General features: G+C 34.0%; 2 protein-coding genes across 2 annotated transcripts; one reads left to right on the plus strand and one right to left on the minus strand.

The window, feature by feature from the left end:
- Positions 1-23226: 23226 nt before the first annotated feature.
- Positions 23227-35647, minus strand: LOC115987972. The gene is made up of 9 exons (XM_031111587.1): positions 35341-35647; positions 34994-35255; positions 26138-26239; positions 25981-26063; positions 25757-25873; positions 25392-25494; positions 24642-25311; positions 24338-24513; positions 23227-23664 (listed from the first exon to the last, which is right to left on the minus strand). The coding sequence occupies exons 1-9, from the start codon at positions 35457-35459 to the stop codon at positions 23542-23544; spliced, it is 1755 nt and encodes a 584-aa protein (XP_030967447.1). The 5' UTR covers positions 35460-35647; the 3' UTR covers positions 23227-23541.
- A 6418-nt stretch (positions 35648-42065) lies between these two features.
- LOC115985477 (uncharacterized mitochondrial protein AtMg00310-like) lies at positions 42066-42965 on the plus strand. Its single transcript, XM_031108419.1, has 2 exons — positions 42066-42504; positions 42589-42965. Exons 1-2 carry the CDS (start codon positions 42066-42068, stop codon positions 42963-42965), a joined length of 816 nt encoding a protein of 271 aa, XP_030964279.1.
- Positions 42966-72089: the final 29124 nt, after the last annotated feature.

A 72089-nucleotide genomic window follows, 5' to 3' on the forward strand; every position in this document is an offset into this window, starting at 1 on the left:
AAAAATAAAGAATCAAGAGTTTTTAAAAATTATTATTACCTTTCAAATATGATACAAAATTATAATATAAAAAAATTTCATCATTATTATTCTTATGTAAATTTTTGTATAAGTAATAAAATATGAGAATGATTACATGATAAATTCCAAAATTTAAATTGTTTTAAAGTGAAATTCAAAACTTCAAGTATATCTATATTTACAATATAATTTTAAAAATATTACAATTTGATTGTTTTGCGAATCTATATTAATAAATATATTAGAATTCTCCCATCAATATATATATATATATATATATTAGAATTTACATAAGTTGGGAAAAAGTTTGCTACAAACTTGATTGTATCCTAAAGCTACAACTCCCACTAAAAAAATTAATATTGTTAAGTATTTTGAAAATCTAATAATTGGATTATATATTGTTTGTGTTCTTAATGCACATGTCAAATTTCCTACTTATCGGATTTTATTTAATATTCAATCTATAAATTTATTTATTTTTATGCATAATTTTATAATGCAAAAACTTGAAATTTAAAATTTTAATTGATGACTTGCTAGCAATCTTTGATCTTCTGAAAATTTTCAAGCATGAAGAATATAAGAATAAGATATAATTTAATAGTAGATTTGTCAAAATTTACATCCAACAAAAAAATATTAAAGGAAGTTGTAACCTAAGTTTGTTGCTAAACTTTATCATCCCATAAGTTGCACCTGATTTTTTTTTTTTTTTTTCTTGAGAGAGAAATCGATTGTAGACTTTAAATATTAACAACCTTTTCCATATAAATATTAAGTGGGATCTTAACTTCAAAAAAATCACAAAATGAATTATGCTTGTGTAAAAAACTTCTAATATATATTGCCCCATATATATAAATATATATATATATATATATATTTGCAGTAAAATATTGAATATTATTTACATAAATTTTTATTTTTATTTTTATTTAGATTAGTATTCATGTGCGTGTGTCTATCGCTTATAAATTTTGCGATTATGCCGGAGTAGAATGTTTGTTATCGTAGAGACAAGTTGAGTTAGAAAAAAAATCAGATAGGAGGACTTAGAAAGAAAAGAATTCACCATTCCCCAAAAAAAGTTATGTTAGAAAACAGGTACAACTCAGGAGGAAAACTAAGGAAGAAGGATAGGATCGAAAACTAGTTCATATATTGCATGTTTCATCTTCAAAAGATTGAGACTGCTAGCTGACTAGACAAAGCAAATGAGAATTATATATATAGGAATAAAAACAACAAAAAAATATTAAATGCTAATCATGCATGAGTTCAATAAAATTAAAGATTTATTAATGACTAAGAGTATTAATCAACATTAATTTGTTCTCGCAAACATAGGAAAAAATTGGCTTTTGCCCCTTTCAAAAAAAAAATCCAACGTTTTGCCCTCTTTTTCAAATTAATTAGAGAAATGCCCTTCTTTTAAAACTTGATTTTCTCAAAATCGAGTTAACCCCTATAGTAACGTTTTTAAGGATCTTATAGTGACGTTTTAAGGACCTATAATGGCGTTTTGTAATCCGATTTCCATGAAGTCAAGTTATAGGTATAAAAAAAGAAAAAAAAAATTGCATGTAACTCGACTTCATGGAAATTGGATTTCAAAACGCCACTATAGATCTTTAAAACGTCACTATAGGCTCCTTAAAATGCCACTATAAGGCTCCAGAATTTTTTTTTTCTATAACTCGATTTTGAGAAAATCGAGTTTCAAAACATGGGCGTTTTTCTAATTAGTTTGGAAAATGGGCAAAATGCTAGATTTTTTTTTTTTTTTTTTGAAAGGGACATTTGCCCATTTTCTCCCGCAAACATAAGATTGTGGAAGAGGTTGATGTTGTCTCACACCTATAATAGTTTTATGGGGCATTCAATTGAAACAGTTTAGATCCATTGCACCAAAGGAGGGCTCTTGAAAGTAGGATTTGACAGAAAAATGACAAAAACAAGTTACACTCGAGTATTAGACTATCCTAAGAATAATTAAGAGAAAATTAAAATCATGAAGAACTCAAAAAATCAAATTCGTTTCTTAAACATCTGTTTAATTAGGTTGTACTTTTCCTTTTCCTTGTTTGTATCTATTGTCTTCTCCCAAAATCACGGAAAATTTTTGAACTAATATGATTTTAATAATACTTTTTTAAGTTAACATCATTTTGATGTTATTTGGGGATCTACACTTTATAAATTTTTTTTTTTAATTTTAAAAAGTCATGTTTCTAAAACTATCACTTAACACAATTTCAGCTAATTTGACTGAATTGAAATTTTAAAAAAGACTAGATTCTCAAATAGTTTTAAAACAGGGCCAATTTAAATAATAATTATTAAAATAATGTTATTTTGCAATATTTTTGTCCAAACTCAACATAAATAATAACTTTACTGAAGATCACATATGGGAAAATATTTTAGTGAAAAACCCACAAGAATGCTATATTGCTATCACCAAATCTTTAACTAGCATCATACTCATACAATACACAACTTAATAAAGAATCATATGAAAATTAAACAAAATATTTTAACTATTTAAATATAAATTAAAAAATAAATAGAAAATTTTATTTTAAATATAGAATCATATCTAAAAGAAAAAACTTATTTTATGTTAATAATAAATGCACATTGCGTAAATCTAACTTTTTATCAAAACTCACACATAGTTACAAAATAATTAATTTAAAACAAATAATAAACTTCTTTTAAATATTTTGAATCTTTTTGTGAGAAAGATACTTCAACACTTCAACTCATTAAATAGCACCAAGTGAAACTTTTTCTTTGCAATAAGTTGATTATCTATCTATTTATATCAGCTTTGTAGATGTTGTTGCATAAAATCTAATCATGCACTTATGATTCACAATCTTGTAGGCATCTTTGTTTCTACAACCTCGAAATACTTAATTCTATATATTTTTCCTTCTCATATAATATATTATATATCTAAAATGATCAATAAAAATTTTTCAAATATTTGCACCAATAAGATCCTTAAAAGTTAGTAGAAATTTGGAACCAAACTAAAATAATAATAATAATAATAATAATAAGGACATAACTTAATTAGGAAAAAAAATTCAGTTGCATTTGAAGATCTAAAATAAATTTATTATTTGAATCCATAACTTACCTTCTTATCTACACTAATCACTTCATTATTTTGCATGATATTAAGTACATTCCAAATCTTGTAACTCTTATTTTGATATTTCAATTATCTTTGTCAGTGTTCACTTCATTCAAAATGTTATATATCCTATTGTCCATTCTTTTCTTGTTCTTTATTGTTTTTTTTTTGGATAATTAGGTAGTTGAAGGAAGAGAGTTTAAACTTTGGAAGTCTATATTGTAAACACCATAAGAAGCCAATTGAGATATAAGGAAACAAAACATCTAACATCCAATACCCTAGAAAATATTCTAATAAAATCATATAAATGAAACAAAACATCACATTAATATCAACATCTAATTATCTAAGTTGTCTATGCTAATATATATGCATCAAATTAGTATCAACATCCAACTCTCTCTCTCTCTCTCTCTCTCTCTCTCTCTCTCTCTCTCTCTCTCTCTCTCTCTCTCTCTCTCTATATATATATATATTGATAGGTCACAAACTGAATGACCTCTTGTGATAAAAATTAATTAATTAATTAATTAATTAGCCAAGTTATTAATTAATCAATTTATCATACAAATGCGTGGTAGTACAAACAAATTACCAATAAATTAATTATGCAGCGGAAAATAAATGACATGATGATTTGTTTACAAATTGGGAAAACTTAACCACAAAAACCCCACCGGGTGATTTTCAGGTTACCAGTCCCGAAACTCCACTATTGTCACAACAAGCGGTTACAAGTAAAGGAATCTCAAGTACCTTACTAACCTACAATTGAACCCTTACCCCAATACCCAATTGGACTTGTTCTGTAGTGACAGTTCCCCCTTCTGATGCACGACTCCTAAGTACATGACTAACCAATTACGCGGATCCTAGTACGCGACTTCAATCAGCAATTAAGAAGGTTGTTGGTTGCAAAGTTCTCCAGTTCATCAGCACGATGAAGATCAAGAAGATGCTTGGTCACAAAACCTTACGGTGCACATACACAGCAACTTCTTCAAGAAAAAGAGATGAACTATGGCAAGAACTTCGTCTCTAGTCACAATTTGCTTGAACAGAGTTTGCTCAATATTTGTGCAACTTGTAAACTGTTTGACAAACCTTAAAAAAATCATTTTATATGTCTAGGGTTAGGAGAAAAGAAAGCCCAAAAACATATTCATGAATCCCAAGAAAATCATATTTAAATTCTGAAAATCTTAAACCTCGATAGATAGAAGCTGTCGAGAAGCTGTCGAATAAGTGTCGAGAAGCTGTCGAGCACACCGAGCTTTGAACAGTTTTCTTAAGCTTAATAGGTACAGTTGTCGAGCCAGCTGTCGAGTTTTAATGAATTTGCACTATCAACTTATTTTCTTGGACAAACTTGAAGGCTTCAACACTTGATCTTGAAACATGATTTTTTGAAATATTTAAACACATCCTAAATCTACCCAAATACAAGTAAAGTGCGTTTTGTCAAAAGATAAGCCAATTACGTAAAATCATGACATATATTCTTAACATGTAAAACACATATGTCCTAACATATATATATAGCCAAAACTTAGAAAAAATCCAATTAAATCTTAAATTATAATCTAATTTTATGTCATGTATCTTATCCAATTTTCTAAATTTTGGTGCAACTATTTATTACACTACAAAAGTCAAAAAAGACAATTTTACGTCTCTTAATTTTTTGTGTTAAATTAGTTATTAAGTGAGAAAACCATAGAATCAAAATTAATAAATCTTAAATAAATAACCATCATTGATTCATTTTTTCTTGTTATTGTTATTGTTATTGTTATTATACAAATAGTGGTTGGACAAACTAAAATTGAGAATTTCATGGATAACAATTTAACTTTTTTCATATGTCTCAAATAAACTTATATTTATTTAATTAATAGCTATTTTATATTTACATTAATAATTTTTTTTTCTTTACAATATTTTCTAGGGATCCAAAAATCCTTTCTTGGAATCCAAACATTTTCTATATGATCCAATTTTTCTTTTTGTTCTTGTAAAAAAGAGATTATTTCATTTCTTTTTTACAATTATTCGGGGAATAAGTAGAGTTTAAAGATTCCAAAACCAAAACAATATCTATAATATGAGCTCTAAAATCACACAATGAATTAACAAATACTCAAAGATCGAAATTTTATAGAAGAAAATTAAAAAGGCGTAAATGCACTTTTAATCCATATATTTTGGCTTTTTTCCATTTTAGTCCCTACATTTTATTTTTTCCACTTTTAGTCCCTGAACCAATTAACGCATATTATTTTCGTCCTTTCCGTCAGTCAACCGACGAAAATAGCTGAGGTGGCAGCTGGAGGAATAAAATATTATAAAAAAATGCCACATCACCCATGACACATCAGCATATAAATTTTAAAAATTAATTTATTAATTTTAACAAAATTTAAAAACATAAAAACAAAATTTAAAACAATAAAATCAAATGCCTATTGTAGGGACACGATTCTTTTGGGGCCCAATAATGATGTTGGGCTCGTACGTGAAAGATCCCTCACAATATGATTTGTAGAGAGTGGGCTTGAAAAGCTTGCCGTTGGTCACGGGGTGATGTTCCGGTCTTGATTTTAGAGGAATTCCTGTAGAAAAAGGAGTCGGGTTTGAATATTTAAGCCATATAGCATCGCATCTTATGGGGTTGGGCTCCTCGGACTTGATCCGAAGACCATTAGGGTCTTACCCCGGTTACCCAACGGTGGTTTTTTTTTATGATGGCGCATGTGTTGTTAAGGTGTTTTCACCCATGGAGTTTCTTTTTGGAGATCGGATCAGAGCCCCCTTCTAGGTTCACTTACTTTTCCTTTTATACTAGCTTATGTTCGCTGTCCTTCGTCCATGTGTAGGGTCAACCTTTACAAGACTGATATTTGTCCCATCAGTCTAATCCCGGAATTGTTGGGGATGGTTGATAAAGCTGGAGAATACGGCTCTGTTAGGTGCAGAGTCTTATCTGGGAAGGGTAGTAAGGATAACTCTCCCAAGATATTTTAGATCTCCTTCCACATTTATTCCTTTATCTCTTTTTTACCCCTACCCTCAATGGAGCTTTGGGTCTGCTGAGGACGAAGCCGTCCTCGGCTGCATCTCCGGGCCATTACCTTTTTCGGCTTGGGCCTTTGGACTCCCCACGAGCAAGTGGGCCTGGCCTATAAATTATTGGGCCCCCACAATAGCCCCTCAAAACCCTGCTGTCCAACATCCTGGTTGGAATGGGGGGTTTTGGTAATACCAGGCCTTTATTGTGACTCACTTAATTCAGCCTTTGACTGACGCTGGCGACTCTTCACCTGCCCAAGAAGTGTACCAGTTTACAAGATGCTCCTCTTAATTTCTTCATGATGCGCTTATGCCGTTTGGTTATCCGAAGCGCGTCTTTAATATCTTCCCTTCACGAGACCTCCCAGATTTGACGGTTATTGATGGTGTGGGGGAACGAAACGGGTGTATTCTTGTCTGCAGATTTCCTCGGGGATCTGAACACATTAAGTATTCTCCTCTTCGTCCCCTATATAAAGAGAAGAAACAAGAATCGTTTCTCCCACAGATGAATCCCTTTAATCCCTCCAAGATTTGAAAACCCTTAGATTCCTTCCGGAGTTTACTTTTACTCTCCGGTTATTCCTTAACCTGAAATACACTCGCCATAGCAGTAAGCAATGAAAAAACCATTCCCTTCCCAGAAACACCCTGTCTTAACGAAGCTCGAAATGGCTCGGTCAGGGTAAGGATGGCGGAGACTTAAGATTTGTCCCCCCTTCCTTTCAGCCAAAATCCGAAACAATGGCTCATCACGTCAAACTTTCGGCGTGACTGAGTCGAGAATTCCCATCATCGTAACCAACCGCTCTCTTACGAGCATACCTAATATGGCCCCAGTGTGTTAGGAGTCAGGAACGAGGCAGGGACTAAGTGTCTCTGCTTCTTCCTCTCTTCGTTCACTGGTGGCCCCCTCCGCCTCCCTTTCTTAGTCTTCCCAGCACCATCTCTCTCCTAGTGCTTTCACTTCTCCCTCTTTTGCTCCTTTTTCTTTCTTTTTATCTCTTCTCTCTTCTTCTCCTCCTTCTTTACTCATGTCCTCCATCTTCCTCATTCATCTCCTCCATCCTCTTCTTCCTTCTCCTTCAAATTCTTCTTCCTTCTCCTTCAAATTCTTCTTCCTTCTCCTTCATCTTTTTCCAAAGAAGGTTCTTCTTTCGATATGAGCAATACTGAGGCAGAGATTGAAGAGACTTTGAAAACGAGTTTAAAAGACACCTGACTGTTTACTTATCTGTACTGCGGATGTTAGTGTTACTTCGGCAGCTCACCTTTTGTATAGGCTTGTTTGAGCCCCACTTTGTACGTTGTAATAATTTTTATATTAATAAAAGTTGTTGTTATTTTACTTCGCATGTTCTGTCTATGTTTTTACAAATTTGCAAGCGCTGCTAGACACAATAATATATCATTTGAATCAATGATAACTAACGCCATAATACTTGCTGATAAAAAGATGTAACCATAACTTTAATAGAATTGTTTAACATAGCAATGCGTACCTGTAAATAGCGATATTTGCCCGAAACAGAGCCGAGATTAGAACTGGATGTTCTATGTGGTGCAGGAAGTAATTATTCGAAGACATATCACCCGCAAAAATGAACAGCCCCCTTAGGCTACCGAATAGCAGAGCGTCCCGCCATCATCCTAACACTCTTATTGGCCTTAACATTTTACAGTATTTGAGCCGAGGACTTTCCCTATCCGAGCAGTTGGTTTCCCCATAGGCTTGAGTCCGAGGACCATGCAAGGTCTTGGTACTGTCCAACACTCGTAATTTTTATTTTTTGTACTCGGTTTCCCCATAAGCTTGAGTCCGAGGACCATGCAAGGTCTTGGTTCTATCCAACACTCTTAATTTTTATTTTTTGTACTTGGTTTCCCCATAGGCTTGAGTCCGAGGACCATGCAAGGCCTTGGTTCTGTCCAACACTCGTAATTTTTATTTTTTGTACTTGGTTTCCCCATAGGCTTGAGTCCGAGGACCATACAAGACCTTGGTTCTGTCCAAAACTTGTGATTTTTTCTTTTTGTACTTCGTTTCCCCATAGGCTTGAGTCTGAGAACCATGCAAGGCCTTGGTTCTGTCCAAAACTTGTAATTTTTATTTTTTGTACTTGGTTTCCCCATAGGCTTGAGTCCGAGGACCATGCAAGATCTTGGTTCTGTCCAAAACTTGTGATTTTTTCTTTCTGTACTTGGTTTCCCCATAGGCTTGAGTCCGAGGACCATGCAAGGCCTTGGTTCTGTCCAACACTTGTAATTTTTATTTTTTGTACTTGGTTTCCTCATAGGCTTGAGTCCGAGGACCATGCAAGGTCTTGGTTCTATCCAAAACTTGTGATTTTTTCTTTTTGCACTTGGTTTCCCCATAGGCTTGAGTCCGAGGACCATGCAAGGCCTTGGTTCTGTCCAAAACTTGTGATTTTTTCTTTTTGTACTTGGTTTCCCCATAGGCTTGAGTCCGAGGACCATGCAAGGCCTTGGTTCTGTCCAAAACTTGTGATTATTTCTTTTTGTACTTGGTTTCCCCATAGGCTTGAGTCCGAGGACCATGCAAGGCCTTGGTTCTGTCCAAAACTTGTGATTTTTTCTTTTTGTACTTGGTTTCCCCATAGGCTTGAGTCCGAGGACCATGCAAGGTCTTGGTTCTGTCCAAAACTTGTGATTTTTTCTTTTTGTACTTGGTTTCCCCATAGGCTTGAGTCCGAGGACCATGCAAGGCCTTGGTTCTGTCCAAAACGTAAGATTTTTTTTTTTTTTTTTTTTTTTTTTTTACTTTCGTTTATGCTTCGAATGTAAGCCCCTAGACCAGGGCGGGGAGAGCTGGTTTGTGGCCAAAAGCCCCTAGAGCTGCCCGCGCCGTTGGCACCGCAAGGCATAGCCCCTAGCAGAAGTTTATGTCGGAGCAACCGCTATGTGTTGCCGGAGACGTAGGAAACCTCACGAACCTCTGCTTGCTAGAGAGTCGACTCCACCGCCACCCACGCCAACGCGCAAGCCTTTCCCACAGACGACGCCAATTGTAGGGACACGATTCTTTTGGGGCCCAATAATGATGTTGGGCTCGTACGTGAAAGATCCCTCACAATATGATTTGTAGAGAGTGGGCTTGAAAAGCTTGCCGTTGGTCACGGGGCGATGTTCCGGTCTTGATTTTAGAGGAATTCCTGTAGAAAAAGGAGTCGGGTTTGAATATTTAAGCCATATAGCATCGCATCTTATGGGGTTGGGCTCCTCGGACTTGATCCGAGGGCCATTAGGGTCTCACCCCGGTTACCCAATGGTGGTTTTTTTTTATGATGGCGCATGTGTTGTTAAGGTGTTTTCACCCATGGAGTTTCTTTTTGGAGATCGGATCAGAGCCCCCTTCTAGGTTCACTTACTTTTCCTTTTATACTAGCTTACGTCCGCTATCCTTCGTCCACGTGTAGGGTCAACCTTTACAAGACTGATATTTGTCCCATCAGTCCAATCTCGGAATTGTTGGGGATGGTTGATAAAGCTGGAGAATACGGCTCTGTTAGGTGCAGAGTCTTATCTGGGAAGGGTAGTAAGGATAACTCTCCCAAGATATTTTAGATCTCCTTCCACATTTATTCCTTTATCTCTTTTTTACCCCTACCCTTAATGGAGCTTTGGGTCTGCCAAGGACGGCTTTGGGTCTGCCGAGGACGAAGCCGTCCTCGGCTACATCTCCGGGCCATTACCTTTTTCGGCTTGGGCCTTTGGACTCCCCACGAGCAAGTGGGCCTGGCCCATAAATTATTGGGCCCCACACCTATGAACACAAAAATAAACCTAGAAAATCAAACCCAAGAACACGAATTCAAAATTAAACCCATTGAATCAACTTCCTTTCCCACTTAAAATCAAATCAATAATTCAATAAAATTTGAGAAGAGAACAAAGACCAATGCTGAAAGACCCATGCTGAAAACCCATCAGTTTTTCTCGTTCTTCCCCAAAAATTCATAGCCAAAATCATAAAATCAAAGAAAACCCAGAAATCTCAAACACTCAAAAACCCAGAAACCCAAAAACTCAAACAAAACCCAGTTTATTTCAAACAATCAACAACAAAATCAACCAACCTAGCCAACTCAGCTCATTGAATCAAACAAACACACAAACCCAGAAAAACCCAGCCAATTCGACTCATAACAACAGCAAGCCCAACCAATCCATAACAGATCTAAACTCAAATCAGCTATCATAGATCCCATAACTCCAACAGATTCAACACTGTGAGACAAAGAGAGAGAGAGGTGCTGTTATTTTTAATGCTTGGCTTGTCTGAATCCGGAACAACCGACGATGAAGAAGAAGATGAACAACAAGCCCCAGTAATCCGGGTTTTATTTTATTTTTTGTTTTTTTGGTTTCATTTTTTGGGTTTGGGTATTTGATTTTTTGGTTTGATTTTCTAGATTTGGGTATTTGTTCTAGGTTTGATTTTTCCAATAAGCAGATCTGGGTTTGATTTTTTCGGTATTTTTCTTGGGTTTGATTTTCAGGTTTCATTTTCTGGGTTTGGGTATTTGTTCTGGCCGTCACTCCTCTCGATCTCGTCAAGTGCAATATGTAGGTCCGATTCTTCTAGATCTCTCGTTCTCTTCCGTTTTCAGCTTTTGTGCTAAAGCTTTTCTCCATGGGTCTTCGGCCATGGATCAACCATGAGAGGAGAGAGAGCTCAAGTATGAGCCATGAGAGAAGAGAGAGTTTGAGATGAGAGAATAGTGTGTGGCTGTGTAGTTTGAGTTTGAGATGAGAGAATAGAGTTTGAGTTTGAGATGAAAGTGTGTGGCTGGTTTGAGTTTGGTGTGCTCAGGTTTGGATCTTATGTTAATTTTTTGGGTTTTAAAATTTTTGGGTTGGTGTTCCTTGTTCAAGAAACTTTTAGATCTTAATTCATGTATTTTTATGTTTTAAATTTTGTTTTTATGTTTTTAAATTTTCTTAAAATTAATAAATTAATTTTTTAAATTTATATGCTGATGTGTCATGGGTGATATGGCATTTTTGATAATATTTTATTCCTCTGGCTACCACCTCAACTATTCTGTCAGTTGACTGACAGAAAGGACAAAAATAACACCCGTTAATTGGCTTAGGAACTAAAAGTGAAAAAAATAAAATGTAGGGACTAAAATGGAAAAAAGCTAAAATGTAGGGACTAAAAGTACATTTACGCCAATTAAAAATCAAAGATAAAAAGAGATAGATCTTATACATTTCATCACGTGCAGTGGTTTAACCCCCCAAACAACCCCATATGGTTGGTTCGATGGACTTATATGCAATGCATGACACTTCACCTCAGTTTCTACATCAATCGTTTCCCAGCCCACCCCCAACCCCCAAACTTGTTTTTTAAAATAATAGAATATATATATATATATATATATATATATGCTAATTTTGGTTCAATAAAATTATACTTAACCCCTCCTTAACAATATCATTGATCATTTTAAAGAGTTTAAAAAAATTTATAAATCTAAAATCCAGAACAAAATTAGCTCAAAAACAAAAAATTTTAATAGCAAATCTAAAAATAATTAAGCTCAATCAACTAAATTTACCCAAAACAAACTACCTAATCCTTTAAAAAAAATTAACAAAATAATTTTGCCCTTTTACCCAACAGCAAACGCGTGCGTGCACAAAATGGTTGCAAACAGCACATCAAGTTCCATTTTCATCAATAATTGCATTATAATACATTAAAAAACAAAAATTATTATTATTAATAATAATAATAATAATAACAATAATTGTTGTTGTTGTTGTCATCCCAAATCTTACCAACAGAAGTCATTTTCTCATCCATTGACTTCCCCGTCACCAACCTAGCTAGCTCGCCCTCCCCACTTTTTCTAATGACAACACCGGGCACAGGTTCTTCATCTTCCTCTCAATATGGTTTCATGGAAAATCTCATCCATCTAAGCTGTTTAATTAGGGTTCCTAACATGGGGTTCTACCACCATGCAGTATATTCCCAAGGGATTCATGTGTTAGTTCTCTCATTGACCCAGTTACCAACCAATGGAATTCAACTCTTATTGGTCAGAATTTCATTCCTGGTGAAATAGATGTGATAAAGCCTATTCCTTTGAGTGACAGAAGACCAAGGGATGTTATGTGCTAGGTGGGCTACTTCTGCAAATGGCGAATTCTCTATTAAAAAAAAAAAAAAAAAACAAACAAACAAACAAGAAACAAAAATAATAATAATTTATAAAAATAAAAATAAAAATAAAAATAAACTAATGTATAGGGCCTTAAAATTAGTCTTGATGAATATCTAATACAAATGAATGAAATATCTAAGTTATATTGGTTTAACAGATTAAGTTAGACCCTACTTCTAAAAGAAAATAATTTGTTGATTTGTGATTAAGAACCTTTCTTTATCGGTAGTCCTTTTTCTTTTATTGACAAAGGAACAATTTTCTTTCTTTCTTTTTTTGTACTAACTGATTAAACACTTCACCAAATAAGTAAAATTTTTTTCTACCATATATGTAATCCCTTGACTTTTTACTCCTAATCTTGTAATTTCCTACCATTTACTTCAAATGTCATATGACATAATTGTCAAACTTTTTTTTGATAATGTAAATCTTTATTGACAGCATATGTCGTGTTAATATTATATATTGAGTATTATATAGAGGCTGTTTGGATTGCGAGTTTTGCGCGTTTCAGTTTCAACATTTTTTTTTTTCAGCACATGAACAGTAAAATCACATGAAGTTACTGTGCAGAAACAAAAATTTTTTTTTTTCAGTGCATGAACAATAAAATCATATGAAGTTACTGTGCAGAAACAAAAATTACTGTTCACATACTGTATCAGTACTGTTCACGCACTGTAGCAACACTGTTCACACCTTAAAAAATATTAAAAATTGGTCCCAAAGCACTATTCACACATTTAAAAATTATTTTGCTACAATGTTTTCAGTTTTCAGTTTTCAATTTCAGCAACAATAAGTTCAATCCAAACGGACCCATAATTACACTCTTAGTACTTGTACGGTCAGTGCCATTGATGCGGTAGACTATGGCGCAAGTAAAAATAAGCTCTCAAATTTTAACTAGTAGAGTTATTTTTATCAATGTAATAATAATAATTAAGCCTAAATATTAGTCAAAAAATAATATAATATTTTTTTATCAAATAAAATACAAATAAAAAAGAAAAAAAAATGTTACGTTCACAACATTTTTTAAAACATTTTTACAACAAATCTTAAATAGCAAGTTATTATTGATGGCAAAAAAATAATTTTAGTATTGGCCCTGTTGGGTTCAAATTAGACCCAGTAACAACTTAACACCTAAAATTTGTTGTGAAAAATATTGTGAATGTAACACTTCTAAAAAAAATAATACACAAAAAAATTTACAATATTTTTCACAATAATTGAGTTGGCAAATTTTTATAGTTTTTATCTAGATTCACTATTGACACTACTCTTTTACTTATCGCTATCAATATGCAACATCAACATGTGTGAAAATTTTTGTCAAATTTTTTGTCTATAAACTTTCAAAAAACAAAATACGTGATTTATGATAATTAGTAATAATTTTGCATCTAAAACAAGATAATTAGTTTTTATTTTAGCCCCGAGATGCAACAAGCCGCCCCTCTGCACAGTGTAAATAATTGCAACCTCGCTAGTAGTGTTAAGGATATGTATTGCAACGTGATCTAATATAAATACACAGCTTATAGCTCTTAACCGAACCTTCCCAAATTTAGACCCATATACAGCCTAGTGCAAAAGCCGAAAGGTATAAATATATTATGGCGGTAAAAAGTAGGAGCCAGAACTGATGCAATGAATCATAAAGAATTCAACCATCTAAGTCACCTCTTATATAGGCAGCAGGATGAGTTCATTGCTTTGGCAACTACTCTGGTTGAAAATATTCAGATTCAACTCTGTTTTCGTTCCCTAGACATGAAACAAAGAATTGAAAACTTTAAGGTTGTGTAAACCTAGGAATCTATCATACCTACTGCCCTAAACTAACGAAAATTCGATTACTCATTCAAAACTTTTTACTTTCAAGCCAAGCAGTCTCAGCAAACATTTTATATTTTAACTCCTACTAGACTATGTTTGTTGTTTGATTGGCAAATAATATGCCAGCTATAGCTATACGATACCTTCATGCATTTCTACGTAGCAAAAGTGCAATCTCCGTCTCCACTTTTCTCCATTCGTTTTGTTTTCATGTTTCTAGTCAACTGGAACGGAATCAAGAGCTTGACTACCGTCATAGACTTGTGAAGCATTGAGACCACGAGGAAAAGACTTTCTCCGTTTTGCGTAACCGACATGACAAGTTTATAATGTATAATAAAAAAGTTTCAATCAGAACACCAACATAATACAACAAATATTGGGAATGAGGATTTCATGAAAAGCATGGCATAATTGAGATGATGAATGTGTAGAAAACTCACGTTGCCATGAAACTACTCAAAAACAAAGTAAAATTTGTTTTGTCTTTCCCTTCCTTTGGTAATGCTTTGAAAATAATTTCATTCAAATTTATTTGCCTTAACTTTTTTGGGATAATCAACGAAAAATTCAAACAAATTTTTATTTCATTAAAAGATTCCAGTGTTGACTATTTTTACTGCCGTGAATAAAAAATTTAAAATAGAATTTTAATTTGAAGAAGTATGAAACTATGTAACTATTTTACATATGAATATCTATTCAATTCTATCTATTTATTAAAGACAATATACACTCACTAAAAACTTCTAACAATAATGACACATGCTTGAATTGAAGGCCTTCATAAAAAAAAAAACCTACAGTTATCCACAATGAAGACTTTGTTAATTATACTTCATTTTTTATCATAATGGGTCCGTTTGGATACAACTTATTTTTGTTAAAACTGAAAACATTGTAACAAAATAATTTTTAAATGTGTGAATAGTACCGTGGGACTCATTTTTAATATTTTTAAATGCATAAACAGTATTGCTACAGTGTATGAACAGTACTACTACAATGCGTGAACAGTGATAATTGTCTCTGCACAGTAAATCCATGTGATTTTACTATTCATGCGCTGAAAAAAAAATAAATAAGGAAGGTAACGTGAAATAGAAAACGTAGACGGACAATAAGTCCTATCCAAACACGTACAATATATTTTATGAGTCTAGCTACGATTTTTAGTTTATTTAATTTTAAATTAACACCATTTTAAGTAAGAAAAGAAATAAAAAAGAACAAAGTAACAAAAGACGTGTCATTGAAGTTTCCATTAGAAAAAAAATTATAAGTCTAGAAAATTTAAAACCAGTAAATCAATGTTTTTTATGTAAAAAATAGAACACCCTAAGAATGACTACTACATAAAACTCAAAATACACAGAAAATTTTGTTATATTAAAATTTAGTCCATGTATTTTAGGCATTATACAATGGAATATTCTAAAAATCATAAGACTTTGTTATGGTTTAACTAAAAAAGCAACAATAGAGAGTATTTGCTCGGTTTTAAAGTTTAGATAAAACTACCCAAAACATAAAGGGGTCCAATTTTTTTTTTTTTTTTGGGGTATAAAACTATGTGTTTTTTTGCTTATAACCTTGCTTTTAAAAAAAAAAACAAAACAAAACAAAACAAAACAAAAAACAAAAAACCAACTTAAGAAAACTGCGCATGAAACAATGAATTTTGGCTCTTCAAATTTGACTAAGCCAAAAAAGAAGTCTAAGTACACAATAAAATGTCACATTTTCACAATACCTTTATTTTCAATTGTGGTAGATCTTGTTTATATTTTTATTGTTTTATTTTATTTTATTTTGACCTATAAGAAACTTACACCTCAATAGTTGTGAAAATATTGTAATGACTACAAAATTTCACAACATTTTCATTTTTCACAATAAAATACATTTATTTTAAGTTGTGGCGGATCCTGATCTAATATTTATTTTATCTTATATATTTTGATATACAAGGAACTGAGAACTATGTCAAAACATTTTCCCAATATCTTTATGTTCAATTGTGATTAGTCTCGACCTCATATTTTATTATTTTTATTTGGACATATAAAAAACTAACACCTTAACAATTGTGAAAATATTGTGACAACTAGTATTATTCTCATGTGTTGCACGGTTTTGACTATAAACTTAAAGAATAATTTATTTAGAGATAATAAATCAAACACTTGAGTCAAGATCATATAATTGCATATAAAGTATTGTTATTAGTTGCATCAAGCAATCAAACAACATATTGAGAGGTTTTTTCTTTTTTCTTTTTTCATGATGTAGATTTTATATTACTTAGTTATAGCGATCTAGTGAAGGAAAATGTTGTCAATTCATAATATGCTATCTTTTAGTTTTTTTTTTTCATGAATATTATTCAAATGTCTTGTAAGTGCTACTATATAGGTTGTATAAATATTGATATTTGTACAAACCAATACAAAAATTAATTACAGTAAAAGTTCAATAAATAGAGCCAAATTCTTATCAATAAAAAAGAAGCATCTGCTTTTAAAAAAATTACCTGCTCATAGTGTTGGTTATAATAAACTATTGTCAACAATCTGGCATAAACTGGTTAGATCTCTTCCACACACATGTAATTATATTACTATACTAACAAAAAAAATAGAAATAAGAAATAGTAAAAAAAAAAATTCTACAAAATAAAATTAATTGAATCCAATAATAGGAAAGAAAAGATGAATATACAAATTTAATATTTTTTTAATAAATAATTCCAAGCAAAAATTCAGTACAAAGAGTTTTGTTTGATCGAGTGCTTCAAAATAACCCTAAGAAATGATAGTCGATAGATACTTGGATGTTCAAAATATTAATAATAATAAAAAAAAAATAGAGAAGTCATGAATCCCGCCCATTTATTTATAGTAACCAGAAAATCTAAAGATGAGAGTCATAGTATGATAAAATTTTTATCCATAATCATTCTTATATTTACTCAACAAACAAAATTTCAACCACGGTAAACTAACAAAAATAAATAAATAAATTATTTTTTTAAAAGCTGATAAGAAGCTGTTTCTATTTAAAACAATAGTTTTTAAGTTGTAAAGAAATTGATATAAACAAAAAGAAAGAGTTTATTTAAATCAAATACCATAAAAATCAAGTTGTTAACGTTATTAACTTTTTTTTTTTTCCTATCCAAAAATTTGATATTTATCCACCAAAAAAATAAATAAATAAATAAATAACCCAACTAAATTTAATCTCTTTTTAAAAATTTTATTATTTGTTGCATGTTTCGATAAAACACTTGTGGGTACTTAACCATGGTACACTACTCCTTCGCTTCAAAGCTTATAAGGCAGAAAGTGGGGGAAGATTCTTTCGATGTGGGATGCAAAACCAAAGGAGAGTACAGAAAGCCAAAAAGGCTACCAAGTAACTCCAAAAAAGTACCCACAATACTAATTGTTATTTTATCCAAAGAAATTGATAAGAACAAATAAATTATTATTTTTATCTTAAAATTACTGCAATTTGATGCAGTCACTTGGTGCAACCACAGTTTTTAAACTCAACTTTTATTATGTAATATATATGATATGATATATTTTACTATCAGTATAACAATTCCTAAACCAAAATAGGTATATAAATATTGAAAAAAAATAAAATAAAAATAAAAAAAACACCAAAACAAAAACATATATATCAAACGAAACTAGAAAACTAAAAAGAAAAATGCTAGCTCACTAAATTGAAGAAGCAAAGTCATGTGTTTTTACATTGACCAAACTAAAGCCACTATAGCAAGTATTAAAAACGATTCTTTTTTTAGTAGAAAATGTCCAAAACTAGACTAAACCAAAGCACTTATTGATGAGAATCAACAAGCACCATTAAAGGATCCACTGCATGTTCCAGTTGGGCGATTAAGGTTCTCATCACTTATTCCTTAGGCTACGTTTGAGAGTTCATAAGGGACTGAAATGAAATGATCATAAAGGAATGGAAATAAATGGAATGGAATGAAATTTATTTAAATAAGGTGTTGACGCCCCGCGGCTACTCAACCACCCATCACGGCAATGCTCACGTGCTTTTCTGTATCTCGATGCGAGAATAATATGAAGGTATGTCGTACCTCGGGTATGTGACTGGAATCTGAGTCAATTTTAAGGAAATTACCAAGGGTAAGTGAAGTTGCCACCAATCATTGGATTTTTTCAATGGTGTGATTGGTCACCTAACTCTATTCGATTTTATTACCGATTCTAGGTTTAGAAAAAGGGCATTTTTCCTAATCTAATATGGAAGGGCAAAAATCTTGATTCTTGAGTTCGGAAATCTGGTTATGTGTGGGGAAGGTATTAGGCACCTCACAATGCCTGTCCAAAGACAATCCTTTATTTTGGTAAAATCATAATTTTTGGACATTGGCAATAGAAAACAAGCTATTAGCATTAGCTTTCGGGGCTTTAAATGTGCTGGGCCATGAGGTTTGGTTTCAGAATGGGTGTGGTCCTAATCAATGCTTTCCAAGTGTGTTTGAAGTCGCTACCAAATTTCCACGGCAAAAATCCGACAGCATTTCGCCTTATTTTCGTGGCGAAAATCCGACAACGCTTCGCCTCAGATGCGTCATAGCATGCCAAACGCTATTCTCACCAAACTTTCGATGTGAGAATACAACAATGGGGATGCCCCATTTTCACAGCGAAAATCCGGCAAAGCTTCTCATTTGATGCGCTATGGCGCATCGGCAAGGTTTCGCATCTATGTATATGGCATGTATCGACATGCTCGCACCGTGACAAGCTAAAGCCCTCCAAAGTGTTAGAACACACTGATACGTGTCGCATACACGAGGAAACTAATGTCACTTGGTGACATGGATCAAGACAATCACACCACAATGATCATGCACACAATATAGCATGAATATGCACCTATAGCAATCACCGTGAGCACATACCCATACTACAAGGTCAAGAGCTCTCATGCATCATGCACAATGCTATCACACAGAGCAAGAAAATAAACCAAACATTGCCAACGTTCTAAGGGTATAGCCCAGCAAGGTATAGGAAATGTAAAACAGATATTGTCATACCCAGGGAACGCGGCCCAAACAAAGAGTAGGAAAAGTAAAATGGAGTACATGGAGGGGGATCCTAATACATGCTCTAGAGAATAGGTTTAGAGAGAGGGAAAAAGAGAAGAACGCTTTGGAGGGGCTAGGTCCCTTAATCTATTGAACGTTGCCCTTTGTGGGCTTACGTCCTCTTGCTTGTTTGCTTGCACTTACGAAGTCGCACCCTTGCTCCAAGTATCCTCGCTCCATGTGTATAAATGCAAAGACAAAAGAAACAAGCCAGTAGACAAGAAAAGAAACAAACAAAGGAGATAGGGAGAGGATGCAAAGAACATACTACCAAAGAAAGCCAAACGGAAGCGAACAAAGCATGCTAAGAATACAAAGGAGGCAAACAAGCATGTCATCAAACAAAAGGAGGTGTCCTAGGAGGAAAAATGTAGTTTTGGATCGACTGTCCATAGCTCCATTGGATTGAAGTATGGACGACACACAGACTCATGCATGAACATGTAGGCAAGTGTGCAAAGATGCAAAGAAGCAAAGAAAGCCAAACGGGTGGTGCAAAGCAAGCAAGGCAAGCGTATCAACATCGCATGGAGTAAAGAAAGGTGTAAAGTAAGCACACCAACACCACAGAGGTGTATCTCACAGGTGGTCACATCTGAACAAACCCTAAGAGGGACAGATGTAACCACCTAAGCACAAACCCATGGAAGGCACAAAGCACATAGCAAAGCCTAGATCTAGTGAGGCTAATATGGATATAAAGTATAGAAGCAAGCAAGTAAACATGGATATGCATAAAGGAAATGATCAAAACCCTTTAATATGGGCCTAAGTGTGCGAATGTAGGCCTAGACCACAGGATCTAGATCTACACCCTATCAGAAGGGCCAAAAAGTAAGAAAGACAGATATCAAGAGACAAAAGGGCTAAAGTAGCACATGGCATAGCAACCAATATAGATCTAAGCACACAAGCATATCACGGAGCACATAAATACAAAGATCTAAGCATAAACATGTAGATCTAAGCAAAAACATGGCAAAGAGCATATGGGCATGTAGATCTAAGCATAAACATGGAAAGGAGCACAAAAGCATGTAGATCTAAGCACAAACATGGAAAAGAGCCTAAAAACATGTGGATCTAAGCACAAACATGAAAAAAAGCCTAAAAACATGTGGATCTAAGCACAAACATGAAATTTAGACATATCGTAGCCCAATAAGGCTAGCCAACAACATCAAAGCGATAAATCATGGCAAAAAGGCAAATAGACATGCTAGGAAAGCTATAAAACATGCTAAGAAGCTAAAACATGCTAGGAAAAGCAAATAAAGTATTTTATTAAGTAGAAAGAAGTAAGGAAATGCAATAAAGAGAAAAGGGTGTGAATTGTAGCTAAAAAGCTACATCCACACCCCTAAACCTCAAATCCAAGGTATGGAACCAAGGAGAGGAAGATTAGTTGCAAGAACACTACCTTGCAGATTGTAGAGAAAAGGTGAGAATCTAAGGTGTTTTGATGTGTTTAGGAGAGAAATAAGAGAGAGAAGAGAGAGAGAGAATCTGCCCAAAAAATGTTTTTTTGCAAAATGAGGGGTCTGGAGGCTTTTATAGGAAAAAGTGACCCTTCAGCTACCGACACACCCGCCAAACAGCTTACTAACATCAGCAATTTTGTCCTTATCTCGGTTCAATTTTGGATGCATATTTTAAGGCCTTCCCAAACTTGTATTAAGCTGATCTTGGTATCCCTATAAAACTCTAGATGTCTAGTTTTCAGAACACTAAATAAATTGAAAATCCAACGGTCGGATCAAAAGTTATGGCCTTAGGAAGCGTGCTGACGCCTTTTTTACGGTTTTCTGGATATCTCAACCTTTTTAACTCCGATTTCGATCATCTTCACAATGGCGTTGGTCCCAACCCATTTTGACAGTCAGATCAAAATTAGGATTTCTGGTACCCCTATGAGTCAGTCTCAAGTCAAAGTTGGTCAAAGTTGATTAAAATTACCGAGTAGCTCGGGTTTGGTGTAGAAACAGGAAAAATGTTGTTTTGAAATGATTTTGACCCAATTTTGACTTTTTGGTCAACACAGGGTTGACCGAGGGCATTTTGGTCAATTTGGCCTAAAATGGCACTTCAGGTGCTCCGATGCCTGAATGAGTTGCGCCACGTCAATCTAGATGTTCTTGTGGCCCCATGAAGAAAAGATAATATTTTTGGAATTTTTAGGATCTAGCACGCAAATCGAAAACAGACAAAATACGATGTCTACATAAAGGAAAGGAATGGAAAAGAAATGAATTGAATTGAATGGAATTAAGTAACCTTGTTTGGTTGTTTAAAATAAAAGAATGGAAGGTAAGTAACCTTATTTGGGATTAACATAGAGAAAAATAAATTGAATCATTTTATAACAATATTACTATTAGACCCCTATTTTAAAATAAATAGCTAAATATATAGGAGAATTTTGGGAGTTTTAGTAAAAAATCCATTAAATCTAATTTCATTCCCCTCAATTCCTCCCAATTTTAGGGAGAATGAAAATTTGAGATTTTGAGAGGATATAGAAGAATGAGTATTCCCCATTACCCGTTTCATCCCCTCCCACTTAAATTCTCAAACAAGATAATGAAAAATCCATTCCCTCCATTAAAACTCTCAAACAAGGGAATGAGAAAATATTCTAAAATTATTCTTTTCATTCTTTTCCATTCCATTCTTTTCCCTCCTCCCAAACAAGGGTTTAGTCTCTTACCTTTTTTATATAGTTAGTTAATAGAAATTTAAAAAAATAAACACTCTAGTGTAGCATAATAGTGCTTCATTTTGGGCAAAAAAATGGTTTGAAAGCATAGTTGTCAAAATCGCCAATCCTAATCATAGAATCTTACCTTGATCGCATATTTGGTAGGATCATAGGATCCTATTTACCGATTCTACCAATCCTACTAAAAACTAAATTTAGTTTTATTTTATAATCATTTTGAGTGTTACATTTGAACTTTGATTATTTTAAGAATTAATTTATGTTATGAACATAAGGGATTTGAATCTTGATCATCTTAAAACTTCTATTTCATGTATTAATTGGTAAAATAATTTGTATATCATTTGATCATATTTCACAAAATCTAATTGTATCAAATTTTGCTTGTGTTAGATATTAGTTTTCATTGTTTGTATATTAGAGAGGAAAAAAACTAACTGGTTTATTTGGTTAGGCTTAGTGTTTATATATTGCTCGGATTACAATATCATGCAATGTTTCTGTGTTTGTATTTTAAACATTTGTTTAACTTTTTAAATACATTATGATGAAAACTTAAGTATATTTATTTCGTTAGTATAAAAGTAACAATGTATGATATTCAAATTATATCATATTGATGCAAAAATCTTTGTTTCTTTATAGGTGAATTTATAATTTATGCGATTATTTAACATACATTTGTTACCAATATATTTTTTTTGCTTTATATCATAAAATATGTAAAATCTTACGATCCATAATCCTAATTACATCTCACAATCTCATATAAAATCCGAACTTTGACAACCTTTTTATTGAAAGTTCAAATAAATTAGTCAAATCCACAAATGTTTTATTTCATCATGGGTAACTAAAATCGCTAACAAAATGGTCCATCCAATTGGGTCAGCAAGTTCATTTTCAAGATTATCATTTAAAAAATTTTAAAATAATAAAAAAATAACTTTTGTTCCAGTTTATAATCATTTAAGTTTAATCATTAACTATATCGAAAAAAATAAGGTTTAACAATTAACAGACTATTTCATTGTGATCCTATAAACCAAATCCAAGTAAAACTTAACAAAATTAATTGTCCAAAGAATAGGATTTAGGTGCATGGCGGAATCTAAGGACAGCCTAAGAAGAGGGATATCCCTTAGCCACTTGATCAAATCTCGGAAGGCAGTGAGCCCTACAAATGGATCACTTTTCGATCCCATTCTGATAAGCGGGATGAAACAAACTCAATAGAAAGAAAAAAAAAAATGCTATTTGCTTTTTCATCATTTTCCCCTCTTCTAGTTTTCTGGAAAGCCTAACAAATGAATTTTGCCTTTTTCTTCTTGGCCACAGGAAATCGACATTAATGAGAAACTAAGACCTATAATATGCAAACTCTGAACACTTAATTATTGACCACCCTTCCGAAGAAGTGTTCTATTTGCAAGCACCCTTGTGACGACTGAGAATAACTTGTTTTGGCTCCAGATTTGAACCTCTTTGCCCCTACTGAAGTCTCCTTACCATCCTGCCAAAACAGAACATAGGAAGTGTTGAGGCTAACCTAACAAAATGAATATGGATATCACGTAAATAACAAAACACATGCACAAAGAGTGAAATTTTTTTACTTGGTTTGGCAAAGCCCCTAAATTCATACATTGCTGAGATAATCCACTAAAATCATAGAGAAATAAAAAGGGACAAAAATATACAACACCCAAATTGATACGTTACTCCAAGTGGCTATGTCATGGGGAAACTCTAATTTCATATTTGACAACATCCTAAGCCATGGAACAGAGCCTAATCCTATGCTTCCTCAGAATCCCTACACTCACATTTCTAGAAACCCTACAGTCTACAGACGTCTCATATACACATCTTTTCAATTAACCTATACCTTGGTGATGATACAATTATAAAGCCTTTAAAAAGAAAAATTACTGGCAGATAAGAAAAACAAATTCCTTTCTGAAAATAAAAATTGGAGGCACATTCCAAAACAAAGACTCCCCCATGCCTAACATTTATTAAGTTGTGAACCATGCAGATATTAACATAAATAAATGGCTCCATGAGCATTACAAAAATAATGTTAAAGAAACACATCCAAGAATTCCATTAAACTGATGATGATATGGATGTTTCAATAATGTACAAAAATAAATTAAACAAAAGAAATGAATGCATGTACCCACCAGTGAAGATTGGCTCGAGGATCTCAGAACTTTGATTCTACCACCTCTACCATCAGCTCCAACAGCAATCAAATTACCTGTGTTTGATTCCTTGCTCAGGCCTCTCTTGCACCATTTACCCAAATACCTATTTGTTCCATCAGGGCCAAGAAATCCACCAGAAAAACATATGTCCCCTGAAGGATTTTGTAATACATAAAGAGAGTAAATAATAAGTTTATAGTTCTAGTTACCAATCATCTAAAATGTTAATTATTTCATGATGTCTGGCTCTACCCAAACTCAAATTGCACCAATATAGTACCTGGTTCAGAAAGTGGTAGTGGGGATGGAGACTCCTTCCGAATGTTAAGCATGGGTTCAACCTCTGTTACATCATCAGGAACCAATATCACATCCTTATCCAGAGTAGCATGAGTCTTTCCCACATCATTATTGATACCCGTTTTTGAACCCAAATGCCCTACCAAGTTATCTAGTCTATGAACTTTAGTTTCTTTGTTCAAGTCAGAAGCTTCCTCTGACCTTAATGGAGTAGTGGTCTGCTCAGTTACATCTTCACCAATTTGACATCTAGAATCAGGATTTGATAGTCCACAAGGAACTGTAGAAAATTTTGAAGAATCCTCATCTATCAAGAAGTAATCATCTCTCCCTTTGTCAAGAACCATGGTGCTTGTACCTTTTTTATTAGATTTCATATGGTTAGTGAAACTGAACTTTTCCAGTTTCCTAGAACACAATGGATTACTAGTCAGGCTTCCTGTCTGATCTGAAGTAAGCTTGGATCCAGAAAGTTGCTTCTCTTGATCTTCGGACGGAAAATTATTGGCAGGCAAAGGATTGGAACTAGAATTACAATTCACAGCATTCTGAATAACCCTTTTGGAACTACTTTTCTTTGAAGCTTTTAGCAACCTTAGAACTTCATTATCTTTTACTTCAAGAGCAGTCTCCAATTCTTGTAGCCTTGTCTGGTAATGAACAAACAAAAAGTTGAATTAGAAACCACTCACCAAAATGAGATTCACCTACAATCTCATCATGGACTCACCTTTAATCTATTTATTTTCTCTTTAGCCTTCTCAAGTTTCTTACCAAAACGAGCCTCTCCTCTTCCAAGGAGGTTGCACTTGGCCATCAATTCTTTGTAACTCCTATCAGAAAATGGCCAGCATAGATATAAATGAGAAAGAAAATAAGAAAGATAAAAGTATATTATTTAAGGGTAATAAACAATTATTTTGTTATTATTGTACAAATAAATATTACACAAGAACAAGGCTATGAATATCATCTGTCGACCTACAAGGCTGTCAAATCAATAAAGTTTATTTGAGAATAAGCACTCAACAAGAACTAGATCAATTTTCTCTCCATGCATTGAATCAAATTGCAAAATGGCAGTAGATAACCTACCTATTACGCATGACCAAGGATTTCCGTAGAATGTCTATGGTATCTTTATTGTTGGCGCCATTACCAAAGGAGGCAAGCTTTAGAACCTCCCCCTCATCGAGATCCAGATCAGATACCCTAGATTGTGAACCATATAACTATTTTAACAACAAATAAATTATATATATATATATATATCAACCAAAAATTGAAAATTTATTTGCACATAGTGCAAATGCACTCACAACTTGAATGCTGCAAGCTCTTTGGCCAAGGACATATTCTTTTCTTGCAACCTTAAGCGTTCCAAAGTTGATTTTTCAAGCTCCTGTGACAGAATTGACCAACACTTCAATATAAAGTCTCATAAATTTATTGAAACCAGAAAAGAGAGAGCTTCACCTCAGATTTCATATGAAGCATCTGTTGCATGGATGTTCTTTGTTTCAAGGCTTCATTCTTTAATGCTGCTTCCTGTTTTGCCAGCTCCTTGCAAGAACACAGCTAGAAAAGAAAAGAGTTTCCTCATAAGAACCACATGAAAACAATAGCCGTTAATGTTGAAGTCAGAAGAATATACTTAAAACTCCAAATTTGGTTGCTCAGAAACTGAGGAGATGAAATCAAGACAACTTATTGATTCATGTTTGAAGTTAGGACCAGGAATGTTTGCAGGAGAACAAGTTTTAAAGCAGTGGACTACATTTCTATGGCTTCAACCAACCAGTTATCTGCTTCATTGTTGGAAAAATTGAAGCAAATAAATTAATGGTTGTTTCATTCCATGTTTCCCAACATAAGTTCATATTAGCAATTATAGAGATTTATTTTTCTGTCCTGCTCCACCTTTCTTGTCACAGTCATAAAAGATTAATTTTTACTAGTTTGCAAATTTGCCTATTCAAGTTTTATTTTATGACCTACATGTGAAGTCCAGTTGACATAAGGTTTTAAAGGTCTAGTTATACGTGTCATAGGGTTAAAACAATTTTTAATTTGGGATTTTTACTTAAACCTAGCATTGTGCCCATGCAATGCACGGCTTAATCAAGAATTATATGTAAACTAAATAAAAAAATTTAATAACATGATTAAAATTGAATGATAAAATAGAGTAAAATAATATATTTGTACTCAAGGGTTAGATGGAATTTTTTAATAATGTATCAGAGTATCTTGAACATTGAGGCATGTTGGCCTCTGTGTGTTCTTTTCTCCCTTCTCTTCTCTCTTTTCCTCTCTTCTTTCTTGTGGTGTTGTTCACAGGTGTTGCTCATCATAAAATGCTATTTTTTCTTTTCTTCCTCACAACTCCAAATTAAACCTTTTCTTTTAACCATCAAAACCCTTTTTTTGATAGGTAATATGAGTACTATTATTGATGATGTCAAAAAAAAAAGAAACATACAATGTGTTCATGTAATACCCATTCAAAGAATAGCATTTCGTTTTTTTTATATATATATAGTTATTTGATGTTAAAAAAAATTAAAGTAATAGTTGAAGGGAAATCTCACGCCTTGTTTTTAAGTTCCTGCAAATCTAAAGTGAATTCACAAGTTTGTTTTATTAGGTTAGTGTAGTCGGTATACGTAACTACTTGGCTGATTTTATTTAAGGAGTACTAATTGGAGTGGGATTGGTCTTCCTAGACTGAATTGGAGTGTTATTTTAGAGGGAAAAATTAGACATTAGAGAAGCTTAACTAAGGTTGTTTTAGTACTTGTAGTTAAACCCTAATGTGTCCCTGCTGTTATATATAATTACTGGATCCTATTAAATCAACCACGTGAAAGGAAATCTTCTTATTTTTCCTGAGTGCGACGGCTGTATTTTTGCTATTCATTGAAATTGATTCAATCTGTTATAGCATGTGTTAATATTACTGGATAAGATACTTTACTAAGATGGATGATTGATAGGAGAAGATCATAATAGGTTCATGTCCAATAGATTTAAACCGAATGATACATTACTATTTCGGCTATCATCACAACTTTTCTTGGGTTTCTATATGCATGTTTAGCATGTTCTAAGGGTAGGTCTGATTGAATATTACAAAGTACAACTAATGGTTTATACATAAGAATGTTAGGTTTGATACAAAGTCATACAGAACCTTTATACCGCTAATGCAAGAGCTTCGTTATCAAGGTCATAGCAAACACAAGTCAGATGCAGAGCAAGTAAAACAAATGAAGATTGAAGACAAATAGAAACTAAATGTAGAACAGGCAAAGCAAGAAGTAATTGAAGAAGATGCCAGCTGCAGAAAATGCCACACGAAAGAAAAGAAAGCTGCGAAAACGACAGTAGCTTAGTTATTCTTGTACAGTAACGTAGTCATACTTGTATAAAACGACTTGTAGCTTTTGGTTATCCTGTAAATATCTGTTTAGTATCTACACATACCACACAAGTTGTAGTTTGTTAGCTTTTCTGTTTTGTTAGTTTAGGCAGTTAGTTAGTTGCTCTGTTTTGGGCTGAAGCTTCACCGTGTATATAAACAAAGTCACCAGATTTTATTTAATGAGAAATTCATTTTACCCAAATTCAGTTTTTGATATTCATGATGGATGGTTTATTATTATATTTTAGTAAGAGGATTTTTAATTAGTAGTGGAATTCGTAGCACTTAATAAGTTACTTATTTCTGTATTAGGTTCTAGTGACATTGCTCTGGATAGTTTAAGGCCAAACGTGTTTTGGTGATTTGAGGTAAGTAGACTTTTTAGAACATGATTCCTCTCGAGATATTGTATTGTATATATGTAAACTTTTAAAAGAAGCTTTGCAAAACAGTGAACCTTTTATGTAAAAGTTCTTTCTATAAGTATATATTTTATGATTTATATAGTGAACAATTTATAAATATTGTTAAAGATAGAGAAATCGTTTTCAAATGGTCAGCTATACAGTCTGCAACATTTGCCAACAGAAGGTTAAGTGTTGTTTATTTCTATATTATATTGTTTCTAACTATTTAGCGTATTTTGGCCAACTAAAATGGTTACTATTTTATTTATTGATTTCAGTGTTATAGTTAAATATTTCATTTCTAACAGTTTTACAAAATATATTATATTATTGTTAAAACTATGTGTAAATGTTTTGTAGAGATTATATTTTTTCAATGATACTATTATTATGTTTGAGAGACATTCTCATGTTATATAGTCTCTTATTGAGCTTCTAGCTCACCCCCCCACCCCCTTCCCTCTCTTTCTCCACCCTTTCAGATTAGAATAGTGGAATCTCTTTTGGTGGATGATCATTGGATCCATAGATTAAAGACTTCATTTGGAGCTATGTTACTTAATAGACTATATTATTATGTTTTTTTAGAATAGTGAGCTAGTATTCGTAAAACTATTTGTGATTGTATTTGGAGACTTTATTGTTAAAGTTTTAGTTTTGATGGATTTAATAAGAAAGACTTAACGGTTTGATTCTTATTTATGGATATTTAATTACGCTCCGTTCTATTATTTTAATTTTTTATATATATGGCAAGTTATGTATCTAAATCCTTGGTATGGATTTGGGGCATTACAGTTCATGAAGATGAACAACAGCAAAGCACAAAACAGAAAACAAATAGAGAAACAATCAGGAGACTAAACTAAGAGAAGAGAAAAATTGTAAAGGAGAAGAACAATTTGTAAAACCCCAGCACTGAGACGGATCAAAAAGGCTACGTTGACACAAGCCTTTTAACTCAACCAAAGACTTCTCAAAATCTTCAAAGGAACGACGAATCCATTCTATCCAAATAGTCCACATCAAACAACTTGGAATTAAATTCCAAATATCTGAATTACGTTTCCCAAGCCAATGACTCCAACAAAATAATACTTCCGCCACAGAGCCAGGCAAGACCCACTGACTTATTAGGTGCTTTGATGACAGTTTGGAATTTGGAGAAATTTGAACATCGTCAAACTAGTTGGAAGATGATGTATTTATCTAAAGGGGAAAGTTGACGTTATTAAAGAGCACATTTTCGAGCTTGCCTGCATATTATTTATCTTTATTCATCATTCCCACTAGTGTGGCAAATAGAATAGAGAGGTTACAGAAAAAATAAATAAATAAAAATTTGTGGGGTGGTTTAGGAGAGGAGTTCAAATACCACTTGGTTGGATGGGATAAGGTGTGCAGCCTTTGGCTAGTGGAGGGTTGGGGATTCGGAAACCTACTACTTTCAATCAGTCTTTGTTGGGAAAGTGATTATAGAGGTTTGGGTTAAAGGAAAACAAATTGTGGAGACAAGGTAGTTACTGTGAAGTATGGGAAGGAGTGGGGTGGATGGTACTCGAGACCTGTTCAAGGCACTCATGGTTGTGGGTTATGGAAGAGTATTAGAATGAGGGGAAATCATTTTTTATAGTGCATTTAGTTTGATGTGGGCTCGGGTAGTCAAATTCAATTATGGCATGATTGTTGGTGTTGGGATCAACCTTTAAAGTTGATGTTACCAGTACTGTTTGAAATTGTTGTGAATAAGAATGCTTCTATAGAATTATTATTGGATAGGTAGGAGGGGGAGGAGGAGTTGGCGTGTGGAATTCATGAGAAATTTTAATGATTGGAAGATTGATAGGGTGGCTTCATTTTGCCATCTGTTAGAATCTTATATTCCCATTGATGAGGGGAATGATAGGATGAGATGGAAGCTAAAGAGTAATAGGGATTTCACTATGCATTCTTTTTCTGAGACATTACGAGGCTCAACCCCTATGACTTTCTCTTGAAAAGCCATATGGAGTGTCAAGTCTCCTCGAAGAGTTTACTTTTTTGTGTGGACATTGGCTCAGGGAAAAAATCTTTACTTGTGAGAACCTTATCAACAGGGGTTATTTAAATGGTGAGTTGGTGTTGTATGTGCCATAGTAGTATAAAGACTATGGACCACCTTTTGATTCTTTGTAGTGTATCTTTAGAGTTGTGGAGTTTTGCATTTAGGATGTTTGGGATTTGGTGGGTATTACTGAAGAAGGTTCTTGATTTATTATGTGAGTGGTAGCGTAGGGAACTTAATATTTGGAATCTTGTTCCTTTATGTTCAATGCAGACTTTATGGAGGGAAAAAATGACGTACTTTTGAGGAAATGGAGTGTTTTTCAACTCAATTGCAAGCATACTTCATTAGTTCTCTTTATGTGTGGTCTCTTTTATTGAGTCTCACAAATAATAACTTTATTCAATCCTTCATAGACTCAATTCATATGTAGATATTTTATCAATTGTAATTCTTTAGGCTACTTCGTCTTTCTCCACAAAGTAGTCTCATTTCAATAAAATTATAATTAACTATCAAAATAATAATAATAATAATAATAATAATAATAACATAACATAGAGAAATAAAATACAATGGAGTAATGGCCCTTTTTTCTTTGTTCGGCTTAAATTCTCTTGCATAAATTCTCTCCAAGTTGGAGAAGAACTCATCCTTGAGTTCAAACCATCCCTACCTGGATCTCTTTGATGTCAAACCAATCCTTTCCATCCTATTCTCCTCTGCAAGACAAGTTGAATCAATATGCTTCTTGTTAATCTTTTCTCACTCTTAATATATCTTGTTGAACAAATATGGACTATTGACCTTTTTAGCCATGTTGTGATACATAAAACAAAACAAAAGAGGAATCCATGCATAGATTTGCAAACGTCAAATTGCCTCTTCCACAAAGTTTACCTAACATCACTCCCACATACCTCTTGTTCACCTCTATAATTCTCGTTCAACAAAATCTCCCCAAAAATAATCGATAAAGTTCTCTATTAATCTTTCCTATGTAAGATTAACTTTACCTAGAAAATTTGAGAAAAAACTGACAAGAGTCTTGTAGCTCAACTAGGACTTCTTAGTGTTTCCAACAAAAACGTCCAAGATTCAAATCCTCCATTTCCCAACTATCGAATTATCCTATTTTCTTTTATCTAAAAAAATAAATTATCGAATTATCAAAAAGAAATTTGAGAAAAAATCATCAACCCCAGTAAAACCATCGTGTTGAACGTGTTCAAGTTCTGGGAGATTAAAACTCCATTCATCAAGAGGAACCTTTCTACTATTGAATGATTTTAGATAAAACCAACAGTCTCTTCTACTTGAAGAGAGAAAGTCTCATCCATAGTGAGGGTTATGGGCTCATCTTGGTGTATATGACTTTATCTTCATAAAGCCCAAATTTGTTTCCTTGACTATGCTCTTCAAGATAACCTTCATAAATTGGTGGAGAATCCAATTTTATGACCCAAATTCTTTCAAAAGTTTCATCTTCCAATTCCTTCAATCCGCCTCGTGCTGCATGTTCTACGTGTCCAGCATCATGAAAGGAATTTTTCTTCTATATCATCATTCTCATCCTCAATACAACTATCTGGTATGTCCCATGATTCATGGTCGCCTTTTGGAATCTCCATGCAGGTTCTCACTAGTTCCCATTGTTGAAGAATTTGTACCAATAAATTTTCAATCATACACCTAATCTCAACCATCTCTATATGTTGGTCTTGATTTCCTCTACCCCCAACAACCTCTATCATGATCAACCATAGCTTAACATTGCTACCTTTGACTCAAATCTGAATTTCGAGGCTTAGATCTAGGATCTTTCACTCCGATACCACTTGATGCAGTAAGAACTTAGATCTAGTGTAGGAGAAGGGTCTAGATTCAGACAAAGAAAAAAGATAAAAAGATTGAAGTTTTAACAATCAAATATCAATTGCTATGCTCAAAGAACTCAGGAAATATAAAAATTTAGAATTTCATGAAATGGATAAGAAAAGACTGCCTACAATAACTCAAAAGAGTATTTATAGTAGGCTTTAGAAACCCTAAAATCCTGACCCTTCATCTTACACATAACAATTAAATCTTAGCCATACAACTTCATTAAAGTCACTCACATGCTAGTAACCCTTTAAAATATTTAAATATAACATACAGAAATAAAATACATTAGACTAATGGGATTTTTTTCTTTGTTGGGCTTAAATTCTCCTTTATAACTTTTTCTCAAGATTTTGTAGAAATCAAGAAAAAATTACAATAATTGAATGGAATGGTGTGTTCCATAGAAGCAAAGCTAGAAGATTTTTCTACTATGCGAGAAACATTGGATAAACAGGCAATTGCAATTTTGGAGAAATATACTGCTATAACAACCAATCAAGAACTTATATATTCTGATTTAGACCCAAGTTTATCCCCATTCTTGGCAAAAATTTCACTTGTTACCCTTTCAAAATCTGATGGATGCAGCTCTACAAATTTACTTACACAACAACTTCAATTGTGCATTGGTTCAAATTTAATGTCTTAAGGTGGCACTAAAGAGAGAAATCAGCCTTATTATTCACAAATCCAACTACAAGAATAGATAAAGTAATGCACTGCAATGACAATGTAGATCATAAAGGGGCAAGGTGAGCATAATTTGCTCACTGAAAAGTAAAAACCAAGAAAGATATTCATGTTGCTACAATAGATCAACTCAAGAACGATTGTAAGTTGATAGACCTCCAATTATTGATTTTATTGTTTCAAATGAATGTAATGATATGGCGGGAAAGAAAAAGTTTCTCTCCTTAACACCTCCAAAGTTGACTGAAGGTCTGTTGCATATTTCGTATTCAAAAGTTCTTATATGTCAACACTTTAAAACTCAAGACTGACTTTTTTCCAACCAAGAGAGAATGACACAGACATAGAAGTTTTTGTTACTACTTGTAAACTCCACTATTCATTATTTTTTGCATGGGACATGTCAAATCCAATTGAAGTAAAAGTCTTGCAGTTTTAAGAGTCTAGTTAATAGTTTATATGTGTCTTATGGTTAAAACAATTTTCAATTTTGCCTTTTATTTTAAAAGTCTCAATTTTGAATTCTAGGGCAAAATTGTACTTTCCATCCCAGAAAATTAAGGGTATTTTAGTAGTTTAGTTGAGTTTAAAATTTTCTAAGAGATCCCAAGTATCTTACATTTTGTTTTCTTTGAGTCCAAATTAGTTTCTAATTAGATCTTTAGTTTACTATTAATGAGTCCTTATATATATTTGTACTCAATGTACTGAGGGGATAAACAAAATTTTATTAATAAAAACGTTGAGTGTTTTGAGCGCTGAAGCTTGTTGGAAGTGTGTTGGCCTTCATGTGTTCTTTTCTCCTTTTCTCCTCTTTTCTTCTTTCTTGTGGTACAGTTCAGGATACTGTTCCTAAGGTTCATATACACCATGAAATTCTCTCTTTTACTCTTTAGAATCCTAAATCAAGCTCTTTCTTTTACCTATCAAAAGTCAAAACCCTAAAACCCCAACCAAATACATATTCCTATCTAATAGTCATCAGACTAACTTTTAATTACTAACACAACCTCACCCTTTTTTCAACAATTTAAACCCTAGATCCACAAATTCTCCTAACCCTAAACCCACCACAAGCACACATAATCAAATTTCCCAAATTTGTCCTATGTAATTTCTCAAAACCAAAAGAATGAATTATATCCCTTCATCCAGTGTCCTAATAATGAAAAACCCAGCTCAATCAAGCTATATACTTCATAATAGGCACACTTCAAGTGGGTTTTCTTACAGATTAGAAAATATCAAATAAGTTATAACTCGAGCTGCTAAACTTTTCAACCAAGCAGTTCAGATTCATAAATCCTCCTTTAGATAATAGGGGAAGCCTAAGGGGAATAGAAAGCAGTTTTTTTTTTAGTTTTATGCTATCCTTATTACCATCTCTAGAAAATTAATAATAATAATTCGATAAAACCGACCTCAATTGAACTAACTATACAAAATTTTATATTTAATCTACTTCAAGCCCCTATGTTTCTCACTAGGAAGCACAGACACTTCATTTAGGTTGTCATACCAATGTCGTACCCATGTCATACCTGTCGTTTCATGTTATTTTTTCAGAAATTACTCATGTAACCATGTTGCGTCTGTGTCCATGTTCATGCTTCCTAGATTCCTCAGCAACCAACCAAAGCACTGAGAAATCACCTACCAGAAAAAATTCACACATAGTAGTATCTTACAAGTTATATTTATCCTTCAAAGTTCGAAGTCCTAAGAAATTAAAAATTCCAATCAAGCCAAGACAAATACTAATCACAGCCAAACAAAATCAACAAAAAACAATAATAATAATAATGAAATACCAACCCTAATTTCTTCAATACCGGAAATGACACCAATATTTTAAGTATCCCAAAAGCAATTGAATTTACCTGGTCATTGACATCTTTGAGCTCCTTTCCCTGGCACTCTAAAAGCGAGCTCAGCCCCTTGACCTTAACCTCCAATCTCTGAACTTGACCACGCAATTCTCGGGGATCTTCGTCTTCCACATTCTGAGAGAGGATCAGATCGTTGGAATCCCCAACCGACTGAAAGTAGAGACGATTGACATTGCTCGCGGAACAGCTTTGCTTGCACACGGGGCAACTGCATTTCTTCGCGCTCGAACAATACTCGAACCACTGTTGTAAACTAGGGTTTCAAAACAAAAGCATCAATTTTACACACTCTGAATTTTCGATTTTCAATTCACAGAGAGAGAGAGAGAGAGACTGACCATAGCTCGTGGAAGACATGGCCGCAGATGGAAATGGCTTGGAGATCTTCAACGAGAGGTTTGAGATCTTCGTAGCAGATGGAGCAAATGGTTTTGCCAATGCTCGTGCCACCGACCATCTATCTATCTCTGTGAGTCTCTGACTGTGACTGTGACTGTGACTGTGTCTGTGTGTGTTCTGGTTTTTCTGTTTTTGGTTTTGAGCTCCACGATCTTCTGTTTCATTTTTGATTTCTGGGAACAAAACAAATGGAGCGAACTTTGAAAAAGAAAAGAGCCAATTACAAAAATTTGTCTGAGCGGGATGAAAAAAGAGGGAAAGGAAAATCCGGCAAATTTTTTTACCTGAAGTTGTCTCCCTGTTTACCCCTTGACGTGCAGCCACGTGTTCAACGACAGGTGTAAATAATGTGCCCATTGGATAGAGTCTTTTGACTGAATATTACTAAATCTGAAATTTATTTGCGTTATAAGTATTGTTCCAACTTATTTAACGAAATTAGGAAAGAGAGTGAATTTCGGCAACAGTGTTGCCGAAATCCAACAAAAGTATGAGAGAGAAAGAGGAAAAGTGGGAGGGAGAAAATTTTGAATTTCAACAACGGTGTTATTGAAATTCTTACTGCCCAAATTCCCTGTCGTCCTGTGTGCTCGAAGTGTGGAGTGCTCCCAAAAAAAAACCAATTGCGGCAATGCAATTGCCGGAATAGGGAAAAAAAAATTTGGTAATTGTGGCAATGCCATTGCCGAAAATGGAAGGGAAAAAAAAATTGGAATAGAATTGTGGCAATGGCATTATCGAAATAGGTGAAATTTTTTTTTGGCAATTATGGCAATGTTATTGCCAAAAATGGGAGGAAAAAAAAAATTTGTGGTTGCCGAAATCTGGGGAGGAATTTTTAAAAAAAAAAGTGTTACGTTCACAATATTTTTACAACATTTTCACAACAAATAACAGGTGATTAGTTATTATTAATTCAAATTTAAATTTAACACTGAGATTACTTTTTTAATCTAACAATAACAACCTGCCATTTAAAATTTGTTGTAAAATTGTATGCACTTATCATTTCTTAAAAAAAAAAAAAAAAAAGAATTGTGGCAATGGCATTGCCGAAAATGTGAGGAAAAAAAAAAAGAGGAATAGAATTGCGGCAATGGTATTGCCATAATAGGTGAAAATTTTAAAATGGGAGGGGAAAAAAAAATTGGAATGAAATTGTGGCAATGGCATTGCCAAAATAGGTGAAAATTTTTTTTGGCAATTGCAATTGTGGCAATGCCATTGCCAAAAATGGGAGAAAAAAAATTGTGGTTATCAAAATCTGGGGAGGAATTAAAAAAAAAAGTGTTACGTTCACAATATTTTTACAACATTTTCACAACAAATCACAGGTGATTAGTTATTATTAGTTCAAATTTGAATTTAACACTAAAATTACTTTTTTAATCCAACAATAACAACCTGCTACTTAAAATTTGTTGTAAAAATATTATAAAAATTGTGTGCACTTATCATTTCTTAAAAAAAATATATAAATAAATAGAATTGTGGCAATGGCATTGCCGAAAATGTGAGGAAAAAAAAAAGGAATAGAATTGTGGCAATAGTATTGCCGAAATAGGTGAATTTTTTTTTTTTTTTGGTATTGCCGAAAATAGGAGGGGAAAAAATAATGGAATAGAATTGTAGCAATGGCATTGCCGAAATAGGTGAAAAATTTTTTTGGCAATTGTGGCAATGCCATTGCCGAAAATAGAAGGGAAAAAAAAAAGTGGTTGCCGAAATCTGGAGAGGAATTAAAAAAAAAAAAAAGTGTTACGTTCATAATATTTTTACAATAAATTACAGATAATTAGTTATTATTAGTTCAAATTTGAATTTAACACTGAGATTACTTTTTTAATCCAACAATAACAACTTCCACTTAAAATTTGTTGTAAAAATATTGTAAAAATTATGTGTACATATCATTTCTTAAAAAAAAAAAAATGTGGAATGGATTTGTGGCAATGACATCGCTGAAATAGGAGGAAAAAAAAATTGTTCCAATTGGTTTGTGGCAATGCCATTACCGAAATAGAGGAGAGAGATATAAAAAAAGTACGCATATTATTCTTTCAGTAATTTTTTGACTGAACCAATTTGATTTGTCATGTTCTTTTATGGTAAAAGCATCTTATGAAATAGATAAGGATAGATTCAAGTACACTCTCTCGTACATTGATTCTTATTCTAAAGTGCACGTTATAAACAAAAACAAAAAAAGTACATAGATTCTTATAGAATAAAAAAATGACTGATGTGCACGTTGTAAACAAAAAAAACAAATAAAGTATATAAATTCTTACAATAGAAAAGAAAAAATGATTGATGTGCACACTGTAAACCAAAAAAAACAAAGAAAGTACATAGATTCTTATAATTTGGAAGAAAAAAATTATTGATGTGCACACAGTAAACCAAAAAAGCAAAGAAAGTATATAGATTCTTACAATACGAAAGAAAAAAATGATTGATGTGCACGCTATAAACAAAAAAAAAGAAGTATATAGATTTTTACAATACCAAAGAAAAAAATGATTGATGTGTACACTGTAAACCCAAAAAAGCGAAGAAAGTACATAAATTCTTACAATACGGAAGAAAAAAATGATTGATATGCACGCTGTAAACAAAAAAAAAAAAGCAAAGAAAGTATATAGATTCTTACATGCACATTGTAAACAAAAAAAGCAAAGAAAGTAAACAAAAAAAAAAAACAAAGATTCAATCAACCAATCACCTCAACTCCTCATCTCATTCGGTTTGTGGCAATGGTATTGCCGAAATAGAGGAGAGAGATATAAAAAAAAGTACGCATATTCTTATTCTTTCAGTATTTTTTTTACCGAAGTAGTTTGGTTTGTCATGTTCTTTTATGGTAAAAGTACCCTATAAGGATAAATTCAAGTACAATGAGTATATTGATTCTTATTCTAAAGTACATGCTATAAACAAAAAAAAAAAAAAAAGTACATAGATTCTTATAGAAGAAAAAAATGATTGATGTGCACGTTGTAAACAAAAAAACAAAGGAAGTATATAAATTCTTACAATAGGAAAGAAAAAAATGATTAATGTGCACACTGTAAACCAAAAAGAACAAAGAAATTGAGATTTTTGCAGAGATTCTTTGTAGTGAATATATGTTTATAGTTAAGTAATTTATTTGTACCAGACTATCCTATCTGTGTTGTGTTGTATTTGGTCAATTGTGTATCTAATTATACAATTTAAAATCTAAGAATTTAACTGATATGAAACTTGCATCCTATTTAAACAGCACTAATGTCACTGAAATTTTCACGGTTCTTATTTTCTACTCTTTTTCCCCTAAAAGAGTGAGAATTATAGAGTGTTACTTGCAAAAAAAAAAAAAAACACACACACACACACACACACAATCAGATAACCATAAAAAATAATTCATTAATCTAAAATTTGAATAACAACAACAACAACAACAATATTTTACAAATAATATTAATTGCAACTACAACAATACATAATATTTTACAATGTATTAGCTTCTAATATTTACAAAGCACATGTTTATACAATAATAATAAATCTGTTAATTTCTAGAACTATAAGTTAATAAGCAAAGCAAAAAAACTTACATTAACAAAAAACTTACAATCTTTAGTTGTGGCACACTGAAGTAAAGTAAAAGAGTAACTTTGCAATCGAAGGACCTTATACTGTGAGGAGATGCAATTCTAATTCTTGAACAAAGGAGGAGAAATAAAAAAGACAAGGGCACTTGCCTTGCCTTGCCTTGCCTTTTATTACAAACTAAAGAATAAAAAGACAAAAAAAAATCGATATTGGAGATTTAGGAGTGATATGAGCCTAACAAAATATATTTTCCATAGAGAATAAGAATCAGATGAGATGAGGAGTTGAGGTGATTGGTTGATTGAATCTTTGTTTTTTGGTTTTTTTTTTTTTTTTTTACTTTCTTTGCTTTTTTTGTTTACAGCGTGCACGTAAGAATCTATATACTTTCTTTGATTTTTTTTTTTTTTGTTTACAGCATGCACATCAATCAATTTTTTCTTCCGTATTGTAATAATCTATATACTTTCTTTGCTTTTTTGGGTTTACAGTGTACACATCAATCATTTTTTTCTTCGGTATTGTAAGAATCTATGTACTTTTTTTTTGTTTACAGTGTGCACATCAATCATTTTTTTCTTCCGTATTGTAAGAATCTATGTACTTTCTTTACTTTTTTGGTTTACTGTGTGCACATCAATAATTTTTTTTCTTCCATATTGTAAGAATCTATGTACTCTCTATGCTATTTTTGATTTACAGTGTGCACATCAATCATTTTTTCTTTTCTATTTTAAGAATCTATATACTTTTTTCGTTTTTTTTTTTTTTTTTTTTTACAACATGCACATCAGTCTTTTTTTTCTCCTATAAGAATCTATGTACTTTTTTTTTTTTTTTTATTTACAGCATGCACTTTAGAATAAGAATCAATGTACAAGAGAGTGTACTTGAATTTATCCTTATCTATTTCGTAGAATGCTTTTACCATAAAAGAACACGATAAACCAAACTGGTTCAGTCAAAAAATACTGAAAAAATAATATGCGTACTTTTTTTATATCTCTCTCCTCTATTTCGGCAATGGCATTGCCACAAACCAATTGGAACAATTTTTTTTTTCCTCCTATTTCGGCAATGCCATTGCCACAAATCCATTCCACATTTTTTTTTTTTTTAAGAAATGATATGTACACACAATTTTTACAACAAATTTTAAGTGGAAGTTGTTATTGTTAGATTAAAAAAGTAATCTCGGTATTAAATTCAAATTTGAACTAATAATAACTAATTACCTGTGATTTATTGTGAAAATATTGTGAACATAACACTTTTTTTTAATTCCTCCCCAGATTTCGGCAACCATTTTTTTTTTCCTCCCATTTTCAGCAATGGCATTGCCACAATTGCCAAAAAACATTTCACTTATTTCAACAATGCCATTGCCACAATTCCATTCCATTATTTTTTTTCTCCTCCCATTTTTGGCAATGGCATTGCCACAATTACGAAAAAAAAAATTCACCTATTTTGGCAATACCATTGCCACAATTCTATTCTTTTTTTTTTCCTCACATTTTTGGCAATGCCATTGCCACAATTCCATTTTTTTTTTTTTTAAGAAATGATAAATGCACACAATTTTTACAATATTTTTACAACAAATTTTAAGTGGCAGGTTGTTATTGTTGGATTAAAAAAGTAATTTCAGTGTTAAATTCAAATTTGAACTAATAATAACTAATCACCTGTGATTTGTTATGAAAATGTTGTAAAAATATTGTGAACGTAACACTTTTTTTTTTAAATTCCTCCCCAGATTTCGGCAATCACAAATTTTTTTTTCCTCCCATTTTCGGCAATGGCATTGCCACAATTGCAAAAAAAAAAAAAAAATTCATCGATTTCGGCAATGCTATTGCCACAATTCCATTCCAATTTTTTTCCCCTCCCATTTTTGGCAATGACATTGCTACAATTACCAAAAAAAAAATTTCACATATTTCAGCAATACCTTTGCCACAATTCTATTCCTTTTTTTTTTTTTCCTCACATTTTCGGTAATGCCATTGCCACAATTTTTTTTTTTTAAATGATAAGTACACACAATTTTTACAATATTTTAACAATAAATTTTAAGTGGCAGGTTGTTATTGTTGAATTAAAAAAGTAATCTCAGTGTTAAATTCAAATTTGAACTAATAATAACTAATCACTTGTGATTTATTGTGAAAATGTTGTAAAAATATTGTGAACGTAACACTTTTTTTTTTTAAATTTCTCCCCAGATTTCGGCAACCACAATTTTTTTTTCCTCCCATTTTCGGCAATGACATTGCCACAATTGCCAAAAAAAAAATTTCACCTATTTCGGCAATGCAATTGCCACAATTCCATTCCAATTTTTTTTCCCTCCCATTTTCGGCAATGGCATTGCCACAATTACCAAAAAAAAAAAAAAAAAATCCCCCTATTTCGGCAATGGCATTGCCGCAATTGGTTTTTTTTTGGGAGCACTCCACACTTTGAGCACACAAGACACACTCGAGCAAGGAATTTGGGCAGCAAGAATTTCGGTAACACCGTTGCCGAAATTCGAAATTTTCTCTCTCCCACTTTTCCTCTTTCTCTCTCATACTTTTGTTGAATTTCGGCAACATAGTTGCCGAAATTCACTCTCTTTCCTCATTTCACTAAATAAGTTAGAACAGTACCTATAACGCAAATAAATTTTGGATTTAGTAATATTCAGCCAAAAGACTCCATTGGATAAGGAATTCCACACAATAGTTTTCTATATTTAAAACTATAAGGGTCTGCTTGGTAAGTGAGTTCAAACTCACATTTTCACATTTTAAATAATATTACACACAGAGACAAAACATAGCTGTTCTTTAGTTCCAACACAGCCCCAAACATCCAAGATGATATCAAAGCTTTGATAGGAGTGACAGTGTCTACTCACTACGAAAAATATTTGGGGCTGCCAACCTTTATTGGGCGAGCAAAAAAGCAAAGCTTCATGTACATTCGTGAAAGAATTTGGCATAAGCTCCAAGGGTGGAAAGAAAAACACTTATCACAAGCGGGGCGAGAAGTCTTGATCAAGGCTGTTCTACAAGCAATGCCTACTTACACTATCGGGTGTTTTAAATTACCCAAGAGCTTGTTCAGGGATATTGAATCGCTTATCCGGAAGTTTTGGTGGGGCTACAAGGGTGAGAGCAGAAAAGTTCATTGGGTTGGTTGGAATAAACTATGTAAACCAAAATGTCAAGGTGGGTTGGGATTCAAAGACATTGAAAACTTCAATCTAGCTCTTTTGGGTAAACAAGTATGGCGGTTGCTGCATAACAAGGAATCACTCTTCTATAAGGTTTTTAGGGTCAAATACTTTCCACATGGCATGGTGCTAGATGAAAATGTTAAACAAAATGGCTCCTATGCGTGGATGAGCATCTTGAAAGCAAGAGATTTGGTCAGACAAGGTTCTGCTTGGAGGATTGGAGATGGGAAGAAAGTGCTTATACGGGGTGATAAGTGGATTCCAAGACAGCAAACAGGTTAAGTGATTTCTCCTCAAAAGCACCTGCCCTGTAATGCAAAGGTCTGTGCACTCATTGATGAAGATTGCCCAAAATGGATAGAGAATCGGGTGAAGGCAGAATTTCAACCCTTTGAAGCGGAAGCAGTCCTTAGCATTCCTCTAAGCACTCGATCTACAGAGAACACACTCTTTTGGCAAGGTACAAAAAATGGCACATACTTTACTAAAAGTGCTTATCGTTTCCTTGTTGAAGAGTTAGGAGCATCAAAACCAGGTCCATCAAATACCCAGGCTCATAAGCACTTCTGGCAGAAACTATGGACCCTTGATGTTCCAAACAAGGTCAAACATTTCATGTGGAGAGCGTGTAATGAATCTCTGTCTACCAAGCTGAACTTATACAAGAGGAAAGTGACTTCGAACCCAAGGTGTGATCTTTGCCATCATGAGATGGAAGATACAGTCCATGCTTTGTGAGGCTGCATTAGAATCAAGGAAATTTGGTGGGAAGAAGAAACTTGTAGAAATCATCTGCAGGAAAATTTTGCAAGCTTTCGAGACCTATTCCAAGGTTTTCTCCTTTACCAACATCCTATGCTACCTGAAACTTTTGCAGTCATCGCATGGAGCATTTGGTACAACCGTAATGCAAGAAGAATGGGCAAGATCAGCCTGCCAACCCAGAAGATTTATGCAGATGCAGTGGAATGTTTAAGTGAGTTTAAGAAGGCCCACAACCCTCCTTTGATCCGACCCCAACCTCCACAACACCATCCACCTCATTGGATCCCTCCCCCAGCTCACACATACAAAGTGAACTATGATGGTGCCACCTTTCAAGACATCCGAATGGCAGGCACAGGTGTAGTGATTAGAGACTTTAAGGGTGAAGTAATTATTGCTTTATCAGAGAGAATCACTATGCCTACATCTGTGGTAGAAGTTGAAGCTTTGGCTTGCCGTAGAGCCATTTCCTTTGCAGCTGAAATAGGACTAAGAGATGTGGTCATTGAAGGGGATTTTGAAATAATCTTCAAACACCTCACCTCAGACTCGGTCTGCCTGGCTTCATTTGGTAATCTTGTTGAGGACGTCAAGTTTGCTGCCCAAGCCTTCCACCTCTGTTCCTTTTCCCATGTAAAACGCAATGGAAATTCTGTTGCAGATAAGTTAGCTAAACTAGCTAAGCATGCTATTGTCCCCCAAATTTGGTTAGAGGACATCCATAGTGATGCAACATACCTTGTTAGTATTGACAAAAGTTTTCGTTAAAGCAATAAAATCCCTTCCTAATTTCTCAAAAAAAAAAAAATATTACACACATTTTCACATACCTTTTCATCCACACGTATTTCAAAAAATTCTAATCAATAATTCTCAAACTACTCTACCAAACACCCCCTAAGTCTCACTTAAACATTTAATTTCAACTGGTGCTTTCGCTTTATGATGATTATAAACAATAATTCTCAAACTACTTTATCAAACACCCCCTAAGTCACTTAAACATTTAATTTCAACTTGTGCTTCCGCTTTATGATGATTATTTTTTATCATTAGGCCTAAGACATCAATCGGTTTTGGTGTAAGCGGGATTTGAACTATTAAATCATAAACTTCTTATTCGATAACAAAAAACTTTACCAATTAAGAAAACTCTCAATTATCAAAATATCAAAAATATTTTAAAAAATATAAAAATAAGGGAAGGGAATAGTCTAAATAAGTATTCAACATATATTTCTCTTCATAGTTTTGTGATTTAGGTATTTGGTAAACTAGTCGTTAATCCGTGTGACGCACGGAAAAACTATTGACTTAAAAAAAAAAATCCAACAATGAGTAAATAGACATTTTGCTAATTAGTATTTTTTTTTTAAATGAAGAAATATTTAACTTCTATATTTTTCCATAGTTTAGAAGTGCATAGTTACCGAAACCTACAAAGTAATTTACAATTCTTAAATTAATAAAACAAAACTCTCAATAGTTATATACACACACACAATCAAAACTAATATAAACTGCAAATATATAAATAAAGACCATGTTACGAGGAAAACACACCAAGTTTCAAATTTGAGTAGCAATATGACTTTATCGTAATAATAACAATATAGACAATTCAAAACATGGAACAATATCAAAATTATAATACCTAATTCCATTACCTTTTATGTTGAATCCAAACAAATAATTAATCGAAATTGATCCAAACAAATAATTAATCAATCAAGAATCATAGCTTTTAATAGGAAAACAAAAAATCACATGAATCTAAATAAAAAGCATTTAAGGTGAAGAATTAAGATGAACCCACTAAGACGCAAATACCAAAAACCCCAAGACTTAAAACTTCAAAATTTATAGAATCTCCCAATTCTACTTCAAAACCAAACCAAATTCAACAAATTTATATATAACATACCAAATAAAAATTTATCGTTCCTTAGGTTGGAAGACATAGGTTGCAGTTTAGATTTTTCTCCAAAAAAATAGAGATGTTTTACTTGCCATGTACAATAAAAAAAAATTAGTAGAAATTTCAACCCAAAAACCAAACCCATGAAAACAATGTCAATGTAAATATGGAGATTCACCCAAATACTCTAAAGAAAATCAATTCTAAACATTACAAAAGAATAAGATAGAAAAAAAATCTCAGGCACATATAAAAGCAAATAAAAAATTCGACATAAAATATAAAATTCATTAATAACAATATAAACAAATATCCACATATGTTCAATTGAAATTTTATTAATAATAACGATATATAAAAAAATTCGACATAAAATTCATTAATCAAAGAAGAAAGTTGAATCACATTACTTGCCTTTTTTTTTTCTTTTTTTAAATTAGTCTTTTTTCTTTCTTTTTTTAAATCCTAAAGTGAAGTTAAGTTTAGGGTTTTGAGGTGGTAATTGCTAAGGTTTTGAGGAGGGAAAAGAGACTCGTAACAAGAGTCCTTCTCTTTTTCTTTTTTTCTTTTTTGTTACGTGAGTTTCTTTTTTTTTTTTTTTTTTTTTTTTTTTTTTTAGTCCTATCAAAATTTTTGTTTTTATTTATTTAAATAATGCTAATGTGAAAAATTGTGAAGAGGTCAACCAAAAGTTCAGTTTTATATTTATATATATATATATATATATAGATTATCAATGTTTTAGTTTGAGTATAAGTTGGACTTGTTAGAGAGATAGAGTTTCACTCATTGTTAAGTTTGGATTAAACAAAAATAATTTTGTTTTAAAAAAATGATAATGATGAGTTTGAGTTTAAATTGGACTTGTTAAAGAGATAGAGCTTCACTCCTTGTTAAGTTTGGATTAAACAAAATTATTTTATTTAAATAAAATGATAATTTTATTTAAATATTGTGCTGACATGGAAAATTATGAGAGTTTTAGAGGTTTCCGTTATATATATATATATATATATATATATATATATTATGGAATGATAATTGAATTGGCATTGTGCCCCTAGGATGGTCAATTAAGGACCTACTTTCCAAGGAAGAGGATAGAATCAAACTTGTGGACATTTTTGAGGAAACTTCTTTCAACTTACCTTTTCAACAAACACGAAACTAGGGGGAAGGGAGCCCAAGGGGGCCATGGCACCTTGGCTTATAATTTCTACTAAGGGTGTTCACCAAACCGCATAAACCGCACAAACTGCAAAAATCGCACCAAAATTGCCCGCAAAATAGCATAACCGCATCGTACTGCAAGTAATAGTGCACCGCACCGCACCGCATGGTGCAGTGCAGTTTGCGGTTTTATAATAAGAAAACCGCATAAACTGCACCGCACCACACCCTCTCTATATATTAATATTTTTAATATTAAATATATTATTAATAGTTTAATAACCCTAGTTTTCCAAAAAAAAAATGTTTGATAACCCTAGCAAGTGTTGATTAAGAAAGCCAGCCCAAAATAAAGAAAAACTAGCTCAATAGTTTAAAACTTGGACCAAAATAAAGGGAAAAATTAGTTTTGGGCTGGGTAGAAAAGCCCAAAATTTGAAATATATACAAATTTCAAATCATTCAAACTGCATCTTATACACTGCACCACATATGTGACCACAAAAATGAGGTGCAGTGCGGTTATGGTTTTGCCTAAACTTTAAATAGTACCGCACCACACCGCACTGCACATGTGACAGCAAAAATAAGGTGCGGTATAGTTATGGTTTTAGCTAAATCGCACCGCAAAGTGCGGTGCTAAAAATGACCCAAAACTGCACCGCATTGCACCGCGAACACCCCTGATTCCTACTTTTGCTACTAATAAAATCCTAAATTCACCTATAAATATACTTACCAACCCCCTGGGGCTTGGGCCCTAGCCTTGTATTCCTTTCTTGTTGACTCTATTTCTCTCACGCTTTCTGTTTAAATTATGCTTGATAGTTTGAGTTAAGAAGGAAAGTTAGGTTATGTTTGGTTTGGAAGGTACTCAATTTTCATATCTCAACACTCAAATCTTATCACTCTAACTCATTACCCAATTCTCATATTTGTAACTAAAAATTTTTCCATAACTCTACTTGCAATGTGTTTGAAAGGAAGCTCTCAATGGGTTTTACAATTCAAAAAATCAACTTTAAGCAAAGTTGTGGGACCCACGAAAATTAGTGCTTTACAAAATGCACAGAACAGCTAAATTGAGTACCCGCATACACATTCTCTCTCCACTTCATAACCTATTCACATATCTTCATCTATATTAGCAAAACCTACTATTTTCTATTTCTCCACATCTCTTTATGTGTCTTTCATTCTCCGCCCCTCTCTTCTCTCTCTCACTTTGCCTCTATCTCTCCTCTCCTCTCCTCTCCTCTTCCTCTTGTTATTGTTGAATCTGTTTTCTGATAGTGCACTGAAGGAGTTCTCTTTTCTTTCTTTTTTTCCCTTTTGTCTTCATGTTTGAAATCGGAAGTACAAACCCTCAAAAAGCTTTAGCCCAAGTTTGAATACAACCTAGGATCTAGAACAAGTATCTCTCTCTCTCTCTCTCTCTCTCTCTCTGTGAATATCTATCTTTGTCTCTCTGAGATTTGAAAAAGAAGAAGAGGAGCTTTCATAGATGTTGAACTCACTATTTCAGAACCACAACAAAATGGAAACCAAAACAAATGTTAAGGGAAAGTGAAAGTGAATATAAAGGAGAAGTAAAGGAAAAACAAAAGATTGGTACTTGCATACCAAAAGAACTGTTGGTCATTAATTATTGCTATGCACTTGATGGTGACAAATTGACAATACATATGGGTGGGACCCATTTAATTGTGTATGCACTATACGACATGTGTTTTACAACTAGTGTGCTTTCATTTGTATAACATTTAAGTATCTATTAATTTGATTCTAAAAAAAAAGCATCAATTAATTTATGGTATAACATTAAAGTATAGTATGTGCTTTACTGATTGTATATGTTTTCAATAATGCTAAGAACACAGTAAAAATTCACAACAATTTTATAATATTCATAAATTAGTATACCAACTCACACATGAGACCACCACTATCTCCTAATTAATTTTTTTTTTTTTTTTTAATGATGTGGCATGATGTTTTAAGAATGTTGTAAAATTGTCGTGTCTTTTTATTGTGTTCGTGGGCGCCAACGGTTTCCTACTAAAAGGAAAAGGGGAATACGTCTCGGCCAAGTAGACCGTGGCGGAGAAAAGATGGAGTCGCCACCTATATTAGGTCTAGGAACCATAAATATAACGCTCTGAAAGGACTGATTTTACTACGAGAGTATGAGTTTGAAGATTAAGTACAATTTTGGGAAAGTATTAGTCACCCAAAGCTGCCCAGCTCATGGGTAGGTTTTCACTCATTGTGTTTTACATCTTAATTTCATTAAAGGCACATTCAACATTGCATTCTATACTCACACACATACACTAGCATACATCTAAGTATACAACATGGTATTTCATCCCAAATCCTAACATATATTTATCATGCTTCTTGATGATGCCGAAAAATCACCAGTGAGCCACACAATCCTTGCACGCTCAAAACGATACCTGCACAACAAAAAGAGAAAACCTAACAGAGAGCATCGATGTGGTGTCGGCCAAATACCCTCCGAAGGTCAAGTTAGAGCTTTTCACAACTCTAGAGTGCCAGAGTTGGGATGAATTATGCGTACCTGTTTTTTGACGGTCTTTGGGTTTTTATAGTAGTATAGAATCAAACTCCTATGCTCGCGCAACAAGTCTTTCAAGAAGTCTTTTTCCATATAGGGAAGATCTTCATTAATGGGCGTATCTTCCAGAATCTTCTTTGTATTAGAATTCTATTTATATTGGGATTCTATGGGCTAGGATTAATCGTGAGACGCAAGTCGTTTCCATTTAGGATTTCTTGGAGGCCACATAATGACCAATTAAGCGCCACGTGACCTTTTGGTCCGTTCACACTGGATCCGTCCACTTTCAGCCCACTTATCTTGATCTTGTCAAGCCCATCCAAATGGATCTGTCATCTCTAAATTCCTTCCCCTTCACTTCTCATATCATCATAAACCTTAGCATACACCTACCATGACAACTTATCCAAACAAGCATCCATATTTATCCAAGCAGAAGCATGGACAAGGTAGCAACATACTTATCTTCATCTAAGTAGGAACATAAGTATATTAAGATCAAACAAACTAGATATCATCATGGTATTTCATCCTTCAACCAAACATATTCAAATTCATCATGTTCTCCAATCAATGCATGTTCATGCAAATGCATGACTTACCTTACTTACTTCACTGCACCACAGCACCTATGCAATCAATGCATGAGCATACAAATACATGTTCATGGTATATTAAAAAGAACATTAGAGAAAACCCTAATCTAGCATGTTAAAGACAAATAAGCAGTCAAGCAAAGAAACAAAGACTCAAAAACATAAAAGATGTCAAAACAGAGGCATATTATGTGAAAGAAATAAAGAGACAAAAGTAAAAAACTCAAATTACAAGTATACGTGCACATACATAGGCCTACGTACGTAGGCCAATTGTATGCATACGCATACTTCGAGTCTGCGTATGCATGCAGAAAGCATGCACACGCAAATGCCCTGAAAAACCCTAACCTAGAAAGCCAGAAAGCAAGAACACAGAATAGAGTAGAAACTTAAACTAACAACCTAGCATGCAAGGAATGATAAAGCGAGGAAAATCTAAACTAAACAAGCATGTTATATCACAAATAAGCAAGAAAAACAAAGGAAACAAAAAGATTAAAACAAGAAATAGCAAGAAAAACAAAGGTTTAGAATGTATACCTCAAAAACAAAAGCTCTTTGGCTTGATTGTGACTGTTCCCTTAATCAAATCTATTCACAACCAAATAAAATTGATTAGTAAACTTCAAAACTCGAAGATCGAGACTAGAAAAGGTCTCAATCAAAAGAAAATTGACTTGAGAATATTTTGTGAAAAACTTCCTCTTTGATTCACTATTTCTAGTGAATCTTAGGTTTTCCTTTATGATTTTTTGTGTATTTTTGAAATATACCATGTTAGGCACTATATAGTTGAAAAATGAGGGTTTGGAATGGTTCTTAAATGATGTGAGATTCATTCCAAACCTTAGCTTTAATGTAAGAAAAAACTTATCTTTTATAGCTTTTGAAACCCTAGCTACGTACGCAGGTTTGTGTATGCATACGCATACATCAAACCGGCATACGCATAAGCGTATTTGTGTACGTTGCCTTAGGGTTTTCGTGGCCTTTATTTTCCAAAAATAGCTTTATTTTATTTATAAAAGAATTATATTTTTCATAAAAACCTTCTTCAAGTCAATTCATAATTTAATCAGGCTCAAAACCAACCTTGGGCTTTAGAATTTTACCATCATTGGGGAACGGGGGCCCAAGTCGTAAGGGATACAAAATCTGATGTCTACACATAGTATTACTCCACTTACCATTCTTATCTTTTTCTTTAAAAAAAAAAAAAAAAAACACCATTCAATTTTTTTTGTTGTTGAAAAATGTTAAAGTTTCTATGAATTTTATCACAAAAATATTTAAAAATTAATATGATAATGAATGTGATTGGTATTATTTCAATAATATTATAAATCATATTTCAAGGTGTGGGTAGTTCATGGAAAACATCTACAATTGATTCATTTAGGGGGGGGGGGGGAGTGTGTAGGCGCAAAAGAGGGAGTACACCTCGGCCGAGTGGACCGAGGTAAAGAAGGAAATTGAGTCACCACCTAGATTAGGTTTAGGAACCATAAATATAGCATCCTTCATGGAATGGTTGATCTATTATTAGAGCACGTGTCTAAAGTTTAAGTATGGAGATGGGAAGGTGTTAGGTACCTAACTCAACTTATGGGTTGACTTCCACTCATTGTGTCTTACATCTTAATCTCATTAAAAGCATATTCAACATTTATCATTCTAGACTCACACACATACTAGCATACATCTAGCAAACAACATGGCATCATATTATCCCAAACCCTAACATACATCTATCATGCATCTCATCATATCTCAAACTCTAGCATACATCTATCATACATGAGATTATATCGTATCCAAGGCAAAAACATAGACATGGTAGCAATTAAATAAGCATATTATCATATCCAAGGCATGGCATATAAACTTGCATATCATGTTCATTAAAACTCACGTCATATTCATCAAGACAAAACAAGATCACGTCCACAAACAAATGCATATTCATGTGAATGCATGTCTTACCTCACTGCATCACAACTCCTATGCATCAATGCATGGACATATTATTTGCATGTTCATGGCAAAACAAAATGTTAAAACCCTAAACTAACATACAAAGAACAAACAAAGCAAACAAACATGGAGGTAAAGACTCATAAGCATGAAACAAGACAAGGCAAAGGCATATTATATAAGTAAAATAAAGAAACAGAAGCAAAAAGGTTCGGATTAGGGTTTCTAGGCATGAGTCTGTGTGCACATACATAGGGCCTGAGTGTGTAAATATCGCATTTTATACCCCTTACAATTCGGGCTCCCATTCCTTAATGATACTTAAACTCTAAGGTCCTAGGCCAGTTTAGTGCCCAATCAAATATCAAATTGACTTGAGAAGTGTTAAAATGGAAAATATAACCTTTTAATTGAGCAAAAATCTATTTTTGGAAATGACCAAAGAGGCTCTCAGCCCACGTGCGTGGATAGTGGCTTGCGTATGCAAGCCAAAGCATGCGTACGTAGGCACATTCCTACGTACGTAGCTAGGGTTTCAGAAGCATGGAAAAGACAAGATTTTTACAATAATGGCTGAGGTTTGGAATGAATCCCACATCGTTTGGGAGCCATTCCAAACCCCATTTTTTCCACTATATAAAGCCTTACATGGTACATTTTCAAAACACAAAGAAATCCCATGGGAAAAACCTAAGATTCACTAGAAAATAGTGAATCAAAAGGGAGTTTTTCACAAAACACTTTCAAGTCAATTTTATTTGATTGATACCTTTTTTGGCCCCAATCCTTTTAGTTTAACATTGCTAATTACTTGTTTAATGACTTGTGATAAATTTGACTAAGGAGAACGGTCAAAATCAAAGCTTATTTTATGCTTTTATTCTTATGTTTTAATCTTGTTTTTTTGCTTAGTTTATGTTTATGCATGTTTGTTTAGGTTAGTTTTATAATTCTTTTATGTTTTAAGCATGTTTGATTGATAGAATTAGGGTTTTTTGTTTATGCTCTGTTTTTCTGTTATGTTTTTTTGGGTTAGGGTTTTGAACAAGTCTTATGCGCCATAAGCATGCGTACGTAAGTTAAATCCTGTGTACACAGGCCTCTGGTTGCTTACGCAGGTACTTGCTTAGAAACCCTAATCCAGATTTCTTATGTTATTTGGTTTGTTTGTTTCACATGTATAGTCTCTTTTTTAACCCTTTTCATGTGTTTATATGTATTTAAGTCTCTGTTTTGTATGCTTGTTTGTCTCTAACATGCCTAGAATTAGGGTTTTATGCTTGTTTCTTGCTTTGATGTCACGAACACGCATTCACATGCCCATTCATGATGCCATAGGTGCTGTGTTGCTGAAAGGTAAGTGAAGGTAAGCCATGCATAGGTATGAACATGCATTTGATGATGAATGTCGTTTGAATATTTGTTTTATGTCTGATCATATGCTTTACATGATCTTGTGATTGCCATGATATGCTTGCTGCCATGTTTGAGTTGTTGCCTCATTTAGATGTATGATAGGATGTTCACATGTTATATGAATGCTACGGTTTCTTATTTGTGGTTTGGCTTCCTTTTGCTTTATGGATAGATAAGTGTTGTTTTGGGATGAATAATGACATGATTGTATGTTAGATGCATGCTAGTGTGTGTGATTTTAGAATGCAAATATTGAAATTGTTATTAATAAGGTTAAGATGTAAGACACAACGATGGGAGGCCAACCTTAGGGTTGGGCGACCTTGGGTGCCTAACACCTTCCCAAGAGCGTACCTAAACTCCAAACTCATACTCTGGTAGTAAGATCAAAGATCCTTCCTCAAAAGAACGCTATAATATGGTTCCTAGACCATTGCAAAAACTAGGTGGCGACTCCCCCCTGGTGTCCATAGCATATGTAGCCCAGTTGTATGCGTACACATACTTCAAGTATGCGTGCGCATGTAGTAAACATGCGCATACACGCCTTAAACCCTAACCTAGAAACACAAGAACACAGCAAAACAGAATCTTAAAACTAACATGCTTTAAACAATAAAGTAAAGAAAACCTAAACTAAGCATGCATATTGTAACATAAACAAACAAGAAAAGCAAGGAAACGAAGATCAAAACAAAGAAAAGGAGCTAGAACATTATACCTCAAAACACAAAGCTCTTTAGCTTGATTTTAACTGTTTCCCTTAGTCAATCTATTCACAATCAAATAAAAAGTGATTAGTAAACTTGAAACTCGAAGATCAAGGCCAAAAAATACCTTAATCAGAAAAATATTGACTTGAGGATGTTTTGCGAAAAAACTCCCTCTTTGATTCACTATTTCTAGTGAATCTTGTGTTTTCCCTTAGGATTTTCTGTGTGTTTTGAAAATGTATCATGTATGGTTTTTTATAGTAAGAAAATAAAGGTTTGGAATGGCTCTCAAAAGATGTGAGATTCGTTCTAAACCAATTTTTAAATGCAGAAAACTTGTATTTCATAGTTTCTGGAACCTTAGCATGTGCATGCATACCCTAGGGTTTTCGTTTCCTTTCTTTTTCCAGAAATAGCTTATTTAGTTCATAAAAGAGTTATATTTTCCAAAAAGACTTTCCTCAAGTAAATTTCAATCTGATCGGGCCCTAAATCAACCCCGGGCTTTAGAATTCCAATATTATTGTGGAACGGGGGCTCAAGTCGTAAGTGATACAAAATGTGGTGTCTACAGAGTGTTTAAGATTTGAAGGTTACTATTGAATTTTCAATTATAAATATTGAAACTTTACATGTTGAACCCCCTAAAAATGTTCAAAGATATGGAACTATAGAAATGGATATTGCTACCTTATTGAAAATTATGATCACTAATATTAATTAACATGATATGGGAATATCTTGCTAATAAAGAATTATATCATGAAAGTTTTTTTATTAAAAGAATTTTTTTTATATTTAATTTGTTCCTATGTGAAATCTTTCTTGCCTTTGTCTGAAGTTCTAGGTTCGTTCCTACTTCTCAGCTCATAAAAACCATTATGGTTGTGTTGAAACTTTTTTCCTCAAATTAAATTAAAATAATTATTTTAAAAAAAGTTGTTTAACTTAGGCCTATCATATAAAGGGCGTTTTAATAATACCTCAACCTACCAATTTGCCTTTTGACTTCGTTAACCCTCAGCTTAAACAATCCTTGGGAAGTGACTTTGGAAAATTAACTAAATTCTAAGGGGAAACCATAAAAGATTCTATTACCACTAGATTATCACTTGAACCTCACTTCAAAGTGTATATATATGGCTTAAGATAGGACATTAACGAAGATAAGCTTAGCAGCTGACAACTCAGCATAAGAAATGCCTCCTAACACCCCCCCCCCCCCCGGGGAGGCGGTTAGCAATCTAAAGTGTTAGGATAGTTATGCTACAAGGAATAAAATGTTAAGTGAGAAAGAGTCTGAGCGTAGTAAGGAGGAAGTGGACATGTTGGTCAAGAGTATGAAGAAGTTCAAGGATGCGTTTTCCAATCCTGCTGGTGATTCGGAAAGGCTTCTTTCTTATAGGAATTCCCCCAAGATTTACAAGTAGAAGTTGGTTGGTGCTATTCCAGGCGCTTATGAGCAAGCTTTTTGTTTAGATGCTTTGATCAAGAAGATGTGGAATCTGAAATGAAAGAAAAGCTACCTCCTGATAGGTTTGCTATCATTAGCCTATCTAGAGAAGATAAGGCACATGCAAGGCTCTTTGGGGACTTACTATTATCGTAAAAAATATGGTGTCACGACCCAGATCCATGAAACACGAATTTAGATGCATGACTAACTTGTTGATCTTGCATATCTCAATAAACGTAATTAATTCCAAAATTAAATAAAACTCCAAATAAACCTCTTACAATATCTAAAATCTACAATTTATAAATAATATCCAAATACTGTAAAATCTTAAGCGAAATAAAAATAACTAAAAATCCTATAAGGCTTCAAGCATTACTGAAGTTGCCTAAAAACTCCCATGCTCTACCTTGCACCATACAAAGTGAGCCAAAGGTTTTGTTCTTCAACTAAACTTTAATCTAAAAATATTAATTGATGGGGTGAGACACACATCTTGTGAGCAATTATACACAATACACAACAAAATAAAGTCAAGCAAAGTATGAGTATTTTGATTTCACAAATTCACTCAATGATATCAAATATAGTTTTCCAAAACATATAATGAGCCACTTAATACATATGTAATCAAATCTTAAAATCATTCAAAAACACATATAGATAATTGATCAGAGCACAATGTCATATGTACACATATCACATATTCTCACATACAATCCTGTAAGCGGATACCAACATCTAACCCCTGCTGGTGAGGGTTTAACACTTATTCTCACATACAACCCTGTGAGCAAGCTTACACATATATCTGATCAATTTTAAAAACATTTAATGAGTCACATATTACAAAAGCAAAGTTTATACAAAGTAGAATAATTTGCTTAATAGTAACAATCACTCCAAATATAGAGGCTTATTAAAGATCACAATATCAAATTGAACAAAAATCAAAGGATGCTTGACTCTCTTAGGGAATGAATAGGAACCGAGGAGTTTATATAAATATTTTAAAACTCTTGAGTAAGTCTAAAAATTCAATTTGCTAAAAGAAACATTTTAAATACCATTTGGAAAATAGGAATATGACTTTGAAATGACTTGATTTTAAACAAATTTGAAGAACAAGAACCTTTTTAGAAAACTTATCTTGAAACTCAATTATTTTCTAAAAATAGTTTAGTTTAGAAATCATCTTTTAAATGGGATTGGGGCATTCAAAACATTACTTAAAAAATTTGAAATTTCTCTTTAAAACATTATATAAAAGTTGCTTCTCTTTCATTGATGTAAAAATGCTTTTGATAACTTTAGGAAATGTATGCTTAAAAACGTATCTTTAGAAAACCTTTTACTTCTAAGAACCTAACGAACAAAACTTGTGCAAATTATGCATAATTACTTACCTCTCTTACTAATATATCCCAACACAGCCGATCACTTTAGTCATCTTCTATAAGCTCTATACAAAGGAATACTAAAATCAATAAGCATGAAATCTAATCATTAGAAACCTTTTCTTAATGAAACCTTTTCTTTTTTACTGCCCTACAAAACTAAAATATGGAAACTACTTTCGTATACACCAATGGATTGATCAATTTAATATTCCTTATTAAGGTCCCACCGCAACAATATTACCTCAAAGCTAATCTGTACTACTAGAGTTCAAATGAACTTCTATAGCCACACTTGATATTTTAAGTGTTCAACCAATCATACAATAACTAAGTTTCCCCATATATGTTGCGGTTTATAATATATAAATTGATCCTTACCGATTAAATGTGTATAGTAACCGCCAGATTCGTAATATTGTGAAACCCAACATCAAAACTCTTAAACTGTGCATTGCCAGTAATCAATGTTATTACAACATATGTACTACAAACATGCCCAGTTTATATATAAACCCCACAGGTGGTGATCAAGGCTCAATATTAAAACAAAAACCCATAGAGAACTCTGAGTAAGAGACAAATTACCCTTCTTTTTTTTTTTTTTTAGAAACAGAGACAAATTACCTTTGCTACAAACAAAAATTGCCTCTAATACTTTTTGCCGTAGCCTCTAGCATCCAGCGTCTCTCTCTCTCTAACTTATTTTGATTCCCTTGTATAAAGAAAAGACCCAACAACTTATATATGCTTCCCAGACTTTAATTTCCAATTAACTTCAAATTAAGGTTTATTTGTTTAGATAGGTTGGAACTCCAAAGGATTCCAATTACTCTTAAACTTCTAATCCAAATAGGTTTTATTCTCAAATCCTTTTTCCTAACTAATAAGAAGACTAAAGGTTTTAATTCCCTTATCTTTCTATAACTGAAACAAAAAGAAAAAAAGAAAAAAAGAAGAAAAAAAAAAAGAGGACTATACGTTCTATACATATGTGCAAGTTATTGTCTCATCTCTTAACTTTGGGTAGCATTCTTTGTTTGGCCACATAATTACACCTCACACCACTTGAAGTAGCATATCCAAAAAAACTAACTATATAAACAATCCTATCATGAAATAATAATTAATAATTATTATAAAATCGGGGTATTACATATGTATAAATGAGGTTTGTGCAATTATCTTGGTCGTATGGACTGCATTGACTTAGGTCAAGATAATTTTATCGTTAAATTTGAAAGGCAGGAAGATCTAGGTTTTGTGTTAAAAGGTGGCCCTTAGTTTGTGGGGCAACACTTTCTAGCAATCAGGCAATGGGAGCTAGACTTTAGAGCCTCTTTCTCATTTGTCGCTATATGATTATGCTAGCTTTCTATTGAATACTATGACCCACTTATGCTCAAAAAGATTAGGTAAGCCATCGGCCTAGTCCTATGCATTAATGGCCACATAGCCAATGGTACCCAAGCCCAAGGGTGATTTGCTAGATTATGGGTTCAAGTTAATGTAGAAAAGCCTTACCATTCTTGTAGAAAAGCTAACCCAACTTGTCCAATACAAGGGAATTAATACTCTATGTTTCGCTTTTGAGTGTATTAGCCATCGTACGGAGACCAACACGGCCTTATTAAGGAACTACAACCTGTTTCAAATAAAAGTACTTCAGTTGAAGAGGAAGCTTCCCCCTATGCTCCAACAATGTTTGTAAAAAATGTTGCTCTAGATCCTTATGGTGAGTGGATTGTGGTAAAAAAAAAAAAAAAAAAAAACCTCCTTTGAAAGGTAGGAACTCCAACCCAATGATAATGGGTAGACTTAGGGGTGTGCGCGGTTTAGTCGGTTCGGTTTTTCTCAAATTTGTTACTGAATCGATAGGGATCGGTTTTCTCATAATTAAAACCGATGCATACCGATTGGGGTCGGTTTTCCGACCTATAGCGGTGCGGTTTGGTCGGCTTGGTTTAATCGGTTTGGTCAATTTGAAACATTAAAAATTCTATTTGTTTTTTTTTTTATTAGAAAAAAATTTGTTCAACCTATAAAAAAAAATCTATTCAACAGAAACTTTATAAAAAAAAAAACTGTTCAACTTGTTTACACAAAATCTGTTCAATCTGTTAAAAAAACAGCAGCAAAATTCCATAGAAACTTCATAAAAAATTCTGTTAAAAAAACAGCAACAAAATCTGTTCAAAAAACAGCAACAAAATCTGTTCAATCTGCTTTAAAAATAGCAACAAAATCTGTTCAAATTTCACAGAAACTTCAAAAAAAATCTATTCAACCTATTCACACATAAAATCTGTTCAAAAACCTGTTCAATCTATTCAAAAATCTGTTCAATTTGTTTAATATGTTCAAACTGTTCAAATCTATTCACCCAAAACCTACAATAGTGATCCAAATTTCATCATTTCATTCACACATAAACAATTTGTGCAAATTTTTTACACAACAAACTGTCCAAATAGTTTCACAGTTTCACACATGACAAACTATCCAAAATTTTTTTTTTTTTTTTTTCATTTCATTCACCATGCAAAAATATTTTGAAATTGCCTCAATAAGAGTTTAACTCCCAAAATACTATCATGTGGGATATAATATCATTAGTATCACTGTGTGTTAGTATCAATAACAATAAGCGTTAATGTATCCACTTAATAACGTATTATAGAACCATTTGTCGCTGTCCACAAATGCCAAAAGAAAAATATACAAATTAAATTAGCTTTTAGGAAAAACAATGCTAATTGCTTGTATCCCCAATGATAATCCCACCCATGAATACCTAAATAACTACTATTAGTGAAAAGTCCACTACTAATAAAATGTACAAATATAATTAGCATATGGGCAAAAGAATGCTAATTCCTATAAGTCCTTTGTCTGGTAAGTCTGTGCACTATGCATCATTCTAGAACTCCTACAAAATACTAAATAAAACAAAATAAACACGTGTTAATAACAATAAAATTTTTATAATAAGCACAAATGAATGATAATAGCAAGTATATTTATATAATACTAACTACTAACTAACTTCAAGCAAAGAGCAGCACATCACACATCATTATCCAACACAACAGTGCTTGGATCCTCCTCCATGGGCATTGGGCGAACCAATGCAATTTCTACAATCCCATTCAAAACAAAATGATTCTTAAGCATTGAGCAAATAAATAAACAATTGATACATACAACAAACAAAATGAACATATATATATATATATATATATATATATTTACCAGTGTCAATCTCAAAACCATCTATATCCTCCACATTATCCATGCACTCCCGAAACTTTATTGGTCTTTTTTTCTTTGCATCCTTCAACCAATTTTGGGTACAAATAAGGGCTTCAACTGTATTAAGAGATAGTGAACTACTGAACGAATCCAAAACACGCCTCCCTGTACTAAAAGCATACTCGGATGCAACTGTAGAGACAAGAATAGCCAACACATCACGAGCAATTTGGGAAAGGACTCAATATCTAGAAGAATTCATTTTCCACCCCATCAAGATGTCAAAATCTTCCCTATCAGGGTCCTCAGAAGATTCCAACAAATACCTATCCAACTCAAATTTGCTTTCCACGCTGTCCTCATCCACCAATTGTTGCTTAAACCTATTATTATAGCTTTTAATGCAATCAGACAATGAAACATTACCAACACTTGGCCTGGAGCCCTAGACATTGAAGCACCATTACCACTACCACTAGAACTCGAAGCTACATTTTGACCCACTCTCTCCACGTACAACCTCTTCAATGCATCTCGAACCTTAGAGCTCATCGCATCCCCTTTGTCCTTTCCATACCATTCCTTAAACCAAAACTTTACATACTTCAATCTATACCTTAGGTCAAGAATAATAGCAACAAAAAGCATCAAATTGATATTATCTATACTTTCCCAATACTTATCATTTTTTTTTCATCTCTATCGCCATACTCCTCAAAAGTGGATCCCCATCAACACTACACAACTGTTGCAATTGATGCTAATTTCAATGCTAATTAGCTCATGGAAGTATGTATTAGAAGTGACAAATAAGGACCCAGAAAATCTAAGTGTCGCCTCATAAAATATGCCAAGAAATTTCATAAAGGTCTTGACATTTTCCCAATCAAGATAGTTAAGAGGACCAATGGGCTTTTTCCCATTCCCATCCGCTTCACAATAATAAAGTTTGTAATGTCCATCTTCCTCTTCTGACCTATCAAATGCTCTCACAAATTTCAAAGCACAATCTAACATGAGATAAGTGGAATTCCACCTTATTGGCACATCAAGGGACAACAAACATTTGGCTTTGATTTTCTCATTTTCAACACATTCTTGAAACTTCTCAAACTTTGCGGAAGAGACTCTTACATATCGCACCACATTCTGAACCTTGGCAATTGATTCATGAATGAAGTTCAACTCATCAAATTCAAGATATGTGCACAACAACGCATATGCATGAACTCACCACCCAATATGCTACTATCTCTTTCTTTTGTTTTCTTCTTCACATAATCAATTGCCACATTATTAGAGCTAGCATTGTCCACGGTAATTGTAAATAACCGGTCTATACCCCACTTCTACAAACATCACTCAACCGCTCTACCTATGGTGTCCTGTTTGTGAATAGCTATAGGGCAAAAGTTCAAGATTTTCTTTTGGTAAGTCCAATCCCCATCAATGAAGTGTGCGGTGACTACCATATAGTTCAAGTTTTGTATGGACGCCCAACTATCCGTTGTCACACAAACCCGTTGCCCAACAAAAGCCCTTCTCAAAATATCCACCTCACTAGAATAAATCTTTATACAAGCCCGTGCAATGGTAGTGTGATGGGGAATAGGAAACCTAGGCTCAACTATTTCCATAAATTCTTGAAAGCCTTGACGCTCCACAAATTTAAAAGGTAATTCATCAATAATGATCATCCTTGCCAACGCTAACCTTACCCTCTCTTCACTATAGTTTGCAACCACTAACACATTTAAACCACTTTCCCCTTCCCTCTTAGCTTGGAAAGACAAAGTTTTTTGCTTATCATCATGGGGAAAAGGCCACTTCTTACACACCTTTATGTGTTGCAACATGCCCAAAGTACCATTTTTCTTACCATGATAATTATATTGATTTTTACAATACTTACATTCAAACCTAGGCTTCTTGGAATCAGGACCAGCCAACTTAATGAAGTGCTGCCATACTATAGATGGGTCCTTACCACCTTGTTTAGGTGACAGTGGGGAAAGTGATGTACCAAGTTCAGTTTGTGCTGCAAGTTCAGGTTGGTTAAGGTTAGCACTACCAAGACTAGAAGGAGGTGGGTTAGGGTCCCTAGGGGCACCAAATCCAGGTGGAGCATCGACACCCATCTAATAAAAAAATTTCCAACCAACAAAAAAATAAAGTTTCACAACAATATCAAATTATAATTTTTCCAACAAATACAATATCAAATGGCTCACTCTCAATCAATGAATGTCACAATCGGATCCAATAATAGCAATAACTAATCAGTTTAGTTACAACAAGACAACAATAACAAACTAACAATCATTAGTCATTACTCAACAATTCATGTCACTAATATTAACAAGGAATTTATTATATTTTTCTCAATATAAATATAAAATAAAAGCTAATTATATATATATAAACTTAAAGCAGTTGTTACTAAGTAATAAAAATTTAAAATCAAAATGTTGAATATAGTGAGTGATTAGTGATTACCACTCCGTGAAGGATTGAAAGCGTGAACTCTCTTAATTTTTGTGTCCCTCAAAAATTAAAATGTTGAAGAAAAAATAAAGGTTAGTACTTAGTAGACTGTGACACATCGAGTCACTAATTAGCTAGCTCATGCAATGCAACTATGCAAGTAAGTTACTTAAAGAATTACTAAGTTTATAGTTTATACTGTTACTATAAACTTACTAAAGTAACAATGTATTACTAAGTTTATAGTTTCTACTTTATACTGTTACTATATATCACATTTAAGTTGCATCCAATGGTAGGATTCTAGATAGTTATACTTTTCTTTCAAATGAGTATTGAGTTTCAGAATAGTTGGTGGTTGGTTGCATTTTGTGCTAATTGACAATTTGTGCTGGTACAATTAACCCATAATTGTAATTATCTTATCTCATGTCAGCTGAGAAAACCCAAATAGGTAAATGATAAACAAAATACAGCAACCAAGCCTTAAGTAACAATATAAACTTAGTAAACTTAGTAATACATTGTTATTCTAGTAAGTTTATAGTAATACTATAAACTTAATAAACTTAGTAATACATTGTTACTCTAGTAAGTTTATAGTAACAGTATAAACCAAATAGGTAACAGTGTTACTATTACCATTGAGTCCAACCAACTGAAACAACTCAAATAGGTGCTGAAAAAATGATAAAAAACATGACAAGACTTTTAGTTTTAAGCCCAAACAACTAAAACAAGTGCTATAAACTATAAGCTTAGTTTGGAGTTTCAACTTTTTGTTTTTTCTGAGAGGTAAGAGAAGAGAGGGGCTTAGTGGCTTACTGGTGGTTTGCCGCCATGAGCCGGTGATTGGTGAGCACCTACTGGCTATTGCAGAGGCTAGCTGAGGTGAGGCGTCAGGGACTCAGGTCAACAAGAGGTGAGAGGCGAGAGCGAGAGAGAGAGAGTTAAGGGTTCTGAGAGTGAAAGAAAGAATTTATACTTAAGGAGAAATTTGAAAACCTAGCAAAATATAACACCGTTTTGTTTTGTTTTTTTTTAATAACACCAAATATGGCGACGTTTTGTTAAAAAAAAATTTAAAATAGATACTCGGTGAAACGACGTCATATCCAAACCTCTAAAAGTTATATACAGGTATCAGTTCGATTCAGCGAGAATCGGTTTCAGGCTCTTTGCTTCGATGATTGCACCGCACCAACATTAGAAGTCCATTCGCGCTCCGATCACCAGCATCGGCTCCATTGGTCGGTTGCAGTGGTGGTGCAGGAAGATCGGCACCAGTTGGTTGGATTGGTGACGGCATCTCTGTGCACACCCTTAGGTAGACTCCCTACAAATGACGTCACTAACAACCAGCATGGTGGTGACAGCTCTAGTAGAGCAAAGCAACGAAATGAAGGGAAGAGTAAAGCAATCCATCTTGCAAATGATGTGATTGCTAACTATGTTTCTAATGGTTGTCCATTCATAACTAAAAGAGAAAATATATTAGTCATAGTTCTAGGTCTATTCAAGCTTGTGTATCTAGTCTCCCAAAAGCCCATAATTACTCTTTAATCAGTAATTGAAACCTCAAGTCCCCAGTAACACAAACTCTCTCATCTTTAGAGCATTCACACTCAGTTTCTAAAAAAAATCTCATTTGATCTTCACAAAAACTATTTTATCGTTGACACCATACCATTTTACAACACATCTAACATCCTAGACTCTATTTTTTTCCCAGTTTATTTAATTATTCGTTTTTGTTCTTTTTTTATATGATTTCTCTCTCTCTCTTTCTCTCTCTTCCTTTTCCTTTCTTTCTCCCTCTACCTCTAGGCACTGGCCACAATAAAAAAAAAAAACATAGAATCCCAGAAACAACCATGCCACCACATCAAAAACCACCACACCAGCCACAAACCAAAAGATTACAAGAAAAAAAACACACATAATAACTATTAATGAGTCAGAAATTTATGATCATCATTAGTCTGAGATCGTCATTAACCAAGAGAAGACGTTACGCATTTATTACGCTTATTGATGACAAAGTGTAATGGACGGAGCAACGGTTACAGAGTGAGTTGTGAACTTCAGACAAAGATTTTGTAACGCACTAGTCGTTGTGCATAAATATAGCAATTCATTGCCCATTAATTAGGCACACAACTATAAAAGAGAAGGCAACAGAAGTTAAAGGTACACATAAATACTCTATGAAAATTACTCTCCAATCAATTTTTTGTAAAATCTTTCTCCCTTACTGATTTAAGCATCAGAAGCGGTTTGGCTAACGCCACACCGGTGTGTTACTCTTCCACTCAGTTCATTTTTGCATGTTTTCCTCCAACAGAGATGAACCCAATCACAACTTCGTCCATCCATTATGACGAGGAGCTCAATTGTTGATTTTTTGCATCATCAGTTTGGCGCCGTCTGTAGGGATCCCTAATCATTCAAGCCATCCTTCCCAGTGACAAAAGAGTTCCTCGAAGTACAAGATGGAGCCAGAAATTGCACAACAGCCAGAAGCTATGCAACAACAACAAATCCAGGCCCTCCTAGCTAATGTGGAAAAGCTGACTCTCCAGAATGAAGAGCTACGAAAAACAATGGAATCCCAAAATGCAAAACGTTGGCGAAGAGGTGAAAACAGAAAGAAGAAGAATCAAGCTTCCAAGCCAACAGGTGAGACAAGAACTCAGGAGATGATTCCTCTAGGATGGAAAATGAGCTTTACAACGTGAGGAAAGAGATGGATGAATTAAGAAGTGCCATGAAGGATAAAGGCGGAAAGAATTTGAATGGGATGATTCGAAGGACGGACTCACCATTCACCATTGAAGTACTGAACCATCCCCTCCCACTGAAATTCTGTCTCCCATATCTGGAATCATATGTCGGTCCCAAGGACCCTTTGGATCACATTGAATCATTCAAGACATTGATGTTGTTGCAGATGACCCTAGACGAGGTGATGTGTAGGGAATTCCCAACGATATTGAAAGGAGCAACCAAAGTATGGTTCAGTAAGATACCCCCAAAAACTATTGCAAATTTTGAATAACTCAGCAAGGGTTTTAGTCGTCATTTCATTGGGGGGCAAAGACACAAGAAGCCAACCAGTCATCTTCTTAACATTCAGCAAGTAGAAGGAGAATCACTAAGTCAGTATGTGACCCGATTCAATAAGGAGCTACTGCAAGTAGATGAATCTGAAGATCAAGTCATCCTAACAACTTTCCAAACAGGGTTGCTACTCAGGGTTTTTCTTTTTTTTTCTCAATCACCAAAAGCCTTCCAAAAATAGTCGCGGAGTTGCTCCAAAAAGCTCAAAAGTACATGAATGCAAAAGACGCGGTGCTTGCAAAAGAAATGAAAGGAAAAAGGAAGAGAGACGAAGGAACAAGCAGCAATCACGATAAGAAGAAAGAGACACGAAGTGTTGGACATACCATAGGAAAAAAGAAGGAACTTCCAGATAGGAGGCTAAAGTTCACTAACTTTACTCCTCTAATAATGCCAATTAAGCAAGTCTTGATGCAAATAAGGGACGATCCTTCGCTGCAATGACCGAAGCCAATCAGTACTCCAATAGAAAGAAGAGACAATACAAGTACCCTAGGTTCCATCAGGACCATAGGCATCTCACCGACGAGTATAGACATTTGAAAGACCAGGTGGAGACTTTAATCCGGCAAGGGAAGTTACAGAAGTATGTCAAGAAAACGGAGCCCTACAAATACCAACGGAAGGACGATAAAGACAAAGATTGAGAAGCAGGAGATAGCAAACCTCCCGCAGGAGAGATAAAGACGATCTTAGGAGGATTGACGGCAAGCGGAATGCTAAAGTCCCTGAAAAAAGCCCATGAGAGAGAAATAAATAGGGTCCATTTGTGGCTCCCTCTGGTGAAGATGCCAAGGAATGACGAACCTGATATTGTTTTCTCAGAGAGAGACGGTTATGGCATTAGGCAACCCCATGACGATCCACTGGTAATCATGCTCAGAGTAGAAGAATTCAACATCCACCGGATACTTAGGGCACATTTGGTAGACTGTAATAGGCACTGTAATGTAATAGTTATTCTTATGGTTTAGCTATTCAATAGTTTGGTTATGTTTTTATTACAGGGAATAGTCATTCCTTATGAATAGCTATTCTTTAAAATGAGGAAATGATATTCCTCTCTAAAAGGGTTGTAATAGTTATTCCTTAGTAGATGTAATAATTTCTAACATTATATATTTCCAAATAAATAAACTTTCCATATTCATCTAACAATTATGGAAATAAAAAATCATCAAAAAATAACTCATCTCTCTAAAATTTAAAATATATTATTTTCTAGGAAATATAATTGTATGAATGAGATATTTTCTAAAATAGATTATAAGTTTTATTCTAATATTACAACTCACAATCAAACTAATTAATAAGTTTAGTTATTCCATTACAACACATTTTATTCCTGGTAATAAAGATTACTATTCCTGTTGTAATTGACATTCAGTGTGCCAAACGTACCCTTATTGACAATGGAAGCTCAGCAAATATCATATATTTACTTGCGTTTCAGCAGATGAAGCTGGACAAGAGAAGGATCAGGCCTTTCACCTCTCCTCTGGTGAGCTTCATTGGGGATTGAATTGTCCCTAGGGGCATCGTCACTCTAACCATGATTACAGGCACTTACTCAGCACAGATCACTGAGGAAATTGATTTCCTCATAGTTGACTGCCCTTTAACATACAACATCATCTTAGGAAGGCCTACACTCAACAGGCTAAGAGCAGCGATATCAACATATTACTTGAAGGTGAAATTTCCAATAGCCCATGGTGTAGGAGAAATTAGAGAAGATCAAATTCTGGCAAAAGAGTGCTACCAAGTTGCCTTAGCATCTGGGGAGAACTACACATGGGTGATTAGTGAACCAGTGCCTATTCCCGAACCGTCAGAAACACCACAAGAAGTTAAGGTCGTCTGAGGAGATTCATCAAAGGTATTCAAGATAGGATCAGCACTCCCAGCTCTGGAGAAAGAGAAGACGATTTCCCACTTAAGGGAAAACCAAGATGTTTTTGTCTGGAAACACGAGAATATGCCTGGAATTGATAGGAAGATTATACAACATCGTCTTAACGTCAACCCAAAATGCAAACATGTACAACATAAGTGGAGAATATTTGCACTAGAGCGTAACAAAGCAGTAACTGAAGAAGTAGAGAAGCTACTAGAAGCTGGTTTCATCAGAAAAGTCTTCTACCCAGATTTGCTAGCAAACGTGGTAATGGTAAAAAAAAGCAATGGCAAATGGAGGATGTGCATTGATTTCACAGACCTAAACAAAACCTACCTAAAGGATAGCTTCCCCTTGCCAAGGATTGATCAACTGGGAGACTCAATTGCTAGATACAAGCTCTTAAGTTTCATGAATGCATTTTCTGGATACAACCAGATCCTCATGGACGAAGAAGATTAAGAGAAGACCTCGTTCGTCACCAGCCAAGGGTTTTACTGCTACAAAGTTATGCCATTTGGATTGAAGAACGCAGGAGCCACATTCTAAGGATTGGTGAACTGCATGTTCTCTCACCACATTGGAAGGAATGTGGAAGTATACGTAGACAATATGTTAGTAAAAAGTAAGGACGAAGTCAACCACTTGGACGATCTTAAAGAAACCTTCAGCACACTACGTAAGTAAATATGAAATTAAACCCTGCAAAGTGTGTTTTTGCTATTGCTTTAGGGAAATTTTTGGGATTCATGGTGTCCCAGTGAGGCATAGAATCCAGAGGCAATCATCAAGGTCAAATCACCAAAAACAATGAAGGAGGTTCAGAGCTTGACAGGAACGGCTGTAACTCTAAACAGATTCGTCTCCAGGGCAACGGACAAGTGCATGCCACTCTTCAAGGTCTTGAAAAAGGCCTCTTAGTGGACTAACAAATGTGAAAAAGCCTTTGCAAAATTAAAAGAGTACTTGATGAAGCCACCATTGTTAAGTCCCTCGGTAATGGGAGAAAAGCTGTACCTCTATATAACAGTGTCCAACACCACAACAAGTTCGACACTGATCAGGGAAAAAGAAAATATCTAGAAGTCAGTCTATTATACCAGCAAGGCATTCCAAGGAGCAGAGGCAAATTACCCAAGGATGGAAAAGATAGCTTTCACATTGGTGGTCGCTCCCAGGAAACTCTGTCATTACTTCCAAGCACACTCCATCATCATCATGTCAGACCAACCAATAAGAAAGACGATGAACAAGATAGATGCAGCAGGATGACTCATTCAATGAGCAATTGAGCTGGGCCAATTCGACATTGAATATCAGCCTCGAGCAGTAATCAAAGCCCAAGTACTAGCATATTTCATCGCTGAATTCACTTACCCCTATAAGGAAGAAGAACTCCCTATGGAAACATGGACAGTCCAAACAAATGGGTCTGTCACGAAGAAAGTAGGAGGGGCAGGAGTAGTGCTCATATCTCCAGAAAGAGAAATATTGAAGTATGCAATTAGACTACAATTCTCAGCAACGAATAATGAGGCAGAGTATGAAGCATTGCTAATAGGACTAAGTCTAGCAAAAGCTCTTAAAGCAAAGAATCTAATCTTCCAAGTTGATTCTCAACTAATAATTGGACAAGTGAAGGGAGATTATGAAGCCAAAGAAGAGAGGATGCAGAAGTGCTTGAAGATCGTCCAAAAACTCTTGCAGCACTTTGACAGCCTAGACTTTGTGCAAATCCCTTGGACCAAAAACACAGAAGCTGACTTCCTAGTAAGATTGGCCTCGTCAGACGACTACAATGCGACCTTCAAACTATGTGTAGAGATAAGGGGGTAACCAAGTATAAAAGGTAAGCAAGTTCTGAAGATAAAAGAACAAGATGAGTGGATGACTCCCATCATCTGTTATTTGAAAGAAGGATGGCTCCCAGAAGATAAAATGGAAGCGAGGAAGATACAGATCAGAGCAGCCCACTTTGTCATTATTGATGATGTACTGTACAGAGGAGGTTATTCACTCCCATACTTAAGATGTGTGAACTCAGAAGAAGCAGATTATGTGCTCTGTGAGATACACAAAGGAATTTATGGAAATCATGCTGGAACTAGGTCTTTAGCAGGAAAGGCACTTAGAGCAGGATATTACTGGTTGACTTTACAGAATGATGCACACGACCTCGTCAAAGAATGCGATAAGTGTCAACGCTTTACAAATGTCCAGATGAGACTAGAAGAGACGATGACACCCATATCCTCCCCATGGCCCTTCGCCCAATGGGGGATTGATATTATGGGCCCATTCCCTTTAGGGAAGAAGCAACTCAGATTTCTAATCATCACAATTGATTACTTCACAAAATAGGAAGAAGCAGAACCAGTAACAATGATAACAGAGGCTAAAGTCACAAGCTTTATATGGAAGAACATCATCTATAGGTTTGGAGTCCCACGTGTCATAATTTCAGATAATGGAAAGTAGTTTGACAATCCCAAGTTTTGAAAATTTTGCCAAGACTTAGGAGTCAAGAACCACTACTCTTCTCCAAGACACCCTCAAGCTAATGGTCAGACAGAACTGAAGAACAAAAGTTTGCTCAAAATTATCAAAACTCGGCTTGAGGGGGCAAAAGGGGCATGGCCTGAAGAACTACCAAATGTCCTAGGATGACCAGAAGAGTTCCAATGGGAGAAACACCATTTAGACTGACATTTGGCACTAAGGCCGTCATACTGGTGGAAGTGGGACTAACGAGCCTCCGAGTCAAAACTTTTGAAGGTCAGAAGAACCAGTAGGAGCTTAACAACAACTTAGATCTAATCAATGAAGTCACAGAGGAAGCCATGAAGTGAATGGCCAAACACAAGGATAAAATGGCCAGATACTACAACAAAAAAGTTAAGGTAAGAAGGTTCAACACAAAAGACCTTGTCCTCAGGAAGATATCATAGGCAACAAAGAACCCATCCCAAGGAAAACTGGGACCAACTTGGGAAGGCCCTTACAAATTAATCTATCACTCCAAAGAAGTCTCCTACTACATAAAGTCTTTAGACAGCCAGGAACTGCCTTAACCATGGAACATAGAACAGTTGAAGAAGTACTACCACTAAGGAATCTTTTACATTTCAAGTTGTCCAATCTTCATATTAGTATGTACGACAGTCATTACTTTCGTCATTCATAGATCAATAATACATTAAAGTATTATCCATGCGTATTTATCAATGATTATCCAAGAGTTATTTATCAACAAAAATATGTGCAACACTCAGGAGTTATTATTGGGAGATGTCCCAAGGACCTTCGTCATTAAAATTTCAAATCAAAAGTTGTTCATACACAGCCGATGGCATCATAGCCATCAAAGTTATTAATACACAACTACCAAAATCGACTAAATCAAAAGTCGTTTCAACACAACTATTATGATCGTAATTCAAGTATGAATAAACAAAAAAAAAAATGGTTAACTTTAAAAAGCTCCAATAGCATGACTTTAAGTCATGAGTACAGCGCAACATTGTCATTCAAACATGACTCAATAAAAAAGCTGTTCAAACATAGCTAAAAATAAAAAAGTTGTTCAAACATAACTAACATCGTCATTCAAACATGACTCAATAAAAAAGCTGTTCAAACACAACTAAACATAAAAAGTTGTTCAAACACAACTAACACCATCATTCAAACATGACTCAATAAGAAAAGCTGTTCAAACACAGCTAAGTATAAAAAAGTTGTTCAAACGCAACTAACATCGTCATGACTCAATAAAAATGCTGTTCAAACACAGCTAAACATAAAAAAGTTGTTTAAACATAACTAGTATCGTCATAATTCAATTGTTCAAACACAACTAAGTCATTACCATCGTCATTCAAACATGACTCAATGAAAAGTTGTCCAAACTCAACCAAGCATGAAAAGGTTGTTTAACACAACTAAAGCATGAAGGTATCCAAAAAAACCTTCGTCATTTGAACATAACAAAGATTTACTTATTAAAATCTTCATGTCAGCAGTTCATAGAAAGAGTTGTCATGCCCAAAACACACGGGCCCAAAGAAATTGTTCAGAAGAATTGCTCAAAAAAACAAGCCCATAAAAGACATTGTTTTCATCTTATACCAAAAAAAAAAAAAAAAATCATTGTTCATTAGGAGTGGGATCAGCAGGAGTTACGAGCGCAACCTTTTCAGTCACCTCAACAATGGTTGTGGCCTCTTTCATCACATTTTCAACTGTAGCTTCGGAAGGACGATCGGATAGAAGTTCCTTCTCAACATCACCCATAACAAGACCAAAAAGGTCCAAATCTGGGTGATGATTCACCATCCATTTCCTAAAGAGCTCGAAGCCCTCCACGTAATACTCACACAGCTCGTCTGAGTAAGAGTTGGAGTCCTTGAACTCCTACACCGCCGTAGCCCCAGCTTTCTGCAATTTATACTGCAAATCACCCATCTATTTATCTTTCAGCTTGCAAAAATCCTTCTCCACATGAAGACTCTTCTCCAAAGCTACCACATGTTCTTTGTCATTCTCAACCTCAACAACAAGGATGGAAACCTTGTTCTTAAACGTCTCATTCTTGGTAGAGAGGGATTTGATCATAGGCTTAGCTGTGACCACCTTCTTTTCAAAATCCAGAAGCTTCCCAGAGACAAACAAAGACTCCCCCAAAGCTTACATATAAAAAATCTCTCTTAACAAAAGCAAAACAAAAAAGAAAAAGCAATCTACATTATCAAAATATACCTACACAAGCTTCTGAATATGAGACGACATCACTTCACTTGACGACTTCACCATCAAGGGACTGAGGTCGTCCATAGAGAGCGCTTCGTGGGCCTTTACAGCAGCATCAACGTCATCTCAGAAAGTTGGGAAAAGAGACTTGCTAGCAACCTTCTTCTTCTTCTTGGTCTCTTCCCTAGCAGAAGCAATCACCTCCAAAGATGAGTTAGGGGAAGCAGTATGCTTAGCAGGTGAATGGGCAAAGGGAGGAGTCACTACAGGATCATCCTTGGAAACATCGCCTACCTTCAAACATTTCCTTGACAGGAGGCCACCTTTTGCCTTTTTCTCTTGAGCTTCAGCCAACTTTTGTTTACTAA

This window comes from Quercus lobata, chromosome 4 (genome assembly GCF_001633185.2).
Source record: "Quercus lobata isolate SW786 chromosome 4, ValleyOak3.0 Primary Assembly, whole genome shotgun sequence".
Taxonomy (NCBI): domain Eukaryota; kingdom Viridiplantae; phylum Streptophyta; class Magnoliopsida; order Fagales; family Fagaceae; genus Quercus; species Quercus lobata.

What these genes read in the sequence shown, in the direction of transcription:
- LOC115987972 (XM_031111587.1), bottom strand. Translation starts at nt 35,459, where the DNA reads ATGGTCGGTGGCACGAGCATTGGCAAAACCATTTGCTCCATCTGCTAC. An exon ending in TGCTTCATATGAAATCTGAG is followed by an intron (nt 26,064 to 26,137) that starts GTGAAGCTCTCT and finishes ATTCTGTCACAG; the next exon opens with GAGCTTGAAAAATCAACTTT. An exon ending in CCTCGAGCCAATCTTCACTG is followed by an intron (nt 23,665 to 24,337) that starts GTGGGTACATGC and finishes CTGTTTTGGCAG; the next exon opens with GATGGTAAGGAGACTTCAGT.
- LOC115985477 (XM_031108419.1), top strand. Translation starts at nt 42,066, where the DNA reads ATGCCTACTTACACTATCGGGTGTTTTAAATTACCCAAGAGCTTGTTC. An exon ending in GATTCCAAGACAGCAAACAG is followed by an intron (nt 42,505 to 42,588) that starts GTTAAGTGATTT and finishes CAAAATGGATAG; the next exon opens with AGAATCGGGTGAAGGCAGAA.